At 38.8% G+C, this 72,089-nt stretch overlaps 1 protein-coding gene and 2 long non-coding RNA genes across 3 annotated transcripts; 2 read left to right on the top strand and 1 right to left on the bottom strand.

Moving 5' to 3' along the window:
* Positions 1–31,923: 31,923 nt before the first annotated feature.
* On the bottom strand, positions 31,924–33,023 carry LOC141613964 (uncharacterized). The gene is made up of 2 exons (XM_074432708.1): positions 32,963–33,023; positions 31,924–32,822 (listed from the first exon to the last, which is right to left on the bottom strand). The coding sequence occupies exons 1-2, from the start codon at positions 33,021–33,023 to the stop codon at positions 31,924–31,926; spliced, it is 960 nt and encodes a 319-aa protein (XP_074288809.1).
* A 10,110-nt stretch (positions 33,024–43,133) lies between these two features.
* LOC141615074 (uncharacterized) lies at positions 43,134–45,841 on the top strand. Its single transcript, XR_012529600.1, has 3 exons — positions 43,134–43,536; positions 44,469–44,557; positions 45,108–45,841. It is a non-coding gene; the product is annotated as an uncharacterized LOC141615074 (long non-coding RNA).
* A 3,778-nt stretch (positions 45,842–49,619) lies between these two features.
* LOC141615073 (uncharacterized) lies at positions 49,620–51,587 on the top strand. The gene is made up of 3 exons (XR_012529599.1): positions 49,620–49,796; positions 50,727–50,815; positions 51,363–51,587. It is a non-coding gene; the product is annotated as an uncharacterized LOC141615073 (long non-coding RNA).
* The last annotated feature ends 20,502 nt before the right edge of the window (positions 51,588–72,089 follow it).

The following is a 72,089-nucleotide window of genomic DNA, read 5'->3' as shown; positions in this document are numbered from 1 at the left end:
TTGTTCTTTAGTCCTTGTGACTCGTTGTTTAAACCATTTGTCCTTGTTTATTAGTCTTTGTGACTTGTTGTGAAAACCATTTATACTTGTTATTGTGACTTTTTGTGTGAACCATTTGTCCTTGTTCATTAGTCCTTCTGACTCGTTGTGTGAACCATTTGTCCTTGTTCATTAGTCCTTGTGACTCGTTGTGTGAACCATTTGTCCTTGTTCATTAAACCTTGTTATTCGTTGTGTGAACCATTTGTCCTTGTTCATTAATCCTTGTGACTTGTTGTGCGAACCATTTGTTCTTGTTCATTAGTCCATATGACTCTTTGTGTGAACCATTTGTCCTTGTTCTTTAGTCCTTGTGACTCGTTGTTTAAACCATTTGTCCTTGTTTATTAGTCTTTGTGACTCGTTGTGTAAACCATTTGTCCTTGTTATTGTGACTTGTTGTGTGAACCATTTTTCCTTGTTCATTAGTCCTTATGACTCGTTGTGTGAACCATTTGTCCTTGTTCATTAGTCCTTGTGACAGTTGTGTAAACCATTTGTCCTTGTTCATTCGTCCTTGTGACTCGTTGTTTAAACCATTTGTAACAAGGACTCATTGTGTAAATCATTTGTCCTTGTTCTTTAGACCTTGTGACTCGTTGTGTGAACCATTTGTCCTTGTTCATTAGTCCTTGTGACTCATTGTGTGAACCGTTTGTCCTTGTTTATTAGTCCATATAACTCGTTGTGTGAACCATTTGTCCTTGTTCTTTATGTAGACACCTCGTTTCTGCACCTCCCGCAAACCACCCGGTGATGATTGGGCCGCATGTTTGATTCGCGGAATGTTTTGTGACAGTTCGTAAGATTATCGTCAAGTGTTTGCTCAAATATTAATGTCAACCTCTTAGTTGTCATCTACGTCCTGATACGGTCGTTTTGGCAGTAATTAGAGTACATTCGGAGTCCGGGTCAAAAAACCGTCTCCATTTTCTGATAGCTGTTAAATCCCGAGTCAGAATGTTCTGGAATGTTCCGGATATTTCTATTCCATATTTCATAAATTCTATCTTTTGACAAATAATATCCCGTAATATTCACAAGATAATCGAATTATTTCCGTCCTACCATAACTCAAACGCGGAAATCTTTCTTCAAAGAGAGGAAACCTCACGGGAACAGACGACGAGTCTGCGCGCCTCTTCCAAGAGACGCAGTGACTGCTGCGCCTCTTCCCAGGCCCTTCTTTGCATGATTTACGTATCTTTTTTTTATATCTTTCCGAGATTCACTTCCAAAGAGTCTCCGAAACCCTATTCCTTCACGTGATTAGTATAAATAGGAGCCTTCGCTCCTCATATTTCTCACGCGAGTGTCCGCCCTTCTCTTCTCCCTTTGCATTCTAGACTTCGTTCTTACTAATTGGCGCCTACGTGCTTGGACTTCCGACCACGTAAGCTCGGATCTTTCCGGGTACCAGCCTCTCCGTTGCATGACCGACCAATTTGACCAACTACACCAATAATCAATCTTAATTAATCAATCGTTTTCCTCTTACGAGGGCACTCTTTCCTTGCATTCGCGTCGAGCATTCACTAGTCGATTCTTAGTTCATCTCGTTTCGTCAACATGTAAGTCTGAGGGTGTATAATTCTCTTTATTTATTGTATTTTATTTATCGTATCATCATGTAAGATTTATGTCGAAAACACCATTAAAACCGATTTCTAAAACCGTCTTTCAAACTCTTTTTTTACGGATTTTCGGTAGACTGACAGTCGAGAAAAGACGCAAAGAATCGCCGCGCCTCTTGAAGGAGCGCAGCCTGCTGCGCCTCTTCGTGAGGGCCGCGCAGCCTCGCTTCTTTTCTTCTTCCTCCGTCCTCTGTAATTCGTTCCTGTTTTACTTATTTTCGTTGTTCTTCAATTCTTCACCATGATAGTTTAATAAATCACATGTAATTTATTCATCATTAATATGTTTAATTCGTTTAAATCCGACTTAAATCCCAAGTAATCCATATTTGCGGGTTTTCGTCATTAATATTCAAATCCGGGTTTTAGAGATTCAATTTGTCCATATTGAGTTTCTGGAATTCATCCTTTGATATATTTGCGTCCATATTCATTGTTAATTCGTCATTAATTCATCATGTTTAGTTTGTTCTATTCACCGATGTCACTAATTAATCATTCATTAACATCGACCCTTCACATAATTCACCCGTCTTATTTCCGTCTTATCCATGTTTATCGCTTTTATGACCATCATTCATGTGTAAATAACCTATTAATCACTTTCATCCGAGTAATTGTATCAATCAATCCATTAATTAACGATTAACATTAACGATTTGCAGTTCCGGCTTCACAGCCAGAACTCACCCTTGGAACAGACGCAGCGTCTGCTGCGCCTCTTCCAGAGGGCGCAGTCTCTGCTGCTGTTCCAGAGTTGAGCTCGTCTCAACTCCTTTTTCTCCCTTGACTTAGTTTAATTAGTCTACGTATTAATTAACTAATATCCGTAATATCGCTAATTCCTGTTCATTAATTCTTTCTTTTATTCGTTTTTTCTCAAATTATCCGTTTTAAAGGTATTTTCGACATAAATCGCCTATTCTAATGTAATTAATGTAATTTTCATTATTGTAATTTATCATTATCATATTCCTTTTATTGTTTGTATGCTTTCACATGTAAATGAGCATTAACTCCTACTTCGACCCAATTGTATGCTAATTAATTGTCTACCGACTTAGCTAATTCTCACATGTTAGGATTAAAACTTGGATGTTGCATTGCATGCATACAGCCGACGATATATCGAGTACGAATAACTTCCCTAATCATTAGTAGAGGCCGCTATCGAGGCGGGCGGGATTAGGTGTTCGATCAAAAGAGCTTCCTAATACGTACCCTCACCCCTTACTCCAGATCTCCGTGAGCACCCGTGTTCATTGGCATCCACGAGAGTCATTCTAGACATAGAATACTAAGGGTAACGATTGCTTAGTGTTCATGTCACTACTTTGTGTCTTGACATGACACGAGGTATTCGAACGGTTCCAATTTCCCATAAAAATTGGTGGCGACTCCATACAAAAATGCAAACACTTGTTCCCCGTTTCTCACCAAGCGCCCCCGTGGGCGGCCCGCTGTCCACACTTTAGTCCTTGTGACTCGTTGTTTAAACCATTTTCCCTTGTTTATTAGTCCTTGTGACTTGTTGTGAAAACCATTTGTCCTTGTTATTGTGACTTGTTGTGTGAACCATTTTTTCTTTTTCATTAGTCCTTGTGACTAGTTGTGTGAACCATTTGTCCTTGTTCATTAATCCTTCTGACTCGTTGTGTAAACTATTTGTCCTTGTTCATTAGTCCTTGTGACTCGTTGTGTGAACCATTTGTACTTGTTCTTTAGTCCTTGTGACTCGTTGTTTAAACCATTTGTCCTTGTTTATTAGTCTTTGTGACTCGTTGTGTGAACCATTTGTCCTTGTTCATTAGTCCTTCTGACTCGTTGTGTGAACCATTTGTCCTTGTTCATTAGTCCTTGTGACTCGTTGTGTGAACCATTTGTCCTTGTTCATTAATCCTTATGACTCGTTGTGTGAACCATTTGTTCTTGTTCATTAGTCCATATGACTCTTTGTGTGAACCATTTGTCCTTCTTTATTAGTCTTTGTGACTCTTTGTGTAAACCATTTGTCCTTGTTATTGTGACTTGTTGTGTGAACCATTTTTCCTTGTTCATTAGTCCTTGTGACTCGTTGTGTGAACCATTTGTTCTTGTTCATACGTCCTTGTGACTGTTGTGTAAACTATTTATCCTTGTTCATTAGTCCTTGTGACTCGTTGTGCGAACCATTTGTTCTTGTTCACTAGTCCATATGACTCTTTGTGTGAACCATTTGTCCTTGTTCATTAATCCTTGTGACTCGTTGAGCGAACCATTTGTTCTTGGTCATTAGTCCATATGACTCTTTGTGTGAACCATTTGTCCTTGTTCTTTAGTCCTTGTGACTCGTTGTTTAAACCATTTGTCCTTGTTTATTAGTCTTTGTGACTCGTTGTATAAACCATTTGTCCTTGTTATTGTGACTTGTTGTGTGAACCATTTTTCCTTGTTCATTAGTCCTTGTGACTCGTTGTGTGAACCATTTGTCCTTGTTCATTAATCCTTGTGACTGTTGTGTAAACCATTTGTCCTTGTTCATTAGTCCTGGTCACTCGTTGTTTAAACCATTTGTAAATGGGACTCATTGTGTAAATCATTTGTCCTTGTTCTTTAGACCTTGTGACTCGTTGTGTGAACCATTTGTCCTTGTTCTTTAGTCCTTGTGACTCATTGTGTGAACCGTTTGTCCTTATTTATTAGTCCATATGACTCGTTATGTGAACCATTTGTCCTTGTGCTTTAGTCCTTGTGACGCGTTGTTTAAACCATTTTTCCTTGTTTATTAGTCCTTGTGACTTGTTGTGAAAACCATTTATCCTTGTTATTGTGACTTTTTGTGTGAACCATTTGTCCTTGTTCATTAGTCCTTCTGACTCGTTGTGTGAACCATTTGTCCTTGTTCATTAGTCCTTGTGACTCGTTTTGTGAACCATTTGTCCTTGCTCTTTAAACCTTGTTATTCGTTGTGTGAACCATTTGTCCTTGTTCATTAATCCTTGTGACTCGTTGTGCGAACCATTTGTTCTTGTTCATTAGTCCATATGACTCTTTGTGTGAACCATTTGTCCTTGTTCTTTAGTCCTTGTGACTCAGTGTTTAAACCATTTGTCCTTGTTTATTAGTCTTTGTGACTCGTTGTGTAAACCATTTGTCATTGTTATTGTGACTTGTTGTGTGAACCATTTTTCCTTGTTCATTAGTCCTTGTGACTCGTTGTGTGAACCATTTGTCCTTGTTCATTAGTCCTTGTGACTGTTGTGTAAACCATTTGTCCTTGTTCATTCGTCCTTGTGACTCGTTGTTTAAACCATTTGTAACAAGGACTCATTGTGTAAATCATTTGTCCTTGTTCTTTAGACCTTGTGACTCGTTGTGTGAACCATTTGTCCTTGTTCATTAGTCCTTGTGACTCATTGTGTGAACCGTTTGTCCTTGTTTATTAGTCCATATGACTCGTTGTGTGAACCATTTGTCCTTGTTCTTTAGTCCTTGTGACTCGTTGTTTAAACCATTTTTCCTTGTTTATTAGTTCTTGTGACTTGTTGTGAAAACTATTTGTCCTTGTTATTGTGACTTGTTGTGTGAATCATTTTTCCTTGTTCATTAGTCCATGTGACTAGTGGTGTGAACCATTTGTCCTTGTTCATTAATCCTTGTGACTCGTTGTGTAAACTATTTGTCCTTGTTCATTAGTCCTTGTGACTCGTTGTGTGAACCATTTGTACTTGTTCTTTAGTCCTTGTGACTCGTTGTTTAAACCATTTGTCCTTGTTTATTAGTCCTTGTGTCTCGTTGTGTGAACCATTTGTCCTTGTTCATTAGTCTTTGTGACTCGTTGTGTGAACCATTTGTTCTTGTTCATTAGTCCATATGACTCTTTGTGTGAACCATTTGTCCTTGTTCTTTACTCCTTATTACTCGTTGTTTAGACCATTTGTCTTTGTTTATTAGTCCTTGTGACTCGTTGTGTGAACCATTTATCCTTGTTATTGTGACTTTTTGTGTGAACCATTTTTCCTTGTTAATTAGTCCTTGTGACTCGTTGTGTGAACCTTTTGTCCTTGTTCAATAATCCTTGTGACTCGTTATGTGAACCATTTGTTCTTGTTCATTAGTCCATATGACTCTTTGTGTGAACCATTTGTCTTCTTTATTAGTCTTTGTGACTCGTTGTGTAAACCATTTGTCCTTGTTATTGTGACTTGTTGTGTGAACCATTTTTCCTTGTTCATTAGTCCTTGTGACTCGTTGTGTGAACCATTTGCCCTTGTTCATACGTCCTTGTGACTATTGTGTAAACTATTTGTCCTTGTTCATTAGTCCTTGTGATTCGTTTTTTGAACCATTTGTCCTTGTTCTTTAGTCCTATGACTCGTTGTTAAAACCATTTGGCCTTGTTTATTAGTCTTTGTGACTCGTTGTGTAAACCATTTGTCCTTGTTATTGTGACTTTTTGTGTGAACCATTTTTCCTTGTTCATTAGTCCTTGTGACTCGTTGTGTGAACCATTTGTTCTTGTTCATACGTCCTTGTGACTGTTGTGTAAACTATTTATCCTTGTTCATTAGTCCTTGTGACTCGTTGTGCGAACCACTTGTTCTTGTTCACTAGTCCATATGACTCTTTGTTTGAACCATTTGTCCTTGTTCATTAATCCTTGTGACTCGTTGAGCGAACCATTTGTTCTTGGTCATTAGTCCATATGACTCTTTATGTGAACCATTTGTCCTTGTTCTTTAGTCCTTTGTGACTCGTTGTATAAACCATTTGTCCTTGTTATTGTGACTTGTTGTGTGAACCATTTTTCCTTGTTCATTAGTCCTTGTGACTCGTTGTGTGAACCATTTCTCCTTGTTCATTAATCCTTGTGACTGTTGTGTAAACCATTTGTCCTTGTTCTTTAGTCCTGGTCACTCGTTGTTTAAACCATTTGTAACAAGGACTCATTGTGTAAATCATTTGTCCTTGTTCTTTAGACCTTGTGACTCGTTGTGTGAACCATTTGTCCTTGTTCATTAGTCCTTGTGACTCATTGTGTGAACCGTTTGTCCTTGTTTATTAGTCCATATGACTCGTTGTGTGAACCATTTGTCCTTGTTCTTTAGTCCTTGTCACTCATTGTGTGAACCGTTTGTCCTTATTTATTAGTCCATATGACTCGTTATGTGAACCATTTGTCCTTGTGCTTTAGTCCTTGTGACGCGTTGTTTAAACCATTTTTCCTTGTTTATTAGTCCTTGTGACTTGTTGTGAAAACCATTTATCCTTGTTATTGTGACTTTTTGTGTGAACCATTTGTCCTTGTTCATTAGTCCTTCTGACTCGTTGTGTGAACCATTTGTCCTTGTTCATTAGTCCTTGTGACTCGTTGTGTGAACCATTTGTCCTTGTTCATTAATCCTTATGACTCGTTGTGTGAACCATTTGTTCTAGTTCATTAGTCCATATGACTCTTTGTGTGAACCATTTGTCCTTCTTTATTAGTCTTTGTGACTCTTTGTGTAAACCATTTGTCCTTGTTATTGTGACTTGTTGTGTGAACCATTTTTCCTTGTTCATTAGTCCTTGTGACTCGTTGTGTGAACCATTTGTTCTTGTTCATACGTCCTTGTGACTGTTGTGTAAACTATTTATCCTTGTTCATTAGTCCTTGTGACTCGTTGGGCGAACCATTTGTTCTTGTTCACTAGTCCATATGACTCTTTGTGTGAACCATTTGTCCTTGTTCATTAATCCTTGTGACTCGTTGAGCGAACCATTTGTTCTTGGTCATTAGTCCATATGACTCTTTGTGTGAACCATTTGTCCTTGTTCTTTAGTCCTTGTGACTCGTTGTTTAAACCATTTGTCCTTGTTTATTAGTCTTTGTGACTCGTTGTATAAACCATTTGTCCTTGTTATTGTGACTTGTTGTGTGAACCATTTTTCCTTGTTCATTAGTCCTTGTGACTCGTTGTGTGAACCATTTGTCCTTGTTCATTAATCCTTGTGACTGTTGTGTAAACCATTTGTCCTTGTTCATTAGTCCTGGTCACTCGTTGTTTAAACCATTTGTAACAAGGACTCATTGTGTAAATCATTTGTCCTTGTTCTTTAGACCTTGTGACTCGTTGTGTGAACCATTTGTCCTTGTTCTTTAGTCCTTGTGACTCATTGTGTGAACCGTTTGTCCTTATTTATTAGTCCATATGACTCGTTATGTGAACCATTTGTCCTTGTGCTTTAGTCCTTGTGACGCGTTGTTTAAACCATTTTTCCTTGTTTATTAGTCCTTGTGACTTGTTGTGAAAACCATTTATCCTTGTTATTGTGACTTTTTGTGTGAACCATTTGTCATTGTTCATTAGTCCTTCTGACTCGTTGTGTGAACCATTTGTCCTTGTTCATTAGTCCTTGTGACTCGTTTTGTGAACCATTTGTCCTTGCTCTTTAAACCTTGTTATTCGTTGTGTGAACCATTTGTCCTTGTTCATTAATCCTTGTGACTCGTTGTGCGAACCATTTGTTCTGTTTCATTAGTCCATATGACTCTTTGTATGAACCATTTGTCCTTGTTCTTTAGTCCTTGTGACTCAGTGTTTAAACCATTTGTCCTTGTTTATTAGTCTTTGTGACTCGTTGTGTAAACCATTTGTCATTATTATTGTGACTTGTTGTGTGAACCATTTTTCCTTGTTCATTAGTCCTTGTGACTCGTTGTGTGAACCATTTGTCCTTGTTCATTAGTCCTTGTGACTGTTGTGTAAACCATTTGTCCTTGTTCATTCGTCCTTGTGACTCGTTGTTTAAACCATTTGTAATAAGGACTCATTGTGTAAATCATTTGTCCTTGTTCTTTAGACCTTGTGACTCGTTGTGTGAACCATTTGTCCTTGTTCATTAGTCCTTGTGACTCATTGTGTGAACCGTTTGTCCTTATTTATTAGTCCATATGACTCGTTGTGTGAACCATTTGTCCTTGTTCTTTAGTCCTTGTGACTCGTTGTTTAAACCAGTTTTCCTTGTTTATTAGTTCTTGTGACTTGTTGTGAAAACTATTTGTCCTTGTTATTGTGACTTGTTGTGTGAATCATTTTTCCTTGTTCATTAGTCCATGTGACTAGTGGTGTGAACCATTTGTCCTTGTTCATTAATCCTTGTGACTCGTTGTGTAAACTATTTGTCCTTGTTCATTAGTCCTTGTGACTCGTTGTGTGAACCATTTGTACTTGTTCTTTAGTCCTTGTGACTCGTTGTTTAAACCATTTGTCCTTGTTTATTAGTCCTTGTGTCTCGTTGTGTGAACCATTTGTCCTTGTTCATTAGTCTTTGTGACTCGTTGTGTGAACCATTTGTTCTTGTTCATTAGTCCATATGACTCTTTGTGTGAACCATTTGTCCTTGTTCTTTACTCCTTATTACTCGTTGTTTAGACCATTTGTCTTTGTTTATTAGTCCTTGTGACTCGTTGTGTGAACCATTTATCCTTGTTATTGTGACTTTTTGTGTGAACCATTTTTCCTTGTTAATTAGTCCTTGTGACTCGTTGTGTGAACCTTTTATCCTTGTTCAATAATCCTTGTGACTCGTTGTGTGAACCATTTGTTCTTGTTCATTAGTCCATATGACTCTTTGTGTGAACCATTTGTCTTCTTTATTAGTCTTTGTGACTCGTTGTGTAAACCATTTGTCCTTGTTATTGTGACTTGTTGTGTGAACCATTTTTCCTTGTTCATTAGTTCTTGTGACTCGTTGTGTGAACCATTTGCCCTTGTTCATACGTCCTTGTGACTATTGTGTAAACTATTTGTCCTTGTTCATTAGTCCTTGTGATTCATTTTTTGAACCATTTGTCCTTGTTCTTTAGTCCTATGACTCGTTGTTAAAACCATTTGGCCTTGTTTATTAGTCTTTGTGACTCGTTGTGTAAACCATTTGTCCTTGTTATTGTGACTTTTTGTGTGAACCATTTTTCCTTGTTCATTAGTCCTTGTGACTCGTTGTGTGAACCATTTGTTCTTGTTCATAAGTCCTTGTGACTCATTGTGTAAACTATTTATCCTTGTTCATTAGTCCTTGTGACTCGTTGTGCGAACCACTTGTTCTTGTTCACTAGTCCATATGACTCTTTGTGTGAACCATTTGTCCTTGTTCATTAATCCTTGTGACTCGTTGAGCGAACCATTTGTTCTTGGTCATTAGTCCATATGACTCTTTATGTGAACCATTTGTCCTTGTTCTTTAGTCCTTTGTGACTCGTTGTATAAACCATTTGTCCTTGTTATTGTGACTTGTTGTGTGAACCATTTTTCCTTGTTCATTAGTCCTTGTGACTCGTTGTGTGAACCATTTGTCCTTGTTCATTAATCCTTGTGACTGTTGTGTAAACCATTTGTCCTTGTTCATTAGTCCTGGTCACTCGTTGTTTAAACCATTTGTAACAAGGACTCATTGTGTAAATCATTTGTCCTTGTTCTTTAGACCTTGTGACTCGTTGTGTGAACCATTTGTCCTTGTTCATTAGTCCTTGTGACTCATTGTGTGAACCGTTTGTCCTTGTTTATTAGTCCATATGACTCGTTGTGTGAACCATTTGTCCTTGTTCTTTAGTCCTTGTCACTCATTGTGTGAACCGTTTGTCCTTATTTATTAGTCCATATGACTCGTTATGTGAACCATTTGTCCTTGTGCTTTAGTCCTTGTGACGCGTTGTTTAAACCATTTTTCCTTGTTTATTAGTCCTTGTGACTTGTTGTGAAAACCATTTATCCTTGTTATTGTGACTTTTTGTGTGAACCATTTGTCCTTGTTCATTAGTCCTTCTGACTCGTTGTGTGAACCATTTGTCCTTGTTCATTAGTCCTTGTGACTCGTTGTGTGAACCATTTGTCCTTGTTCATTAATCCTTATGACTCGTTGTGTGAACCATTTGTTCTAGTTCATTAGTCCATATGACTCTTTGTGTGAACCATTTGTCCTTCTTTATTAGTCTTTGTGACTCTTTGTGTAAACCATTTGTCCTTGTTATTGTGACTTGTTGTGTGAACCATTTTTCCTTGTTCATTAGTCCTTGTGACTCGTTGTGTGAACCATTTGTTCTTGTTCATAAGTCCTTGTGACTGTTGTGTAAACTATTTATCCTTGTTCATTAGTCCTTGTGACTCGTTGTGCGAACCATTTGTTCTTGTTCACTAGTCCATATGACTCTTTGTGTGAACCATTTGTCCTTGTTCATTAATCCTTGTGACTCGTTGAGCGAACCATTTGTTCTTGGTCATTAGTCCATATGACTCTTTGTGTGAACCATTTGTCCTTGTTCTTTAGTCCTTGTGACTCGTTGTTTAAACCATTTGTCCTTGTTTATTAGTCTTTGTGACTCGTTGTATAAACCATTTGTCCTTGTTATTGTGACTTGTTGTGTGAACCATTTTTCCTTGTTCATTAGTCCTTGTGACTCGTTGTGTGAACCATTTGTCCTTGTTCATTAATCCTTGTGACTGTTGTGTAAACCATTTGTCCTTGTTCATTAGTCCTGGTCACTCGTTGTTTAAACCATTTGTAACAAGGACTCATTGTGTAAATCATTTGTCCTTGTTCTTTAGACCTTGTGACTCGTTGTGTGAACCATTTGTCCTTGTTCTTTAGTCCTTGTGACTCATTGTGTGAACCGTTTGTCCTTATTTATTAGTCCATATGACTCGTTATGTGAACCATTTGTCCTTGTGCTTTAGTCCTTGTGACGCGTTGTTTAAACCATTTTTCCTTGTTTATTAGTCCTTGTGACTTGTTGTGAAAACCATTTATCCTTGTTATTGTGACTTTTTGTGTGAACCATTTGTCCTTGTTCATTAGTCTTTCTGACTCGTTGTGTGAACCATTTGTCCTTGTTCATTAGTCCTTGTGACTCGTTTTGTGAACCATTTGTCCTTGCTCTTTAAACCTTGTTATTCGTTGTGTGAACCATTTGTCCTTGTTCATTAATCCTTGTGACTCGTTGTGCGAACCATTTGTTCTTGTTCATTAGTCCATATGACTCTTTGTGTGAACCATTTGTCCTTGTTCTTTAGTCCTTGTGACTCAGTGTTTAAACCATTTGTCCTTGTTTATTAGTCTTTGTGACTCGTTGTGTAAACCATTTGTCATTATTATTGTGACTTGTTGTGTGAACCATTTTTCCTTGTTCATTAGTCCTTGTGACTCGTTGTGTGAACCATTTGTCCTTGTTCATTAGTCCTTGTGACTGTTGTGTAAACCATTTGTCCTTGTTCATTCGTCCTTGTGACTCGTTGTTTAAACCATTTGTAATAAGGACTCATTGTGTAAATCATTTGTCCTTGTTCTTTAGACCTTGTGACTCGTTGTGTGAACCATTTGTCCTTGTTCATTAGTCCTTGTGACTCATTGTGTGAACCGTTTGTCCTTATTTATTAGTCCATATGACTCGTTGTGTGAACCATTTGTCCTTGTTCTTTAGTCCTTGTGACTCGTTGTTTAAACCATTTTTCCTTGTTTATTAGTTCTTGTGACTTGTTGTGAAAACTATTTGTCCTTGTTATTGTGACTTGTTGTGTGAATCATTTTTCCTTGTTCATTAGTCCATGTGACTAGTGGTGTGAACCATTTGTCCTTGTTCATTAATCCTTGTGACTCGTTGTGTAAACTATTTGTCCTTGTTCATTAGTCCTTGTGACTCGTTGTGTGAACCATTTGTACTTGTTCTTTAGTCCTTGTGACTCGTTGTTTAAACCATTTGTCCTTGTTTATTAGTCCTTGTGTCTCGTTGTGTGAACCATTTGTCCTTGTTCATTAGTCTTTGTGACTCGTTGTGTGAACCATTTGTTCTTGTTCATTAGTCCATATGACTCTTTGTGTGAACCATTTGTCCTTGTTCTTTACTCCTTATTACTCGTTGTTTAGACCATTTGTCTTTGTTTATTAGTCCTTGTGACTCGTTGTGTAAACCATTTATCCTTGTTATTGTGACTTTTTGTGTGAACCATTTTTCCTTGTTAATTAGTCCTTGTGACTCGTTGTGTGAACCTTTTGTCCTTGTTCAATAATCCTTGTGACTCGTTGTGTGAACCATTTGTTCTTGTTCATTAGTCCATATGACTCTTTGTGTGAACCATTTGTCTTCTTTATTAGTCTTTGTGACTCGTTGTGTAAACCATTTGTCCTTGTTATTGTGACTTGTTGTGTGAACCATTTTTCCTTGTTCATTAGTGAATTTTTTTCTAAAATGGGGCTTTCTCACAAACTAATTAACGAAATAGGTCGACTTTCAAAGTTATTACCCAAAATGGGTCCACGTCATCACCGAAGCTAGGCTCGTATTCAAGTCGCTTACCCGGACAACGACCATACCCAAAGTGTCACTTTATGCTAACAAAACCACATTATGCTACTTCGTGGAAAGTCGCTTACCGAGTCAGCGATTTGGACTCAAAACGCCTCCCCCCTCAGCGTTTTCATAGTCCACAATAAAAGCCTTAACTTGAACAAAATTTCACCCCTCAGAATAAAATCGCTCAGTGAGGGAGCGAATTGAGGTCAGGTCGCCTTCCCCCTAGGCGATTTGGCTGAGTGTGTTGAATGAGGGGGAAACAAAGGGGTAGTGTGTTGAATATATGTTGCGAACAAAGTCGCTGTCCGGCTCAGCGGTTTGACTTAAAATCGTCTACCCGGTGAGCGACTTGGCTTCTTACCCAGCTTCGTTAAATCCGATCCTACGTGGACCCATTTTGGGTAATAACTTTGAAAGTCGACCTATTTCGTTAATTAGTTTGTGAGAAAGCCCTATTTTGGAAAAAAATTCTTCATTAGTTCTTGTGACTCGTTGTGTGAACCATTTGCCCTTGTTCATACGTCCTTGTGACTATTGTGTAAACTATTTGTCCTTGTTCATTAGTCCTTGTGATTCATTTTTTGAACCATTTGTCCTTGTTCTTTAGTCCTATGACTCGTTGTTAAAACCATTTGGCCTTGTTTATTAGTCTTTGTGACTCGTTGTGTAAACCATTTGTCCTTGTTATTGTGACTTTTTGTGTGAACCATTTTTCCTTGTTCATTAGTCCTTGTGACTCGTTGTGTGAACCATTTGTTCTTGTTCATACGTCCTTGTGACTGTTGTGTAAACTATTTATCCTTGTTCATTAGTCCTTGTGACTCGTTGTGCGAACCATTTGTTCTTGTTCACTAGTCCATATGACTCTTTGTGTGAACCATTTGTCCTTGTTCATTAATCCTTGTGACTCGTTGAGCGAACCATTTGTTCTTGGTCATTAGTCCATATGACTCTTTATGTGAACCATTTGTCCTTGTTCTTTAGTCCTTTGTGACTCGTTGTATAAACCATTTGTCCTTGTTATTGTGACTTGTTGTGTGAACCATTTTTCCTTGTTCATTAGTCCTTCTGACTCGTTGTGTGAACCATTTGTCCTTGTTCATTAGTCCTTGTGACTCGTTGTGTGAACCATTTGTCCTTGTTCATTAATCCTTATGACTCGTTGTGTGAACCATTTGTTCTAGTTCATTAGTCCATATGACTCTTTGTGTGAACCATTTGTCCTTCTTTATTAGTCTTTGTGACTCTTTGTGTAAACCATTTGTCCTTGTTATTGTGACTTGTTGTGTGAACCATTTTTCCTTGTTCATTAGTCCTTGTGACTCTTTGTGTGAACCATTTGTTCTTGTTCATACGTCCTTGTGACTGTTGTGTAAACTATTTATCCTTGTTCATTAGTCCTTGTGACTCGTTGTGCGAACCATTTGTTCTTGTTCACTAGTCCATATGACTCTTTGTGTGAACCATTTGTCCTTGTTCATTAATCCTTGTGACTCGTTGAGCGAACCATTTGTTCTTGGTCATTAGTCCATATGACTCTTTGTGTGAACCATTTGTCCTTGTTCTTTAGTCCTTGTGACTCGTTGTTTAAACCATTTGTCCTTGTTTATTAGTCTTTGTGACTCGTTGTATAAACCATTTATCCTTGTTATTGTGACTTGTTGTGTGAACCATTTTTCCTTGTTCATTAGTCCTTGTGACTCGTTGTGTGAACCATTTGTCCTTGTTCATTAATCCTTGTGACTGTTGTGTAAACCATTTGTCCTTGTTCATTAGTCCTGGTCACTCGTTGTTTAAACCATTTGTAACAAGGACTCATTGTGTAAATCATTTGTCCTTGTTCTTTAGACCTTGTGACTCGTTGTGTGAAACATTTGTCCTTGTTCTTTAGTCCTTGTCACTCATTGTGTGAACCGTTTGTCCTTATTTATTAGTCCATATGACTCGTTATGTGAACCATTTGTCCTTGTGCGTTAGTCCTTGTGACGCGTTGTTTAAACCATTTTTCCTTGTTTATTAGTCCTTGTGACTTGTTGTGAAAACCATTTATCCTTGTTATTGTGACTTTTTGTGTGAACCATTTGTCCTTGTTCATTAGTCCTTCTGACTTGTTGTGTGAACCATTTGTCCTTGTTCATTAGTCCTTGTGACTCGTTTTGTGAACCATTTCTCCTTGCTCTTTAAACCTTGTTATTCGTTGTGTGAACCATTTGTCCTTGTTCATTAATCCTTGTGACTCGTTGTGCGAACCATTTGTTCTTGTTCATTAGTCCATATGACTCTTTGTGTGAACCATTTGTCCTTGTTCTTTAGTCCTTGTGACTCGTTGTTTAAACCATTTGTCCTTGTTTATTAGTCTTTGTGACTCGTTGTGTAAACCATTTGTCATTGTTATTGTGACTTGTTGTGTGAACCATTTTTCCTTGTTCATTAGTCCTTGTGACTCGTTGTGTGAACCATTTGTCCTTGTTCATTAGTCCTTGTGACTGTTGTGTAAACCATTTGTCCTTGTTCATTCGTCCTTGTGACTCGTTGTTTAAACCATTTGTAACAAGGACTCATTGTGTAAATCATTTGTCCTTGTTCTTTAGACCTTGTGACTCGTTGTGTGAACCATTTGTCCTTGTTCATTAGTCCTTGTGACTCATTGTGTGAACCGTTTGTCCTTGTTTATTAGTCCATATGACTCGTTGTGTGAACCATTTGTCCTTGTTCTTTAGTCCTTGTGACTCGTTGTTTAAACCATTTTTCCTTGTTTATTAGTTCTTGTGACTTGTTGTGAAAACTATTTGTCCTTGTTATTGTGACTTGTTGTGTGAATCATTTTTCCTTGTTCATTAGTCCTTGTGACTAGTGGTGTGTGATGCAGGAGCATTGATGGAAACTGAAAATGAAGTGCTACTTAGTCGAAATGCAACTCATTTGGTCGAAGGCTTCAAGATTGGGTCGAGTTATTTGACGATGCTCACTTGGGTGGATAAAGGCCCAGAAGACGTTGAGTACACGGTTAATCCAACCGTGTAGATGTGTTAGCTGGTCCGAGTTATTAGTATTATTTAGCTAATTAATCTATTACATATAAAGTTAGGAAAGTCTATAATTTCCTAATCCTAGCTGAATTCTTAGTTTGCTTATTTCAGTTATTTGTTTTCTAATTAGTTAAGGAAACTAGTTTACTTATTGCCCAAGTATGATTAGGTTTTTAGGATACTATAAATTAAAGCCTTGTAACCTAATTACTTTCAGATTACAGAAATACAATAAAACTACCTTTTGTATGCTTCCTTCGTTGCTTCTTGCGAGATTCACGAACCAAACCTTGCGAGGTTACCCTGAGTGCTTCGAGTGATTACCTTGCGAGGTATTGAGCGAGATTCACTTATCTATCTTGTTCCTTGTTCAATTCTCACGTTTTACACTTTGTTTGCCTATTTAGTTCGTTGTTTTTGCGTCAATTCCACAGTCAGATTATAACAACTCCGCTGCATACTTTCTAACCTATAAAATTCGCTTAAAACATACTAATTCTCTATCAGTGTGAACCATTTGTCCTTGTTCATTAATCCTTGTGACTCGTTATGTAAACTATTTGTCCTTGTTCATTAGTCCTTGTGACTCGTTGTGTGAACCATTTGTACTTGTTCTTTAGTCCTTGTGACTTGTTGTTTAAACCATTTGTCCTTGTTTATTAGTCCTTGTGTCTCGTTGTGTGAACCATTTGTCCTTGTTCATTAGTCTTTGTGACTCGTTGTGTGAACCATTTGTTCTTGTTCATTAGTCCATATGACTCTTTGTGTGAACCATTTGTCCTTGTTCTTTACTCCTTATTACTCGTTGTTTAGACCATTTGTCTTTGTTTATTAGTCCTTGTGACTCGTTGTGTGAACCATTTATCCTTGTTATTGTGACTTTTTGTGTGAACCATTTTTCCTTGTTAATTAGTCCTTGTGACTCGTTGTGTGAACCTTTTGTCCTTGTTCAATAATCCTTGTGACTCGTTGTGTGAACCATTTGTTCTTGTTCATTAGTCCATATGACTCTTTGTGTGAACCATTTGTCTTCTTTATTAGTCTTTGTGACTCGTTGTGTAAACCATTTGTCCTTGTTTTTGTGACTTGTTGTGTGAACCATTTTTCCTTGTTCATTAGTCCTTGTGACTCGTTGTGTGAACCATTTGCCCTTGTTCATACGTGCAGCAGGAGCCACTGACCAGGACACCCCACAAATGCAGACAGGCCAAAGCAACACCACACCCATCTCAGAAACCAGTCAAGCTGAGCTAAGTTTAGTGGCCAATAAGTATAAGTACAAGCTCAACCACCAGCTGCCACCATGGCCAGCTGGTTGGTCACTGAGTTAGGCTCAGAAAAGTCCTAGGGGTCCAAGGAAGAATCACAATGCAAGTCCTAGAAATCCAAGCTGGACAGAGCTGCAGCAAATGACAAACAACAAAAGCAACCTTTCCATTTCTGGCTAAACCATGAGGAAAAAGCACGCAAAGAACTTTTGGCTTGTCTTCCCATATACCAGATACAACCTAGAGCCAATTTCAATGCCAAGGACTCAATCACTTCGTCCTCAAGTGCCTACATTCAACGAAAAGCCAAAGAATGCAAAGAAAGGACCACAACTTTACACACACCTGCATTTCTCTTTTGTTTTCATTCCAGTTTACAATTAAGAGCTTTTAAACCGTTGTAATATTGTGCTTGGACTCTTACCAGCATGTGAGAAGAGATCCTGACCCTTGGATGTAGTTTCCTTTCAAGTTTGTAACCTAAAAAGGCCTATATAAGGACCTCAACTCAGATCGTTGTAACACAAATTGATTTATGAATGAAAACCTGAGATTTCTCTCAAATTTAAACCTCTTAATCTTGTGCTTAGTCTGTAGATTAGAGTCAGGCTTGATAATAACCTGTGCTTAGACTGTGGTTATTGATTAAGTACCTGTTAGTAGAGTATAAACTTTCCTGTGCTGAGACTGTGGTTAGTTTAGCTTTGCTGTTTGTTTCAGTTGAGTCCTTCCTGTGTCATTCTGTGGAATCTCTTAACTCTAACCCCCCAAATTATTAGCTTAATTCCCTGTGAGTATTCTGTGGGTTTTTCAGTTGATAATTATATCCAAAGTTCCCTCCTTTCAATCACTATCCCAGAACTGTCTCAATTACAGTCCTTTGTGTCTGTCAGTCAGTTCAGTTGAGTCTAAAATTTACTTTGAGTCCTCTAAAAATCCTGGAGTTTTGCTCAGAATTAGTTCTTATATAAAAGTAATTTACTGCCAAGTTTCATGATTTTAGGAGGTCAATTCATAATTTTATTAATTAGCACAAGTTTATTGCATTCCTGAGAAACTGTCTTTGGTTTGCTGTTTTGATTGTTGTATTGGTCTAAACCCTTGGACATTACACTGCAAATTGGTATATCAGAGCAAGGTTTTAACACGATTCCATCTTGTGTTAGTCTTGGGAAGGAAAGTGAGTTCATTTTTACCCTAACTACAACAAAACTACAAAAAATAACCCATGAGTGAAGAGAGATTTACGGTATTGAGACCGGGGTGGATCGGATAGCGGAAGAATCAATGAACTGGTAAATATTGTCAACACTCTTGCAGAAGGAGTTCCTAACAGGCCACCCTACAGAGGCAGAGGCAGGGGTAGAGGCTTTGTTGGAGCAGGAAGAGGACAACAATACCACCAGGAACATGGAGAAGACATGTCAGATATTGATGAATCTATGGCAGAGGGCATCTACATGGAAAGAGACAAAGATATAAAGGTAGAAATTCCTGATTTCCATGGTAGTTTAAACCCTGAAGATTTGTTAGACTGGATTAGAACTGTTGAGAGAGTCTTTGAATTTAAGGGATATACTGACAGGAAAGCTTTCAAAGTTTCTATCCTTAAATTCAAAGGTTATGCCTCACTTTGGTATGAAACCCTGAAAAGCCAAAGAATGAGAGAAGGCAAGGAACCCATTAAATCTTGGCTAAAACTTAAAAAGAAATTGAAGGATAAGTTTATAGCTAAAGATTACACACAGGATATGTTTATCAAGTTAACCCAACTGAAACAAGACCAACAATCTGTTGAGTCTTATCTTAGGAGCTTTGAACAACTTATCCTACAATGTGAAATCACTGAAAAGCCTGAGCAGAAAATTGCTAGGTTTGTTGAGGGCTTAGATCCTAAGATTGCTATAAGAGTTAGAATGCAACAAGTCTGGTCCTTTGATGAGGCAGTCAACCTGGCATTGAGGATTGAAAAGATGGGAAAAGCCAAGGTCACTGCTTCCAAACCCCTTACCAGATCCACTTTCAAACCTTTTTCTGGGGTTAGGATTGGAGAAACTCCAAAACTTGCAACCCAACCAACACCAGACAAGGGGAAGAGTCATGTGAATCCTAGAACCAACACACCTGTGACTGATGGGAGAGTTAAATGCTTCCAGTGCCAAGGGTATGGCCATTTTAGGAAGGACTGTCCTTCTAAGAGAACCTTGACAGCAATAGAAGTAGAACAGTGGGAGAGGGAAGGTTTGGTTCAGTATGAGGAAGATGAGACCCTGATAATGGAGGAAGTGGAGACTGAAGGAGAGCCAGAACAAGATGCGCTTGTGGCCCCCCGATACAGTCACAACTTAGTCTTGTGGAGGGTCATGCATTCCCAACACTCACCTCTGGAAGCTGATCAAAGATCCCTGATATTCAGAACCAGATGCACAGTCCAGGGGAGGGTTTGTAACCTAATCATAGATGGGGGAAGTTGTACAAATGTGGCATCAAATGCCATGGTTAGTAAACTCAACCTGACAACTCAAGAGCACCCAAACCCTTACAAGTTGAGATGGTTGAACAAGGGAGCAGAAGTAAGGGTGGACAAACAATGCTTGATTCCATTTTCTATTAGGAAGGCGTATAAAGATGAAGTCCTGTGTGATATTGTCCCAATGGATGCCTGCCACCTACTCCTGGGGAGGCCATGGGAGTATGACAGGAATACCACTCACCATGGGAAGGATAACATCTATAGTTTCAAGCATGAAGGCAAGAAGGTCACCCTGACCCCATTACCACCCAACCAGAGAAACTATGGAGGTCCAAGTATGCCAGAGGAGGGCAATGGTGTGCTATTTCTTTCTGAAGCAGCCATGATCAAAGAAATGAAGCAAGAACAACCTGTCTGGGTGTTACTATCCAAAGAAGTAAGCAAGGAAGGGAGCCCTTGAAGGAAATGTAGATCTATATACATACTAACATACTCATATATGTTAAAATTAATTTGTCATAAAATTAAATGTGGATTTTATGCATGCAAACATTAATAAAATAAGATAAGAAAACATTTTCTCACCATAAAGATTTCGGTCATAATGGGCACTAACAAGATCTCCTTCTTGTTAGTTCTTGAGCTTTCCATTAATGGATGAACATTCTTGACTTCAAATTAGAAGCCCTCCAATTAGTAGCACCCAAGACAATCCCTTAATCCCACAAATAAACATGTACTAGATGTTTGTATTGTAGTTTACCACCTTAAAATCTATTACTAATACTCATATACTACTTCTAGTAATCTTAGTAATTTATATGAACAATTTAGATTAAAATCTCATCCTTTTTGATGAAGATGGAAGAGAGAGAAGAGAGGAAATTCTACATGAACCTCTTGCATGTTTTATGAATGGTAGTATTTAAGAAAAATAAAGCAACCAACACTACCCAATTAAGAGTGTGTGTGCCGCCCAACTCTAGCCCAAAGGAGCATCATTGCTTTTCTTTTTCTCTTATCAAAAATATAGGTGTGTAAGAAAGTGGAGTAGGTTGTAAGGCTAGTCAAGAGTAGTCATCATGATGTTTATTTTATCAAATAAAATAAAACAACCAAAACCCACTAACACACCCACTATTTTCGGTCCATTATGTATAAAATGGACTACCATTTTATTTTTGTCAATTTGTCATTTGTCACACAATATGTCACATGTAGTATGATACATGTTACTAATTAATTAAATGCATATTTATCACATAAATATCATTTTATAAATTAATTAAATTACATTCAACAAATTGACTAGTGATGCTTGATCACTTAAATAAAATGGGTCATAAAATTATAATTCACAACTTCTTGTAATTATAATTAACCATTCATTCTTATCTTTATTGTTTCTCAAACAATAAATAATTTTAGCAACAAAGCATTTTATTACTAAAATAAATCTTATTTAATCCCATTACAATAAGATATCAATATTCTCTTTCTCACAAATCGAATTGTTCAATTTTAAGGAATTAATTAATCAGACGGTATACAACTAATTAACCTTTTCAATTAAGGGAATCGTCCTTTAGGTGTGACCTCAAGGGATCAATCGATCACCACCGTCGCACGACGAATGTCAAACTCTAGCCAACCAATCATTACCGATATGTGTGGACCAGTTGACTATATATATGTAATGTATCATCCCTTCCGTATTCTTGAAATGAGATTTAATAATGATATTTAAATCATGTGATCGCACTATTGTTGAGGACACATTTCCCAACAATCTCCCACTTGTCCTCGACAAGTGTGCGTCACCAATTCTCTTGTCCTATTACTATCTCCCACTCAATGCAAGGTGTCTTTCGGTCGTACTTGCAAGTGATCATATCGAGAGTGGTTTCCTCGATCCGGAGAATAACTGTTTGACCGGATTTATCCACTGGATACCTTCCGAGCGTGGCCACGCATTTCCAATTCATTACTCCTCGAGTGGCCCCGAGATATTGTTTTAACCCTGACAAGGGGATGGACAATTCCTATCGCACTCATTCCCTTCGACTAGCCACACCATCATAACCCAAAATATGCCCATTTGACCCCATTTACGAAGGTCGTAGTAACACAAATCAAAGTTAATCAAACTGTGCCATCTTAGGTGAATAGTCTTTAGTCAAAAGAATCGACTCATTAGAATACTATAGTAGCTCTCGCCACGACCAGGCTATATATAAATTGCCAGAACTCTATAAGCGGTCATAAGGCCCGACAAGGTGTTCCTAACATCTGCCTATGTGATCGACTAGTCATCTCACATGACTCTATGGCACTTGAACTTGCCATCAATCGCCTCACACTCTAGTCACTTCGAGACGTCACCTCATGCAAGTAACTATGGGCAAATACAATGTTAATCCGTGTTCACTTTAACGGGGTTCAATTGTCTCCACAACCCGTTTGGATGTAACAAAGTATAATAAAAGAGTTTTAAAAATAAAACTCGGACGACAAATGCGATTATCACACATGAATAGTCAATGCCTGATTACTATTTCATGTTATATAATCTAATTTGATCTTGTACGTAGTTGTTCATTTCAATTCAATTGAAATGACATGACTCATCATGTTTAGCCTTTGAGAATGCTTTGGTTAGTAGGTTTTATCAATTTCTTGCACCTTACTCAACCTCACTACATACTCGTTTTCCTTTGTAATGTATACATTTGCATCACAAAACTTTCCGAGTACGTGTCGAGATCCAATCAAGACATAGGCCTTTTATCCTTAGAATAGCTCCCACTTTGTTTTCACAAAGGTAATGCGGGACTCATCCTTCTTGCACATCTCATGATCGCAAGTGTACTCAATTTCCGTTATAAATATCTCTCATTGTTCTTTATTGCCTAGAACGATTCTAGAAAATCTACTTTTTAATAAACATTGCCACAATGGTATCTTAACCATCTTAATGTGTTTTGATTATGGTTTTGTCGGAAACCATGCGCAATCTCAATTGTCAATTGTCACTTGTGTAACACCCTTACACAATATTGCATCATAAACACTTTGCATCATAGCCTTAATGCTTCTGCAAGCACTTAAGGGTAATCTTTATAGCTCACTTGTAAAGATTACTTAAATTCGATTTTGAAAACAATTCATCATACTTAAAGCATATGAAGTGTTATACATCATTTCTTTTTAATTGATTCGGCAGCGGAAGCAAATGAAATCAATCAAATATGTTCAATTTAATTGAACTAGTCATGAATCTTATCAACATAAGACTTCTTACTGACTCTAATATCATGTGGATTTATCTTCATAAATCCGGATATTCAAGATGTATTATAATACTCCAAAAGTCTTAAATCATTCCTAATGATCAATATGTCATCCACATATCGGACTAATTAAAATTTCCGTAACTCCCACTAAACTTCATGTATAACCACAACTTCTCGACTTATCGAGAAATATTTTATCACATGATCAAAATGTTGATTCTAACTCATTGATGTCCTACTTAAGACCCTCTCTTAAGTTTCACATTATCTTAGGATTGCAAGAATCTACTAAACTCATGATATGTATTGAATACATTCCTTCTATTGAAGAAGTGGGTTTTAGATTCATTCGCTATGTATTTCATAATATTGAAACACAATCCCTAAGAAGATCCAAATATACTTAAGCATTTCAATTAGTGCAAAACTCTTTGCAACCAATCTTGCTTTGAAATATCTCTTTATTAGTGCAAAACCCTTTGTCACTAATCAAGCCTTTTATTTCGGATTCTCATGGCTCTAAGCCTTGTATTGAGTTGTGACTTAATCACTCTTATGTAAGTCATACGTTCATTACTTTCTAGAAGTAATCAACTTGAATCAAACAATTTCTTTTGTAAGTTATAAGCTCTTTGCTTTCTTAAAAGTAGCATGAATTCATCATTTTTAACAAGTGACGAATTTAACCTCCTAGGTTTTGAAGAAACAATGTCTTACACAAAACGTCTCATGTAGCCAAGAAAAAACCAGTTTCTTGCGACATAACATTCTCTATGGCTCTTGAATAATTTCTCCCACTCTGTCTTCTAGAAATAAACTTGTATTTTAGAAAGACAGCTTCATGAGCCGCAAACCCGTCGAGCTCGTGATAATTGCAAGGGAAAAATGAGCATTTGTTTCTTGTGAAAACTTACAACCATGGTACCCTTACCATTTCATATCTCATATGATTCGATTTAGTGGAAAAATAATTTAGACAAAAATGATAAAATCCCCAAAAGGATCAAGTAACTCAAAGTAACTTGATTGAAGTCCAAACCATATCGAATAGCGTTTGATCTCTTATCCATCCACACATTATTTCATAATGCGTGCTAAGAGAGATTAACTTGTGATACTATATCACATTTCCTTTGGCTTATATCAAAGTCTTCACTTTGATAATCCCATCACGACTAAATCGTGATTCCTTGAACTCTTTGAAATTCTTCAAAGATTTCTCTATTTACCTTATTAAGTGAACATACTAGCGTCAACTTAAATCGTTGGTAAAAGAAAATGATCAACCTATTTTGGATCGATGATTTACAACCTCGATCTCCTTTTCAACCAAAAAGCACGAGACATCTTGCTTTGAATACAAGATACGCATATACCATTAACAATCTAATGGTTTCAAGAGTACTCGATAACTCTTTGCGTTCATCATTCCAAAATTTAAGGTTTAATCTTGGGTTACCAATTTGAGTCTTACATCATCTTCATGATATATCATTCTAGTTTGGTTTAGAATATAATCACCTTGATGATGGGCTAGCCATACATCAAATCATGGTGTATAGGGTCACAAAAGTGAAAACCTCTTTTGTATCTTAACAAGTTTATATTCTTATTTAGAGTTAATGCACGTAATAGTCATAATTAAGTACAACTTTAAATCCAAAAACTAGATTGAGTACACAATTACTCTATCTCTCGACTTCATTGTTGCTAGTCGTCATATTCTAATCATCCTATGTATCAAACATAATGATGAAAACCACCACCGGTTTCTAATATTGACGGAGTAATACTAGCAAAATTTATGTTTAATCAAATAAACATTTAAAGAAGAAGGTTCAATTAGATGTCCCACAACTAACTTGTTGATTCTTCAATAATTTGGGGTAGTTTCCTTTCTCGTGTCTAACATTTAAGACAATGGAAACTTTATCGGTCAGGTTTGATAGGTTTAGTATCGTCATTCTCAACAACTTTACCTTTAACATTACCTTGTATCAATTCCATTATAATCTTTACTTCTTGAACCTCGTCCTCATCTTAACGGTTTAAGAGAATGCTCCCACTTAATTCAATGAGTCTTTGCTTTGAGAAGCAAAATTGAATTCATGAAGATTCATTCTTCATTTGTTCGTTTTAGTCTTAAAACTTTCATTGAAGTGGTTGCGTTATTTTGGTCAATTACGAATTAAACAAAACTAATTACCAAAACAATTTATCGCTTCAAGGTACTTATTCATTTAAGTACATGAAAAATAATCCATTGTAAGTAGATGTGTTAGTCAAGAATCAAAAACCTGTTTGATAATGAATAACTTTAATCTATACTCTTAACAAGAGATCCTTAGCAATGGTTCGTTTGAGGTTTTAGAAGCAAATTCAAATTTTGTCTTTAGTTACGATGTTTTAATGGAGATTTAATAAAAAACGAAATGATATCGTATATGAATTGTGGTAAAGAAATAGAACAATATAACAACGGAATAGTGGAAAACTTAACATTTATCGTTTTATTAATACTTGAAAAACAAGTAAAGCATTTACATAGTGACCTCTACCCAACTATGATAAATGATTCCAAGACCCAAATTCATATCGACTTAGGCACGGGGTAGCCGATGAAACCTTCATCAATATAACTCGGTGGATTAACCTTTTAATCGATTCTACTTTTAGAACTCTTGGTCGATAAAATTACTCTAATATTTATCTATAGCCCAAAACACATCAACAAGGGCACGGGGTAGCCGATGAAACCCTCATCAATTACTTTTGTTGAGTTCAATCCAAATTTCGAATAAATGTGTCCATTATCCAAACCCACATTAACTTAGGCACGGGGTAGCCGATGAAACCCTCATCAACATGAATTCGGTGGATTAGACATTTATCACCCACTTCCCCTACGTAACAAGGTTTGTACCCCGGGGTAGCCGAGTGCACTCCCTCGCGAAATAGGTTTTCATGGTTTCTACTATTTGGTAAGGCTATGTCTCAATTGTTTGTTTTAGCGAGAGGTCATGTCAATTTATTATCTATCACGTTTTAAGTGAACTAAAGCGGTGAACTATGATAATTCTAATTGACACGGTCGATAAACTCGATAAAAAAAAAAGAGGATGCAGGTTTAGTTATGGCGATTTAGCGATGCATGCGACATAAAATAAAATGCAACCATAAAAATAAATAAATCCTAGTATGGCCTTTCCTAAAAAATAAAAACTATTAACCTATTACACATTCGGAAACCAACTCCATTGGTCCCTTGAACTTCGGTTGTGGCACGCATCTCTAGGTAACACCGTCTTTATGTATCGCCATTCTTGAAGAAATCCATCTTTTGGAACTCCGGAATGAATAAAATTACATAATAAATTACATAATTTCCTATTATACATTTGTAACTTAAAATAAAATAAATCTATTAAATTACAAAACGGTGATACGAGATCACAATAAAAATTACAACCGAATCGGTATTCCCATACATTTCGGGAAATACCAATTAAAATCTAAGGCCATACTAAGTAAAATTACATAAATTAAAATTATGACAATCATAAAGAAAAATGCAGCATTATAATATGTATGAACATGCTCAATTTTATGCTAAATCGCCTTTAATTAGCCAATATCGTATATTACTCGGTTTTTACGGATTTGCGTGATTTCAACATTTTATAATCACAAAAATACATAAACTCATATTTATGCATAAGTTAATTACCCTAACCTCTTAGGACTCAAAATATAGTCTTCACTAATAATTTGACCATAATTAACCTTTATTTACAAAATTGTTCATAAATGGACCAAAAATTACAAAAATAAGCTATTAAACTTCAAATAAATCAAAACATTTCAAATAAATTCAAAATTTGAAATTTAAACTCATGAACATTCTGGAAAAATTCCATGACACTCATAATGTTCAAAATCTTAGGTTAAAAATTTCGAAAATTTTTCGGGAAAAACAATGTTGCGGTTTATCGATTTATAATAAAATAATCATAAAAACATGGAAAAATTATTTTCACTAAATTTTCAATTTTAGATCTGAAAAAGATAATAAAATGCAACATTAGACGTTTTTCCTAAGTCATAGATTATGTTTTATTAATTTTCACTAATAATGTCACTATTTATGCTATTTTTCTTCAAAAATTCATAAATCATGCTAAAAGACTTCTTTATAGCCAATTATTTTACACACATCTTGTAAAATTGCATGTGACAACATATTAATTTTCTATGACCAGATTCGAAATTTAACTCATATTAACCTATTTTTCTCTTAAATCCGTATTTAATAATGAAAAATTCATTTTTCGAGCATAACAAGTCCAAAAATTATGAAAATTTACAGGTTATCTCAAAATAATATATGTAACAACATATCCAAAAACCAACTTAAAATTCGAAGTATAGCTAATTTTCGACCAAAAATGACATTTTTACTCATAAAATCACATTTAAATGTCATTATAGAGAAATATGAACAATAAAAATCCGTAAAATTAACCAAAATATCCTAAAACATTTTAGGACCAGAAATATTAACATGCATGGATTAATTTAGTGATATCTCATAATAACACAAATTTTACAAGTTTTATTTGTTATTCTTATAACTTGGAAAAACTTTTAACCAATTTGCATGCAAACAACCGTGGCTCATGATACCGATTGAAGGAAATGTAGATCTATATACATACTAACATACTCATATATGTTAAAATTAATTTGTCATAAAATTAAATGTGGATTTTATGCATGCAAACATTAATAAAATAAGATAAGAAAACATTTTCTCACCATAAAGATTTCGGTCATAATGGGCACTAACAAGATCTCCTTCTTGTTAGTTCTTGAGCTTTCCATTAATGGATGAACATTCTTGACTTCAAATTAGAAGCCCTCCAATTAGTAGCACCCAAGACAATCCCTTAATCCCACAAATAAACATGTACTAGATGTTTGTATTGTAGTTTACCACCTTAAAATCTATTACTAATACTCATATACTACTTCTAGTAATCTTAGTAATTTATATGAACAATTTAGATTAAAATCTCATCCTTTTTGATGAAGATGGAAGAGAGAGAAGAGAGGAAATTCTACATGAACCTCTTGCATGTTTTATGAATGGTAGTATTTAAGAAAAATAAAGCAACCAACACTACTCAATTAAGAGTGTGTGTGCCGCCCAACTCTAGCCCAAAGGAGCATCATTGCTTTTCTTTTTCTCTTATCAAAAATATAGGCGTGTAAGAAAGTGGAGTAGGTTGTAAGGCTAGTCAAGAGTAGTCATCATGATGTTTATTTTATCAAATAAAATAAAACAACCAAAACCCACTAACACACCCACTATTTTCGGTCCATTATGTATAAAATGGACTACCATTTTATTTTTGTCAATTTGTCATTTGTCACACAATATGTCACATGTAGTATGATACATGTTACTAATTAATTAAATGCATATTTATCACATAAATATCATTTTATAAATTAATTAAATTACATTCAACAAATTGACTAGTGATGCTTGATCACTTAAATAAAATGGGTCATACAGTTATAATTCACAACTTCTTGTAATTATAATTAACCATTCATTCTTATCTTTATTGTTTCTCAAACAATAAATAATTTTAGCAACAAAGCATTTTATTACTAAAATAAATCTTATTTAATCCCATTACAATAAGATATCAATATTCTCTTTCTCACAAATCGAATTGTTCAATTTTAAGGAATTAATTAATCAGACGGTATACAACTAATTAACCTTTTCAATTAAGGGAATCGTCCTTTAGGTGTGACCTCAAGGGATCAACTGATCACCACCGTCGCACGACAATAATGTCAAACTCTAGCCAGCCAATCATTACCGATATGTGTGGACCAGTTGACTATATATATGTAATGTATCATCCCTTCCGTATTCTTGAAATGAGATTTAATAATGATATTTAAATCATGTGATCGCACTATTGTTGAGGACACATTTCCCAACAGCCCTGAGATGCCTGCTGATATAGAATTAGTCTGTTTTAAACGAATTCTGTAGGTTAGAAAATATGCAGCGGAATTGTTGTAATCTGACCGTAAAATTGATGTAAAAACAGCGAATTAAATAGGTAAACAGAAGGTAAAACGTTAGAATTGATTAAGGAACAAGATAGATAGGTGAATCTTGATCAATACCTCGCAAGGCAATCACTCGAATCACTCAAAGGCAACCTCGCAAGGTAGGGTTCGTGTATCTCGCAAGAATGATTTAAATAAGCATAAAACGGAAGTTTTATTGGTAATCTAGAATCAAATGTTATTAGGTTACAAGGCTTTAATTTATAGTAACATAAAACCTAATCATACTTGGACAACAAGCAAACTAATTTCCTTAACTAATTAGGAAACAAATAATCAGCAAACTAGTTTCCTTAACTAATTAGGAAACAAATAATCTGAAAAAAGAAACTAAGACTTCAGCTAGGATTAGGAAATTATAGGCTTTCCTAATTTTATTTGTAATAGATTAATTAGCTAAATAATACTAATAATTTCGGACCAGCTAGTAATCCACACGGTTTGGATTAACCGTGTACTTCTGGGCCTTTATCCACCCAAGTGAGCATCGTCAAATAACTTGACCCAATCTTGAAGCCTTCGACTAAATGAGTTGCATTTCGGCTAAGTAGCACTTCATTTTCATTGTCCATCAATGCTCCTGCATCATTCTCTCCTTCTTTTTGAGAATTTGACCTCAAATTGTCGTCGTCGAGATATGGGGACAGGTCACCAACATTAAACGTTGCACTCACACCACCGTACTCACTTGGTAATTACAACTTGTAAGCATTCGAACCGTAGCAATCTATGACCTTGAATGGGCCATCTGCTCGCGGCATCAACTTGTTCTTTCGCTTAGCTGGAAAACGCTCCTTCCTTAAATGAAGCCACACGAGATCCCCTACTTTGAACACGGGCTGTTTTCGATGCTTATTGGCTTTCTCTTTGTATTTAGCATTTGATTTCTCAATTTGGGCTCTCACTTGTTCACAAGTCCTCAGAAAGGAAGCCTGCCTCTCCTTTGCTTCAAAGCTCATAAGGTCTTTCTTCGGAATTGGAACTAGATCAATAGGCAAAAATGGATTAATGCCATACACAATTTCGAATGGAGCACGCCTTGTAGTCACTGATGGAGTCCGGTTATACGCAAATTCAGCATGTGCAAGTTTAGTATCCCAATCCTTCGTAGTCTTGCTCACTAGGCCACGCAATAAACTTCCCAAGGTACGATTAGTGACCTCCGTTTGCCCATCTGTTTGAGGATGGTGCGAAAATCTTGAACAAAACTTTGTACCCATCAAACGCCATAAAGTCTTCCAAAAATAACTAAGGAACTTCACATCACGGTCTGAGACAATAGTAAGGGGAATACCATGTAAACGGACTACCTCCTTATAGTACAAATCAAGAACATTCGTAGCATCATCCGTCTTGTGACAAGGAATAAAATGAGCCATCTTTGAAAACCGATCAACAACAACCATGATCGAGTCTTTACCCCTTTGTGTTCTCGGCAAACCAAGTATGAAATCCATGCTCACCTCGCTCCAAGGTCTGTTTTGGCACGTAAAGGCGTGTCTGACCCTTTGACAAACGAACTCTTTGCTTTCTGACACACAACGCACTTGCCCACAATTTCTTGGACATCCTTACTCATCTTGGGCCAATAGAAATGTTCACTTACAATGTCATAAGTCTTGTTTGAACCGAAGTGACCAGCCAAAGCTCCTCCGTGAGCTTCTCTAATAATCAACTCCTGAATTGACCCTTGTGGAATGCAAAGGCGATTTCCCTTAAACAAAAATCCGTCTTGCATTGTATAAAGCCCAGTAGGTTCAATCACCTCTTTAGCAAATGCCGGGTCAGCCTTGTATAACTCTTTAATATGCTCAAAACCCAACAATCTTGCATCTAACTCAACCAACAAACAGTGTCTTCTAGATAACGCATCAGCTACAATATTAGAATTACTTGTTTTGTACTTGGATGAAAACGTGAATGATCAGAAAAACTCGACCCACTTCGCGTGCCTTATGTTCAATTTTTGCTGTCCATGAATATGTTTAAGAGCTTCGTGATCAGAATGTAGCACGAATGGTTTCGGACGCAAATAATGACTCCAATGCTCCAATGCTCGTACAATGGCATAAAACTCTTTGTCATAGGTTGAATAGTTCAGCCTTGCACCTCCAAGTTTCTCACTGAAATAAGCAATGGGTCGTTTCTCTTGGATCAACACGGCACCAATCCCAACGCCACTTGCATCACACTCGACTTCAAATAATTTCTCAAAGTTGGGCGCGCAAAAAACAGTCCGAACACAACTTTTTCTTCACTTCTTCAAATGCCTTTTGAGCACTCGGAGTCCAAACAAACTCCCCTTTCTTGGTTAGCTCGGTAATTGGAGCCATGATTGAGCTAAACCCCTGGATAAAACGCCTATAAAACGATGCCAAACCATGAAAACTACGGACTTGATCGTGGATTTAGGCAACGCGCCAGGCTTGAATAGCTTCGACCTTGGATGGGTCCATGCTTACTCCTTCTTTTCCTACAATGTAACCAAGAAAAACAACACTTGGCACCATAAAAGTGCACTTTTCGAGCTTACCATACAGCTTCAAGTTCTCATGACTTCAAATACAGCTCTAAGATGGAGCTTGTGCTCTTCTTCACTCTTGCTATAGATGAGAATGTCATCAAGATAGACAACAACAAACTTGTTAAGGAACGGCCTTAACACTTCATTCATGAGTCTCATAAACGAACTAGGTGCATTACACAATCCAAACGGCATGACAAGCCACTCATACAACCCCTGTTTCGTTTTTGAACGCCGTCTTCCACTCATCCCCTTCACGAATCCGCATTTGGTGGTATCCACTCCTCAAATCTAGTTTAGAAAACACACATGAACCAGAAAGTTCATCTAGCATATCATCAAGTCTTGGCATAGGAAAACGGTATTTAATAGTGATGTTATTCACGGCTCTGCTATCTATACACATTCGCCAAGTTCTTTCCTTTTTCGGTACCAAAAGAGCTGGTACAGCACATGGGCTCAAGCTTTCTTTCACATAACCTCTATCTATCAGTTCTTGCACTTGTCTCTGTAATTCCTTAGCCTCTTCGGGATTACATCGATAGGCTGGTTTATTAGGTAATGCAGCCCCTGGAAGTAAGTCAATTTGGTGCTCAATCCCTCTCTTCGGTGGTAACCCATCGGGTAACTCGTCGGGAAACACATCACCGAACTCAACTAATAACTCCCGAATCCTCGCATCATTACTCTCCATTTTTTTTACCTCTCGAACAACCAGTAGGTATGCTGGTTCCCCTCTCGCTACAACCTCCTCGGCCTCATTAGCATCCAAAAACAAACTGTCTTTTGCAATAGGTTTGTTATATTTGGTTGGCGACAATGGTTTCAAATGATACTTAGCTTTCCCTTTAGAAACAACATAGACATTACTTCGTCCGTCATGTTCCACCTTCCTATCATATTGCCACGGTCTACCCAGTAAAATATGGCAGGCATTCATCGGGATTACGTCACATAATATCTCATCTTTATACGGTCCCAATTGCAAAGAAATTAACGCCGGTTTCTTTACCATGACCCCATTATTCCCATCAAGCCAATGCAGTTTATACGGTTTAGGATGGTTCTTAGTAGGCAATTTCAGTTTAGCAACAACATCCTTAGCTATAACATTGGTACAAGAGCCACTATCAATAATAAGAGTGCAAATGGGTCATTTTACCTTACAACAGGAATGAAACAATTGCTCCCTTTGCTCGTGCTCGATTTGAGCAGCCTCGGTGTGGAGGCTTCTAAGCACCAACACTCCTTTCTCCTCGTCACTGTAAGGCTCCACCTCATGTACTTCTTCCCCACCACTCTCATCTTCGACATCAATAGGTTCCGATTCGATTCGGAACAACGAAATTTGGAATTAAGTTAACCAGTTCTTGAATTGTCAGAGCTTTCTTTTGCGGGCATTCATTGGCAATGTGCCCATATCCCTGGCACTTGAAGCAACGCCTCAACCGTGTCTCCTTAGCTTCCACTACCGTGCCTTTTCCCTTATCTTTAGGATTCTCCAGTCGTGGTTCCTTGCTACTAGATGTGGTAGCTGTTGATTTCGAGTATGTGCTCGAATTCTTTGCATAATCACGAGTATAGGACTTCTTGCTCTTATCCTGCTTCTCAAATTTAAGAGCCAATCTGCAAGCATCATCAAAGTTATCATAATGTTGAATTTCCACCCTTTGCGCCAAATTAGAATTAAGGCCACGAATGAATCGTCTTTGTCCTCAACTCTTGCTTTTCCTCTAGATCACATACGATACTCATCTTCTCAAACTCATTTATGTAATCAGAGACACTCGAACTCTCTTGTGACAGAGATGTTAATTTCAGATAATTGTCCTGTTCATAGTCTCTAGGAAGGAATCTCTTTGTGAGGTGTTTCTTGAGTTTCTCCCATGTTTCAATTTTTGGCTTCCTATCCTTCTTACGCTGCCTCTTCATGTTTTCGTACCACAAAGATGCGTACTTGGTCAATTTTAAGGTAGCCACCTTGAATTGCTTGTTTTCATCATAATTTTTGTACTCAAAGATCCTCTCTGCGACGAATCCAATCCAAGAATTTTTCAAAGATCTCCATCTCCGTTAAACTCGGGAATGTCGAGTTTCAAGCCTCTATCATCATCATTCCTTTTTTTGTTTGATTTTGGCTGTCCGTCATCTTCAGATTCGGATTGGGTGTCTGACTCTGACCCGTTCAATTTCTTCTTTTTTTTTTTTCTCGCTAAATCCGTAGCTATGCTCTTCACTACGTAAGAAATCGGCCAATCTCTCCCTAATTGCATCCATGTCTTCCTTCCATGGTTTATCTCCTTCTCCATTCACCATCTTCTCCCAAGACTGATTTATTAAGCAATAAATCGAAAACCTAAGCTCGATACCACTTTGATATAGAATTAGTCCTTTTAAACGAATTACGTAGGTTAGAAAATATGCAAATGGAATTGTTGTAATCGACCGTAGAATTGATGTAAAAACAAATAATTAAATAGGTAAACAGAAGGTAAAACGTTAGAATTGATTAAGGAACAAGATAGATAGGTGAATCTTGATCAATACCTCGCAAGGCAATCACTCGAATCACTCAAAGGCAACCTCGCAAGGCGGGGTTCGTGTATCTCGCAAGAATGATTTAAATAAGCATAAAACTGGAAGTTTTATTGGTAATCTGTAATCTGAATGTTATTAGGTTACAAGGCTTTAATTTATAGTAACATAAAACCTAATCATACTTGGACAACAAGCAAACTAATTTCCTTAACTAATTAGGAAACAAATAATCAAAGAAACTAGTTTCCTTAACTAATTAGGAAACAAATAATCAAAAAAAGAAACTAAGACTTGAAATAGGATTAGGAAATTATAGGCTTTCCTAATTTTATTTGTAATAGATTAATTAGCTAAATAATACTAATAATTTCGGACCAGCTAGTAATCCACACGGTTTGGATTAACCGTGTACTTCTGGGCCTTTATCCACCCAAGTGAGCATCGTCAAATAACTTGACCCAATCTTGAAGCCTTCGACTAAATGAGTTGCATTTCGGCTAAGTAGCACTTCATTTTCATTGTCCATCAATTCTCCTGCATCACCTGCTGAAGTTAGGCCATTAATTCAGAGGTATAAGGAAGTATTTCCAAGAGAGCTGCCTAGTGGGTTGCCACCATTGAGAGGCATTGAGCACCACATAGATCTTGTTCCAGGCTCGGTGCTTCCCAACAGCCACTTATAGAAGTGATCCAGCTGCTACCAAGGAATTACAAAGCCGATTGAGGAACTTATGAGCAAAGGATTTGTCGGAATCTCTCGGTCCTTGTGCGAGTCCCTGCTCTACTTGTTCCAAAGAAAGATGGAACATGGAGGATGTGTACTTGACAGCAGGGCCATTTAACAACATCACTGTCAAGTACAGGTTCCCAATACCAAGGTTGGATGACATGTTAGATGAGCTCAGTGGTGCCATGATATTTTCTAAGATTGATCTCAGGCAAGGGTACCATCAAGTCAGGATAAGGGAAGGAGATGAGTGGAAGACTGCCTTCAAAACTAAGCATGGACTGTATGAGTGGCTTGTGATGCCATTTGGTCTTTCTAATGCACCAAGCACCTTTATGAGACTGATGACTGAGGTGCTAAGGCCATGTTTAGGCAAGTTTGCAGTGGTCTACTTTGATGATATCTTGGTTTACAGCAGCAGTGAAAGAGAACACCTGAAACATCTTGAAGCTGTGTTCAGGATCCTCAAGGAACAAAAACTATTTGGCAAACTGGAAAAATGCACTTTTATGGTTGAAGAAGTGGCATTCCTAGGGTACATTGTCTCTGGGAGGGGGATTACAGTTGATCAGGATAAAGTTGCAGCCATTCAATCATGGCCAACTCCTAAAACAATCACTGAGGTGAGGGGGTTTCATGGATTGGCCTCCTTTTATAGGAGATTTATCAAGAACTTCAGTTCAGTTGTTGCTCCAATTACTGAGTGTATGAAGAAAGGGGAGTTCCACTGGACTGACAGTGCTCAGCAGTCCTTTGAGAGGATTAAGAAATTGATGTGTGAAACTCCTATTCTGAAATTGCCAGACTCTGATCAACTCTTTGAAGTAGAGTGTGATGCCAGTGGGGTAGGCATTGGTGCAGTCCTGATCCAAGCTCAGAAACCTGTAGCTTACTTCAGTGAGAAATTGAATGGAGCTAAATTAAAATATTCTACCTATGACAAGGAATTTTATGCAATTATCAGGGCAGTTATGCATTGGAGTCACTATTTGAAGCCAAAGCCATTTGTGTTACACTCTGATCATGAAGCTTTGAAATATATAAATGGTCAACACAAATTGAGTCACAGGCATGCTAAATGGGTGGAGTACTTGCAATCATTCACCTTTTCCAGCAAGTATAAAGAAGGAAAACAAAATGTAGTGGCAGATGCACTATCAAGGAGGCACTCCTTCTCACAACTATGGGAACCAGGGTCCTTGGTTTTGAGTTCATGAAAGAGATGTACAAGGAAGACCCTGACTTCTCTGAGGAGTGGATCACACAGTTTGAAGGGCATAGGGTTCCAGGGAACAAATACTTGCTGCAAGATGGATTTCTATTCCAAGGGAACAAGCTCTGTGTTCCAAGGGGTTCCTATAGGGACCTCCTAATCAGGGAAGTCCATTCAGGAGGCTTAGGAGGGCATTTTGGTGTTCAAAAGACACTGGACATACTACAAGAACAGTTCTATTGGCCAAAAATGATGGGGGATGTCCAAAATGTTCTCAGGAGATGTTCAGTATGTCAAATGGCTAAGAGTTCCTTCCAAACTGGTCCATATATCCCATTACCAGTACCAAGTAAACCATGGGAGGATGTGAGCATGGATTTCATTGTTGCATTGCCAAGGACACAGAGAGGAAAGGATTCAATCATGGTTGTTGTTGACAGGTTCAGTAAGATGGCCCATTTTATAGCTTGCAAGAAAACAGAAGATGCTGCCAGTGTTGCTGAGCTATACCTGAAGGAAATTGTGAGGCTTCATGGAGTTCCAAAGACAATTGTGTCAGATAGAGATACAAAGTTCATGAGTTACTTTTGGAAAACTCTATGGAAGCTGCTCAAGACCAAATTGTTGTTCAGTACATCTCACCACCCCCAAACAGATGGCCAAACTGAGGTCACCAACAAAACCCTGGGTAGGATTCTGAGATGTCTTGTAAGCAAGAGTCTAAAAGATTGGGACATCAAATTAGCTGCAGCAGAATTTGCCTTCAACAGATCACCATCAACTGCTACTGGTCATAGTCCTTTTGAGGTTGTCTATGGGATTAATCCCCTAATGCCTGTAGACTTATCATCTGTACCAAGAAATGAGATGAATCATGATGCTAGGGCCAGGGCAGAACAACTGCTGAAACTCCATGAAACTGTGAAAAGGGAGATTGAGAAGACCAATGAGATGCCAAGAGCTGATGGCCCCTTTGAAATTATTGAGAGGATTGGTCCAAATGCCTACAAAGTGGATCTACCAGGAGAGTATGAGGTGCATGGCACTTTTAATGTAGGTGACCTAAGTCCATATTATGAGGATGCTGAGGGGGAGGAGTCACCAGGCTTGAGGATAAGCCCTGTTCAACCAGGGGAGGTTGCAGGAGGAGCCACTAACCAGGACACCCCACATATGCAGACAGGCCAAAGCAACACCACACCCATCTCAGAAACCAGTCAAGCTGAGCTAAGTTTAGTGGCCAATAAGTATAAGTACAAGCTCAACTACCAGCTGCCACCATGGCCAGCTGGTTGGTCACTGAGTTAGGCTCAGAAAAGTCCTAGGGGTCCAAGGAAGAATCACAATGCAAGTCCTAGAAATCCAAGCTGGACAGAGCTGCAGCAAATGACAAACAACAAAAGCAACCTTTCCATTTCTGGCTAAACCATGAGGAAAAAGCACGCAAAGAACTTTTGGCTTGTCTTCCCATATACCAGATACAACCTAGAGCCAATTTCAATGCCAAGGACTCAATCACTTCGTCCTCAAGTGCCTACATTCAACAGAAAAGCCAGCAATGCAGCAAAGGACCACAACCTGTCACTGTCACCTGCATTTCTCTTTTGTTTTCATTCCAGTTTACAATTAAGAGCTTTTAAACCGTTGTAATATTGTGCTTGGACTCTTACCAGCATGTGAGAAGAGATCCTGACCCTTGGATGTAGTTTCCTTTCAAGTTTGTAACCTAAAAAGGCCTATATAAGGACCTCAACTCAGACTGTTGTAACACAGCTGATTTATGAATGAAAACCTGAGATTTCTCTCAAATTTAAACCTCTTAATCTTGTACTTAGTCTGTAGATTAGAGTCAGGCTTGATAATAACCTGTGCTTAGACTGTGGTTATTGATTAAGTACCTGTTAGTAGAGTATAAACTTTCCTGTGCTGAGACTGTGGTTAGTTTAGCTTTGCTGTTTGTTTCAGTTGAGTCCTTCCTGTGTCATTCTGTGGAATCTCTTAACTCCAACCCCCCAAATTATTAGCTTAATTCCCTGTGAGTATTCTGTGGGTTTTACAGTTGATAATTATATCCAAAGTTCCCTCCTTTCAATCACTATCCCAGAACTGTCTCAATTACAGTCCTTTGTGTCTGTCAGTCAGTTCAATTGAGTCTAAAATTTACTTTGAGTCCTCTAAAAATCCTGGAGTTTTGCTCAGAATTAGTTCTTATATCAAAGTAATTTACTGCCAAGTTTCATGATTTTAGGAGGTCAATTCATAATTTTATTAATTAGCACAAGTTTATTGCATTCCTGAGAAACTGTCTTTGGTTTGCTGGTTTGATTGTTGTATTGGTCTAAACCCTTGGACATTACACTGCAATACGTCCTTGTGACTGTTGTGTAAATTATTTGTCCTTGTTCATTAGTCCTTGTGATTCGTTTTTTGAACCATTTGTCCTTGTTCTTTAGTCCTATGACTCGTTGTTAAAACCATTTGCCCTTGTTTATTAGTCTTTGTGACTCGTTGTGTAAACCATTTGTCCTTGTTATTGTGACTTTTTGTGTGAACCATTTTTCCTTGTTCATTAGTACTTGTGACTCGTTGTGTGAACCATTTGTCCTTGTTCATTAGTCCTTGTGACTCGTTGTGTGAACCATTTGTTCTTGTTCATTAGTCCATATGACTCTTTGTGTGAACCATTTGTCCTTGTTCTTTAGTCCTTATTACTCGTTGATGCAGGAGAATTGATGGAAACTGAAAATGAAGTGCTACTTAGTCGAAATGCAACTCATTTGGTCGAAGGCTTCAAGATTGGGTCGAGTTATTTGACGATGCTCACTTGAGTGGATAAAGGCCCAGAAGACGTTGAGTACACGGTTAATCCAACCGTGTAGATGTGTTAGCTGGTCCGAGTTATTAGTATTATTTAGCTAATTAATCTATTACAAATAAAGTTAGGAAAGTCTATAATTTCCTAATCCTAGCTGAATTCTTAGTTTGCTTATTTCAGTTATTTGTTTCCTAATTAGTTAAGGAAACTAGTTTACTTATTGCCCAAGTATGATTAGGTTTTTAGGATACTATAAATTAAAGCCTTGTAACCTAATTACTTTCAGATTACAGAAATACAATAAAGCTACCTTTTGTGTGCTTCCTTCGTTGCTTCTTGCGAGATTCACGAACCAAACCTTGCGAGGTTACCCTGAGTGCTTCGAGTGATTACCTTGCGAGGTATTGAGCGAGATTCACTTATCTATCTTGTTCCTTGTTCAATTCTCACGTTTTACACTTTGTTTGCCTATTTAGTTCGTTGTTTTTGCGTCAATTCCACAGTCAGATTATAACAATTCCGCTGCATAATTTCTAACCTATAGAATTCGCTTAAAACATACTAATTCTATATCAAAGTGGTTACCAGAGCTTAGGTTTTCGATTTATTGCTTAATAAATCAGTCTTGGGAGAAGATGGTGAATGGAGAAAGAGATAAACCATGGAAGGAGGATATGGATGCAATTAGGGCAGAGATTGGCCAGATTTCTTACGTAGTAAAGAGCATAGCTACGGATTTAGCCAGAAAAAAGAAGAAGAAATTGAACGGGTCAGAGTCAGACACCCAATCTGAATCTGAAGAGGACGGACAGCCAAAATCAACCAAAAAAACGAATGATGATGATAGAGGCCTGAAACTCGACATTCCCGAGTTTAACGGAGATGGAGATGCTGAAAAATTCTTGGATTGGATTCGTCAGGCAGAGAGGATCTTTGAGTACAAAAATTATGATGAAAACAAGCAATTCAAGGTGGCTACCTTAAAATTGACCAAGTACGCATCTTTGTGGTACGAAAACATGAAGAGGCAGCGTAAGAAGGATAGGAAGCCAAAAATTGAAACATGGGATAAACTCAAGAAGCACCTCACAAAGAGATTCTTTCCTAGAGACTATGAGCAGGACAATTATCTGAAACTAACATCTCTGTCACAAGAGAGTTCGAGTGTCTCTGATTACATAAATGAGTTTGAAAAGATGAGTATCGTATGTGATCTAGAGGAAAAGCAAGAGTTGAGGACTGCACGATTCATTCGTGGTCTTAACACTAATTTGGCGCAAAGGGTGGAAATTCAACATTATGATAACTTTGATGATGCTTGCAGATTGGCTCTTAAATTTGAGAAGCAGGATAAGAGCAAGAAGTCCTATACTCGTGACTACGCAAAGAATTCGAGCACATACTCGAAATCAGCCGCTACCACATCTAGTAGCAAGGAACCACGACATGAGGATCCTAAAGATAAAGGAAAAGGCACGGTGGTGGAAGCTAAGGAGACACGGTTGAGGCGTTGCTTCAAGTGCCAGGGATATGGTCACATTGCCAATGAGTGTCCGCAAAAGAAAGCTCTGACAATTCAAGAACTGGTTAACTTAATTCCAAATTTCGTTGTCCCAGAATCCGAATCGGAACCTATTGATGTCGAGGATGAGAGTGGTGGGGAAGAAGTACATGAGGTGGAGCCTTACAGTGACGAGGAGAAAGGAGTGTTGGTGCTTAGAAGCCTCCACACCGAGGCTGCTCAAATTGAGCACGAGCAAAGGGAGCAATTGTTTCATTCCCGTTGTAAGGTAAACAGTCGGATTTGCACTCTTATTATTGATAGTGGTTCTTGTACCAATGTTATAGCTAAGGATGTCGTTGCTAGACTGAAATTGCCTACTAATAATCATCCTAAACCATATAAATTACATTGGCTTGATGGGAATAATGGGGTTATTGAACTAAAACTATCAGATTTGGAGTGATATTAGACACGAAATTCCCAAATGACAAACAAAGAAAACTCAGCTTGTTTAGGACTCAAGGTATGACTTAATTCGAACACAAAGCAATGAATTAAGCCTAGGACTCGTCCAAGCACTTAGCAAAGGACTTATCCAACCTCCTAGCACTAAGCAAGGGAGTTTTATCAAGCACAAAGCAAAGATAAAGAAGAAAGCAAGTAGGTTGCTTCTTAGGGTTTTTTCATTCAAAATAATCTGATTTTGTCTAAGGGTTGTGTTTGGTTTTATAGGACAAGCAAGACAATCCCCTCCCTTCATCTAAGATAGCATCCTAAGGCCACAAAAAGAGCTGCTAATAGCCACAAAACACGGCAGCCCATGCCTTACAAGAATTCAGAAAAGAAAAGGACATAAAGCATAAAAGATAGAAAGTAAACTAATAGTACAACAATCCCTTGTTTATTAGCTCAAGTCTTGTTTATGCACACTTGGACTCACTTGGAAGACTTTGGCAATGCTGCAAATACTCTCCTAAGGGCCCTTGAGCTATTTTTGATCAAAAGAGGAATGTTGATAGCGACATAATGCACAAAAAACTAAGCATGCTCCAGCCATGGTCTTTGTTGCGCACGGTTTTTAAAGCTTGGCAAACTCTTGATAGGAAAAGCTTTGGGATACAAGTTCCTACACAAAAATGTCTTAAACTCACCAAGGAATAGTCCCATGCTGGAAAAAGGCACGACTTCTTAGACGGAATTCATGTTAGACCTCAATCTTGTGCAAGGTCCAAAACCGGGTTCAAAAGAGGAATGCTCGGCTGAATTCTCTTCAGTTATGGTAAAGAAACAGGCTTTAATTTCTTTGCAATTGGGACCATATAAAGATGAGATATTATGTGACGTAATCCCGATGAATGCTTGCCATATTTTGCTGGGTAGACCGTGGCAATATGATAGGAAGGTGGAACATGACGGACGAAGTAATGTTTATGTTGTTTCTAAAGGGAAAGCTAAGTATCATTTGAAACCATTGTCACCAACCAAATATAACAAACCTATTGCAAAAGACAGTTTGTTTTTAGATGCTAATGAGGCCGAGGAGGTTGTAGCTCGAGGGGAACCAGCATACTTACTGGTTGTTCGAGAGGTGAAAAAAATGGAGAGTAATGATGCGAGAGTTCGGGAGTTATTGGGTGAGTTCAGTGATGTGTTTCCCGACGAGTTACCTGATGGGTTACCACCAAAGAGGGGGATTGAGCACCAAATTGACTTACTTCCAGGGGCTGCATTACCTAATAAACCAGCCTATCGATGTAATCCCAAAGAGGCTAAGGAATTACAGAGACAAGTGCAAGAATTGATAGATAGAGGATATGTGAAAGAAAGCTTGAGCCCGTGTGCTGTACCAGCTCTTTTGGTACCGAAAAAAGAGGGAACTTGGCGAATGTGTATAGATAGCAGAGCCGTGAATAACATCACTATTAAGTACCGTTTTCCTATGCCAAGACTTGATGATATGCTAGATGAGTTATCCGGTTCATGTGTGTTTTCTAAACTGGATTTGAGGAGTGGCTACCACCAAATGCGGATTCGTGAAGGGGATGAGTGGAAGACCGCTTTCAAAACGAAACAGGGGTTGTATGAGTGGCTTGTCATGCCGTTTGGATTGTGTAATGCACCTAGTTCGTTTATGAGGCTCATGAATGAAGTGTTAAGGCCGTTCCTTAACAAGTTTGTTGTTGTCTATCTTGATGACATTCTCATCTATAGCAAGAGTGAAGAAGAACACAAGCTCCATCTTAGAGCTGTATTTGAAGTCATTAGAACGCAGAAGCTGTATGGTAAGCTCGAAAAGTGCACTTTTATGGTGTCAAGTGTTGTTTTTCTTGGTTACATTGTAGGAAAGGAAGGAGTAAGCATGGACCCATCCAAGGTCAAGCTATTCAAGCTTGGCCAGTGCCTAAATCCACGACTGAAGTCCGTAGTTTTCATGGTTTGGCGTCGTTTTATAGGCGTTTTATCCAGGGGTTTAGCTCAATTATGGCTCCAATTACCGAGCTAACCAAGAAAGGGGAGTTTGTTTGGACTCCGAGTGCTCAGAATGTAATACCCCGTATTTTATATTATATAATTAATTAAACGGATATTGTTATGTATAATTATTATATGTTATTTTACTAATTATGTCGGGATAATAGTTGAGTCGAGTTAATTGTTTAGTCGTGTTGATATCGTAGGATCGAGTATTTGTAAGCTTGTCGAGACGGGCTTAATTATATGAAGTCACGTTAATTAATTCGTTTACCAACCACGCGGACTCATGGCACTTACCCATTTACCCAAGAACATTTACCCATGACCCATTTACCTTTTTAACCTAATTTTAACCTAAGTTACCCTAACTCTAGAAAACCCTACTCCCTCACCCGCCACCCTCATTTCAGCGGCACCTTTCCCAACCAACACGCAAATCGAGAGAGAGAAGGTGAGTGTGGGTGATTGACGGAGCAGCAAGGAAGGCCTTAGAGTGGTTGTCGACGTCCGTGAGCGGCCCTGGTGGCAGTTGTGGCGGTAAGAAAGGTATGAGTACACCCTTCCCCTTTGTTTTTGTTTTTCTGTCGAGTGGTTGGTGGCGGTTGTGTGTCTCAGGGAGGGGATAAGGGTGGTTGGTGACGGGGTAGTGGTAATGGGTGATTGGAGTCGTCCCTATTGGTGGTGGTTAGGTGGGTTTTAGGCGGTGGAATAGGCGGCAGGAGGTGTTGTCGACAGGGGTGGTCAAACGGGTTTGGGTATAGGTTTCAGGCGAGTTTAGAGGGGTAGCTTTGGGGTGGTGCCACCGTCGACTAGGGGGAGGTCGACAAGGTGGTGCTAGGTTGTCTGTGTTCGTGGGCTGACGGCGAGCAAGGGCGTGGTGGTTGTCAGGGGTATGGTTGTTGGTTGCGGTGGTGGTAAAAAGGAAAACAGTGGGTGTTGGTGATGATGCGCGGTGAACCAGGCCAAATGCCAGCCCTGGTTCGACTCGCCGGCGGCAGTCGACCAGGCTGGTGGTGGTTGCTGGTGGTGGGGACGAAGTGGGGGTCAGGTCTGGTGGTTGTCGTGGTGGCTAGGTGGTGCGTGAGGGGTGTGTGAGTGTGCGAAGGGACGGGGTGCGTGAGGGGTTATTCGAGTTGTTTTTGAAACGGGTTTTCATAGTTAATCGTTATAATTCGTTAATGGGTCGTATGTTTAACTAATTAATTTAATTCCGAGTTATTTAATTAATAAAAGACGGGTTTAAGTCGGGTTGTTGAATTGTTTTATGTTTGAGTCGGGTTTTCTTAAAATGTTTAATTCGTTCAATATTTTATCTATCATAGTAGTTATTTAAATTAATTCCCGAGTCGGTTAAATAATTCAAGTCGGGTTTTGAGTCGGGACTGATTAAAGTGGAAAGTTACTATTTCGGGAAAGTTTCCATTTTGGGAAATTCTATATTTAGTAGTTAGTTATAATAAATATTACAATTGTTTTAGGTGACGGATTCGTGAAGGATCGATAATCAAATTCATTGCTTTATTTCTGGACTGCTTAACTGCTTAATTGGATTTGCTGGCACTTTGAGGTAGGGGAATACACTTACTCTATTAACGTTGTTGAACTGTGTTGACTTGATTCCTGGTTGTTGATTTACGTTACCATTTATATTCGGAAATGTGATCGACTGATTTGACCGTATTGAGTATGATATCACAACATCGGGTAACTGGCATGACTTTATGATTTATCAGTTCAGTGGTTTATATACATATTGCATTGCATTAATTACTGTTGAGCATTTCATATGCATTGGAGTTGGAGGAGGATGTGGTGGTGACGATGTGGAGATACGATGTGATGTTGTGATAAGGCCCGGGCGGGTTCTCGCAGACTTGCCCTGGTGTCCTCAAATGTGAGGTGGCGGATCGACTTCGGTCGATATTTATAGTCTACCGGGGATCGGTATGGCTGGGCGTTCCGGGGTATGAGATGTGTGTGATGAGTTGAGATGGAGATGGAGGTGACGGAGTATCATGCATATCATATTTTATTGTTTTATTGTTTTCCCTACTCAACCTCGTGGTTGACCCTGTGTATTCGTGAACACCTGTGATGAACCGTTTTATGGGGAGCAGACTTGACAGGTTTAAGAGATAGGACGGGAGCTGGATGGGCGTGAGACATTGGATCAGACGACTTAGTATTAGATCATCATCTAGAAGACTTCACTTTTGTTTATGTCAGTTCTTGTAATTTAATTTGAAAAGAGAATTTGTAATAATTAAAGTTAAAATATTATATAAATTGCCTTGGAGTTTAATTTGTTATTCACTACCTCGGGAAACCGAGATGGTAACAGTCCGTTTTATTAGGGAATGTCTTGCTAAAGGCTCCTTCATAAATCGGGGTGTTACAAAGTGGTATCAGAGCGAACGATCCTCAGGCCTAAACCAATGAACCTAATGAACGTAGGATGTGTCTAAATAAAATGAACCCCTGGGAATAAACTGCTAGGAGCTCACAGTGCGGTTAAGAAGGCGCCCTTAATGCGTGCTCTTTTGCCCTCTCAGTTTTGAACCAGGCAACCCAAGAGAAAACGAGTGAATGGGGTAGTTAGAAGGAAAACCTTGGATATAAGCGAGTTGATGTATACCTTGAGACCTAGTGCTGAAATTATGACATTTATCTGGATGGATAATCAATGAAGCGTTGGATTGTGGTAATCGTGAGCGTGAGAATAATTGCGAATTTATGATATTTATCTGGATGGATGTGAATGACGTGTTGATAGTGCTATTATGTCTGGTAATATGTGGTTATGTGATCCCCAAAGCCATGCTAGTATAGTATCGTGATAGTAATGAGAGACACCATTGGATTGCTTGTTTCTAGTCGTAGCAATCGTGATTAGATGTAAGGGGTAGGTCGGGAGGCAAAGGGACTTCTATGGGATAGATGTTTACGTAAATACAAAAGTGTGAGATTTAAGTTAGGATGAGTTAGCATCGATAGTATGGTTGTAAGAGCTTGGAACATGGAAAATGAATGATTTAGTGTTGAGATCCGTTTTGTTTGATTTTACTCTGTAATTGATCTTGCTGTCATTTCCTTCCTGTTAATTTTCTACGGATGAAAATTTTATGAGAAATAGCCTCGTGAGTTAGTGTTCTTTTGGCGCTGGTTTCATGCTTATAGGGTATACGGATTAAGAGTAATAATTGTTTTAGTGGGCTGTGGTCGGGAAGTTCCTGTGCAGTGATGTTTTGACCAACGTTTTTGTAAAAATCCTCATTTAAATTGTGTAAATGATTTTTGCGTAATTCCAACTCCATTGACTAGAGGTTTCGCACACGTTTTCAAATTGATAAGCCACGCAAATTCTTGATGTCTCTATATTAAATGGTAAGCTTTGCAAACTGACCCAAGTTTCGGACCAATTGCTGTCACATACTTGTTTGGACCAACTGAGTTGTAAAATTCTTTAAAAATTGAATTCTTGAACTTTCGACCTCATTCTTTTTATCACAAATTATTAACTCTCTGTATGTTATGAAAAGTAATCTAACTCAAGTATTCGTTGGACGGTTATTTAATTGTGATTTTTGAAAGTTACAACGTGAATCATGACTGTAAAAATGTGCGTTCTATGCTAAGTTTCACACGATTGTTTGATTAATTCATGAGCCTTAGTAAGGTGAAATTATAATGTTTTATATGATGATAGTAGCACGCATGTTCAGTAGTCATATATCTTAACAAGTGATAAAATTTAAAACTTAGTTGATAACATTGTTGGCATGATAGCATGAGTAAAATTGGATGGCTTAATTTGATTCTTAATCGAGGGTGAAATGTTTATACGAGTCCAATTGTTTGCATACTTTGTATACATTTGGCATGATGTAATGTCTCTGGGTGTGCATCTTATTCGTATAGTGGTCGGGTATACATAAACATAAAACCATATTATCATATCTTGGTAAATTGGTGGCGTTAAATGTCCTAATGTACTCGCATGAATATTTACAATAATGATGTTAAATATTTTACACAGGAACGGTAGTAATGGTTATGTCTAAATGTTCCCACATGTAGGATGTCATCTGGGTCCTAAGGTCCTTTATGTGAGTCTGTGTGCCGATAGTTATCCTTATTGCCTTCATTGTATTAAATTATTTCAGTCGAACCTAAAACCTATAACATGATAATAAACAGTGTTGTTATTTTTGTTATTGAATATGTTCGTTATTACAATGTCGTAAAGCACTAAAGTGATTCTTGCAAATGCGTGGGTATGATATAAAGGAAAACTGTTTGATATAACACGACAATTGGCATATTTATATTCTTGTGTCGTTACTATCAATTATATTAACATGAAGATTGTTATGATAATTATGTTGACAATTATAATAGGATAACCCTTTGATGATTCATATGATATGCATTGGTTTAAATGATAGTAGTTATAGTTACATTTAATTGAGTCTACGGGTTGCCTAAGTATTTAAGTCGTGCAAATCAGTGAAGTTTCCAAGTTGCTAATCTTTTACTATAGCTAGAATTCTACAAAGTATACGATGGTGAATGTATGTGAAACTATTTATGCGAAATCGGTTGTTTTTTGAAAATGAGTGGTACTAAGTTGCTGGACACAATTGAACGATATGGTTGCTATGATGTCAAACACATGTGTGATATGGAAGTAGTGTTGCGTTGGCATGGATCATATGTTGTTACTTTTATTAGCGAATATGTTTCAGAATTTATATCAAACAAGTTGGCCAATTCGTGTTGTATGTCTGATGAGTAAAAAGGTTTTGATTGCGTGTTGTGTTTTCTATGGTTTCGAGGTGTTTAAGTAATGCTCATGTACCGCATATTTTAATACTCCTGGTGATTTATTAGTAGCAGATTGTTCAATTATTCGGAATTGGTAACGGTTTTGACTTGGGAGTGGAGTTTGGTGGGGTCAATGTAGATTGTATGCTGGTTTACGTGTATTCTTGCGATTGATATTTCTAAAATGATTGTTCTACGGTAGATAATGCGAATTGTGGTGATCTTGAGTTGACCAAAACCCTGGTATTACAACAGTTACCCTGAAAACTTGTTATATATCTTTCGCACACTTAAACCTCGAGGATGAATCCCTTGTCTTAACACCCTTGTGTCTAAATTTGTTAACCTTCCATTTTGTAGGATGGATCCCTACAATGTACACCCGCAAGACTGTTACATGTCACTTGATGCTGACTTTAATGAGCATTGTGAGAGACTTTGCACTGCCATGGACATGTATGGCCATAATGGGCACCCTGAATATTTAACTAATACTCGATTAAGAGCGTATACCCTTATCGATTCTATTCCCGACTCGGTATACTAAAGGACAAAGAAACGATTTTATATGAGAGAGTTGACCACCCATTGCATGAGGCTATTCCGTGACCCCAATTACTGCGGCGGGGCCAAATACCCGCCCGAGCATACCTTTGACTTCATAGCGGCGACTGAGACACGAATTTTACGCTAATGTACCGATGCCGAAAGTACGACCGAACCACCCATGCCGGACTTCGGGAAGAGGTGAACCAGAAAAGGGAATGACATAGAAGTCACCAGAAACAGAGGAAGCGCGACCAAAGGACCGTTAGGTTAGGGCTAGTAACACCATGATCGGTCATTTGTGAAACCGTGTAAACCTTTGGTTCCTTCTTGTTGTTCTTTTAGTTCGATGTTGTGTTTTAAATCAAGCATGAACTAAGTAATAAGTGATACTTGTTGACAATCAGTTAATTTCATAATAAAACCTTGTTTCCAACTTTAATGTTCTTTGCTGCGCAATCTTTTGGTCATGTGTTCTTTTCGATTACATGTTGTTGACGGTGTTTTTGTTACATTGGAATATGAAAGTTGAGAAGAGGTTACGAGGACGTAACCATGTTTTTAGTTGGGTAGGATTGTAAAATCTTAAGGTTTATGTCCCACTTGTGTATAGATTGTGGTGTTGATCAAATTGTAGATCGTAGTTTGTTCAAGCGGGTGTTTCGCTGATGTTTCGTTGCGTGGTACCCATACAAATGAGTTCTCTATGTTGTGTAATTAAACTGCTGCTGTTATGGCGCTCCGATAGTTGCACGAGTTCATGAGTGGTGATAGATTTGCATGAAGTAAGTTCCGGGACGTAACTTTCTTTTTAGGAGGGTAGAATGTAACATACCGTTTCACCCGCTTAAGTTCATGGGTTCTGGTACTAGGGAATCTGTGTTGGTAACCACGGTGGTTCTTGGAGGTTCGGTGGATGAGCGAACTTCGGGACGAAGTTCATTTTAAGGGGGGAAGACTGTAATACCCCGTATTTTATATTATATAATTAATTAAACGGATATTGTTATGTATAATTATTATATGTTATTTTACTAATTATGTCGGGATAATAGTTGAGTCGAGTTAATTGTTTAGTCGTGTTGATATCGTAGGATCGAGTATTTGTAAGCTTGTCGAGACGGGCTTAATTATATGAAGTCACGTTAATTAATTCGTTTACCAACCACGCGGACTCATGGCACTTACCCATTTACCCAAGAACATTTACCCATGACCCATTTACCTTTTTAACCTAATTTTAACCTAAGTTACCTAACTCTAGAAAACCCTACTCCCTCACCCGCCACCCTCATTTCAGCGGCACCTTTCCCAACCAACACGCAAATCGAGAGAGAGAAGGTGAGTGTGGGTGATTGACGGAGCAGCAAGGAAGGCCTTAGAGTGGTTGTCGACGTCCGTGAGCGGCCCTGGTGGCAGTTGTGGCGGTAAGAAAGGTATGAGTACACCCTTCCCCTTTGTTTTTGTTTTTCTGTCGAGTGGTTGGTGGCGGTTGTGTGTCTCAGGGAGGGGATAAGGGTGGTTGGTGACGGGGTAGTGGTAATGGGTGATTGGAGTCGTCCCTATTGGTGGTGGTTAGGTGGGTTTTAGGCGGTGGAATAGGCGGCAGGAGGTGTTGTCGACAGGGGTGGTCAAACGGGTTTGGGTATAGGTTTCAAAGAGTTTAGAGGGGTAGCTTTGGGGTGGTGCCACCGTCGACTAGGGGGAGGTCGACAAGGTGGTGCTAGGTTGTCTGTGTTCGTGGGCTGACGGCGAGCAAGGGCGTGGTGGTTGTCAGGGGTATGGTTGTTGGTTGCGGTGGTGGTAAAAAGGAAAACAGTGGGTGTTGGTGATGATGCGCGGTGAACCAGGCCAAATGCCAGCCCTGGTTCGACTCGCCGGCGGCAGTCGACCAGGCTGGTGGTGGTTGCTTGGTGGTGGGGACGAAGTGGGGGTCAGTCCGTGGTTGTCGTGGTGGCTAGGTGGTGCGTGAGGGGTGTGTGAGTGTGCGAAGGGACGGGGTGCGTGAGGGGTTATTCGAGTTGTTTTTGAAACGGGTTTTCATAGTTAATCGTTATAATTCGTTAATGGGTCGTATGTTTAACTAATTAATTTAATTCCGAGTTATTTAATTAATAAAAGACGGGTTTAAGTCGGGTTGTTGAATTGTTTTATGTTTGAGTCGGGTTTTCTTAAAATGTTTAATTCGTTCAATATTTTATCTATCATAGTAGTTATTTAAATTAATTCCCGAGTCGGTTAAATAATTCAAGTCGGGTTTTGAGTCGGGACTGATTAAAGTGGAAAGTTACTATTTCGGGAAAGTTTCCATTTTGGGAAATTCTATATTTAGTAGTTAGTTATAATAAATATTACAATTGTTTTAGGTGACGGATTCGTGAAGGATCGATAATCAAATTCATTGCTTTATTTCTGGACTGCTTAACTGCTTAATTGGATTTGCTGGCACTTTGAGGTAGGGGAATACACTTACTCTATTAACGTTGTTGAACTGTGTTGACTTGATTCCTGGTTGTTGATTTACGTTACCATTTATATTCGGAAATGTGATCGACTGATTTGACCGTATTGAGTATGATATCACAACATCGGGTAACGGCATGACTTTATGATTTATCGATTCAGATGGTTTATATACATATTGCATTGCATTAATTACTGTTGAGCATTTCATATGCATTGGAGTTGGAGGAGGATGTGGTGGTGACGATGTGGAGATACGATGTGATGTTGTGATAAGGCCCAGGCGGGTTCTGCAGGACTTGCCCTGGTGTCCTCACCGTTGAGTGGCGGATCGACTTCGGTCGATATTTATAGTCTACCGGGATCGGTATGGTCAGGCGTTCGGGGTATGAGATGTGTGTGATGAGTTGAGATGGAGATGGAGGTGACGGAGTATCATGCATATCATATTTTATTGTTTTATTGTTTTCCCTACTCAACCTCGTGGTTGACCCTGTGTATTCGTGAACACCTGTGATGAACCGTTTTATGGGGAGCAGACTTGACAGGTTTAAGAGATAGGACGGGAGCTGGATGGGCGTGAGACATTGGATCAGACGACTTAGTATTAGATCATCATCTAGAAGACTTCACTTTTGTTTATGTCAGTTCTTGTAATTTAATTTGAAAAGAGAATTTGTAATAATTAAAGTTAAAATATTATATAAATTGCCTTGGAGTTTAATTTGTTATTCACTACCTCGGGAAACCGAGATGGTAACAGTCCGTTTTATTAGGGAATGTCTTGCTAAAGGCTCCTTCATAAATCGGGGTGTTACACAGAAGGCATTTGAAGAAGTGAAGACAAAGTTGTGTTCTGGACCTGTTTTAGCGCTGCCCAACTTTGAGAATTTATTTGAAGTCGAGTGTGATGCGAGTGGCGTTGGGATTGGTGCCGTGTTGATCCAAGAGAAACGACCCATTGCTTATTTCAGTGAGAAACTTGGAGGTGCAAGGCTGAACTATTCAACCTATGACAAAGAGTTTTATGCTATTGTACGAGCATTGGAGCATTGGAGTCATTATTTGCGTCCGAAACCATTCGTGCTACATTCTGATCACGAAGCTCTTAAACATATTCATGGACAGCAAAAATTGAACATAAGGCACGCGAAGTGGGCCGAGTTTTTACAATCATTCACGTTTTCATCCAAGTACAAAACAGGTGTCGCTGATGCGTTATCCAGAAGACACTGTTTGTTGGTTGAATTAGATGCAAGATTGTTGGGTTTTGAGCATATTAAAGAGTTATACAAGGCTGACCCGGCATTTGCTAAAGAGGTGATTGAACCTACTGGACTTTATACAATGCAAGACGGATTTTTGTTTAAGGGAAATCGCCTTTGCATCCCACAAGGGTCAATTCAGGAGTTGATTATTAGAAAAGCTCACGGAGGAGCTTTGGCTGGTCATTTTGGTTCGAATAAGACTTATGACATTGTAAGTGAACATTTCTATTGGCCCAAGATGAGTAAAGATGTCCAAGAAATTGTGGGCAAGTGCGTTGTGTGTCAGAAAGCAAAGAGCTCGTTTGTCAAAGGGCTGTACACGCCTTTACCTATGCCAAAACAGCCTTGGAGCGAAGTGAGCATGGATTTCATACTTGGTTTGCCACGAACACAAAGGGGTAAAGACTCGATCATGGTTGTTGTTGATCGGTTTTCAAAGATGGCTCATTTTATTCCTTGTCACAAGACGGATGATGCTACGAATGTTGCTGATTTGTACTATAAGGAGGTAGTTCGTTTACACGGTATTCCCCTTACTATTGTCTCGCATCGTGATGTGAAGTTCCTTAGTTATTTTTGGAAGACTTTGTGGCGTTTGATGGGTACAAAGTTGTTGTTCAGTACTTCGCACCATCCTCAAACAGATGGGCAAACGGAGGTAACTAATCGTACTTTGGGGAGCTTACTGCGTGGCCTAGTGAGCAAGACTACAAAGGATTGGGATACTAAACTTGCACATGCTGAATTTGCGTATAACCGGACTCCATCAGTAACTACAGGGCGTGCTCCATTCGAAATTGTGTATGGCATTAATCCATTTTTGCCTATTGATCTAGTTCCAATTCCGAAGAAAGACCTTCTGAGCTTTGAAGCAAAGGAGAGGCAGGCTACATTTCTAAGGACTTGTGAACAAGTGAGAGCCCAAATTGAGAAATCGAATGCTAAATACAAAGAGAAAGCCAATAAGCATCGAAAACAGCCCGTGTTCAAAGTAGGGGATCTCGTGTGGCTTCATTTAAGGAAGGAAGGCGTTTTCCACCAAGCGAAAGAACAAGTTGATGCCGCGAGCAGATGGCCCATTCAAGGTCATAGATTGCTACGGTTCGAATGCTTACAAGTTGGAATTACCAAGTGAGTACGGTGGTGTGAGTGCAACGTTTAATGTTGGTGACTTGTCCCCATATCTCGACGACGACAATTTGAGGTCAAATTCTCAAAAAGAGGGAGAGAATGATGCAGGAGCATTGATGGAAACTGAAAATGAAGTGCTACTTAGTCGAAATGCAACTCATTTGGTCGAAGGCTTCAAGATTGGGTCGAGTTATTTGACGATGCTCACTTGGGTGGATAAAGGCCCAGAAGACGTTGAGTACACGGTTAATCCAACCGTGTAGATGTGTTAGCTGGTCCGAGTTATTAGTATTATTTAGCTAATTAATCTATTACAAATAAAGTTAGGAAAGTCTATAATTAACTAATCCTAGCTGAATTCTTAGTTTGCTTATTTCAGTTATTTGTTTCCTAATTAGTTAAGGAAACTAGTTTACTTATTGCCCAAGTATGATTAGGTTTTTAGGATACTATAAATTAAAGCCTTGTAACCTAATTACTTTCAGATGACAGAAATACAATAAAGCTACCTTTTGTGTGCTTCCTTCGTTGCTTCTTGCGAGATTCACGAACCAAACCTTGCGAGGTTACCCTGAGTGCTTCGAGTGATTACCTTGCGAGGTATTGAGCGAGATTCACTTATCTATCTTGTTCCTTGTTCAATTCTCACGTTTTACACTTTGTTTGCCTATTTAGTTCGTTGTTTTTGCGTCAATTCCACAGTCAGATTATAACAATTCTGCTGCATAATTTCTAACCTATAGAATTCGCTTAAAACATACTAATTCTATATCACTCGTTGTTTAAACTATTTGTCTTTGTTTATATCCTTGTGACTCGTTGTGTGAACCATTTATCCTTGTTATTCTGACTCGTTGTGTGAACCATTTGTCCTTGTTCATTAGTCCTTGTGACTCGTTATGTGAACCATTTGTCCTTGTTCATTAGTCCATATGACCCTTTGTGTGAACCATTTGTCCTTGTTCTTTAGTCCTTATGACTCGTTGTTTAAGCTATTTGTCTTTGTTTATTAGTCCTTGTGACTCGTTGTGTGAACCATTTATCCTTGTTATTGTGACTTGTTGTGTGACCATTTTTCCTTGGTAATTAGTCCTTGTGTGTCGTTGTGTGAACCATTAGTCCTTGTTCATTAATCCTTGTGACTCGTTGTGTGAACCATTTGTTCTTGTTCATTAGTCCATATGACTCTTTGTGTGAACCATTTGTCCTTGTTCTTTAGTCCTTTTGACTCGTTGTTTAAACCATTTGTCCTTGTTTATTAGTCTTTGTGACTCGTTGTGTAAACCATTTGTCCTTGTTATTGTGACTTGTTGTGTGAACCATTTTTCCTTGTTCATTAGTCCTTGTGACTCGTTGTGTGAACCATTTGTCCTTGTTCATTAGTCCTTGTGACTGTTGTGTAAACCATTTGTCCTTGTTCATTAGTCCTTGTCACTCATTGTTTAAACCATTTGTAACAAGGACTCATTGTGTAAATCATTTGTCCTTGTTCTTTAGACCTTGTGACTCGTTGTGTGAACCATTTGTCCTTGTTCTTTAGTCCTTGTGACTCATTGTGTGAACCGTTTGTCCTTATTTATTAGTCCATATGACTCGTTGTGTGAACCATTTGTCCTTGTTCTTTAGTCCTTGTGACTCGTTGTTTAAACCATTTTTCCTTGTTTATTAGTCCTTGTGACTTGTTGTGAAAACCATTTATACTTGTTATTGTGACTTTTTGTGTGAACCATTTGTCCTTGTTCATTAGTCCTTCTGACTCGTTGTGTGAACCATTTGCCCTTGTTCATTAGTCCATATGACTCTTTGTGTGAACCATTTGTCCTTGCTCTTTAGTCCTTGTGACTCGTTGTTTAAACCATTTGTCCTTGTTTATTAGTCTTTGTGACTCGTTGTGTAAACCATTTGTCCTTGTTATTGTGACTTGTTGTGTGAACCATTATTCCTTGTTCATTAGTCCTTGTGACTCGTTGTGTGAACCATTTTTCTTTGTTCATTAGTCCTTGTGACTATTGTGTAAACCATTTGTCCTTGTTCATTAGTCCTTGTCACTCGTTGTTTAAACCATTTGTAACAAGGACTCATTGTGTAAATCATTTGTCCTTGTTCTTTAGACCTTGTGACTCGTTGTGTGAACCATTTGTCCTTGTTCTTTAGTCCTTGTGACTCATTGTGTGAACCGTTTGTCCTTATTTATTAGTCCATATGACTCGTTATGTGAACCATTTGTCCTTGTGCTTTAGTCCTTGTGACGCGTTGTTTAAACCATTTTCCCTTGTTTATTAGTCCTTGTGACTTGTTGTGAAAACCATTTATCCTTATTATTGTGACTTTTTGTGTGAACCATTTGTCCTTGTTCATTAGTCCTTCTGTCTCGTTGTGTGAACCATTTGTCCTTGTTCATTAGTCCTTGTGACTCGTTGTGTGAACCATTTGTCCTTGCTCTTTAAACCTTGTTATTCGTTGTGTGAACCATTTGTCCTTGTTCATTAATCCTTGTGACTCGTTGTGCGAACCATTTGTTCTTGGTCATTAGTCCATATGACTCTTTGTGTGAACCATTTGTCCTTGTTCTTTAGTCCTTGTGACTCGTTGTTTAAACCATTTGTCCTTGTTTATTAGTCTTTGTGACTCGTTGTGTAAACCATTTGTCCTTGTTATTGTGACTTGTTGTGTGAACCATTTTTCCTTGTTCATTAGTCCTTGTGACTCGTTGTGTGAACCATTTGTCCTTGTTCATTAGTCCTTGTGACTGTTGTGTAAACCATTTGTCCTTGTTCATTCGTCTTTGTGACTCGTTGTTTAAACCATTTGTAACAAGGACTCATTGTGTAAATCATTTGTCCTTGTTCTTTAGACCTTGTGACTCGTTGTGTGAACCATTTGTCCTTGTTCATTAGTCCTTGTGACTCATTGTGTGAACCGTTTGTCCTTGTTTATTAGTCCATATGACTCGTTGTGTGAACCATTTGTCCTTGTTCTTTAGTCCTTGTGACTCGTTGTTTAAACCATTTTCCCTTGTTTATTAGTCCTTGTGACTTGTTGTGAAAACCATTTGTCCTTGTTATTGTGACTTGTTGTGTGAACCATTTTTTCTTTTTCATTAGTCCTTGTGACTAGTTGTGTGAACCATTTGTCCTTGTTCATTAATCCTTGTGACTCGTTGTGTAAACTATTTGTCCTTGTTCATTAGTCCTTGTGACTCATTGTGTGAACCATTTGTACTTGTTCTTTAGTCCTTGTGACTCGTTGTTTAAACCATTTGTCCTTGTTTATTAGTCCTTCTGACTCGTTGTGTGAATCATTTGTCCTTGTTCATTAGTCTTTGTGACTCGTTGTGTGAACCATTTGTTCTTGTTCATTAGTCCATATGACTCTTTGTGTGAACCATTTGTCCTTGTTCTTTAGTCCTTATTACTCGTTGTTTAGACCATTTGTCTTTGTTTATTAGTCCTTGTGACTCATTTTGTGAACCATTTATCCTTGTTATTGTGACTTTTTGTGTGAACCATTTTTCCTTGTAAATTAGTCCTTGTGACTCGTTGTGTGAACCATTTGTCCTTGTTCATTAGTCCTTCTGACTCGTTGTGTGAACCATTTGTTCTTGTTCATTAGTCCTTGTGACTCGTTGTGTGAACCATTTGTCCTTGTTCATTAATCCTTGTGACTCGTTGTGTGAACCATTTGTTCTTGTTCATTAGTCCATATGACTCTTTGTGTGAACCATTTGTCCTTCTTTATTAGTCTTTGTGACTCGTTGTGTAAACCATTTGTCCTTGTTATTGTGACTTGTTGTGTGAACCATTTTTCCTTGTTCATGAGTCCTTGTGACTCGTTGTGTGAACCATTTGTCCTTGTTCATACGTCCTTGTGACTGTTGTGTAAACTATTTGTTCTTGTTCATTAGTCCTTGTGACTCGTCGTGCGAACCATTTGTTCTTCTTCATTAGTCCATATGACTCTTTGTGTGAACCATTTGTCCTTTTTTTTAGTCCTTGTGACTCGTTCTTTCAACCATTTGTCCTTGTTTATTAATCTTTGTGATTCGTTGTGTAAACCATTTGTCCTTGTTATTGTGACTTGTTGTGTGAACCATTTTTCCTTGTTCATTAGTCCTTGTGACTCGTTGTGTGAACCATTTGTCCTTGTTCATTAGTCCTTGTGACTGTTGTGTAAACCATTTGTCCTTATTCATTCGTCCTTGTGACTCGTTGTTTAAACCATTTGTAACAAGGACTCGTTGTGTAAATCATTTGTCCTTGTTCTTTAGACCTTGTGACTCGTTGTGTGAACCATTTGTCCTTGTTTATTAGTCCTTGTGACTCATTGTGTGAACCGTTTGTCCTTGTTTATTAGTCCATATGACTCGTTGTGTGAACCATTTGTCCTTGTTCTTTAGTCCTTGTGACTCGTTGTTTAAACCATTTTTCCTTGTTTATTAGTCCTTGTGACTTGTTGTGAAAACCATTTGTCCTTGTTATTGTGACTTGTTGTGTGAATCATTTTTCCTTGTTCATTAGTCCTTGTGACTAGTGGTGTGAACCATTTGTCCTTGTTCATTAATCCTTGTGACTCGTTGTGTAAACTATTTGTCCTTGTTCATTAGTCCTTGTGACTCGTTGTGTGAACCATTTGTACTTGTTCTTTTGCAACAAAATTTGTTGCATTGTGATTCATTTTTAAGCCAAAAGAAACAGTCCAAGGAACGGTTCACAATTGAATGCATTTCATCGCTTTTTGAAGTGTCATTACATCAAGCCTAACTTCCAAGCTCCATATCTTAAGTTTTACTCATGCAAATACAATAATTATTATGTCATTAGAAAGCTTGGTATCTTAGAAAAACGATGGATTTTGAATCACCTCCATATCAGGTTTATAGCTTGAGATATGGCTGATGCAAACAGACTGCGCATTTCTGGACAGCCCATGACCTACGTGCACTAAAGGTTCAATAACTCGAGATGTACTCAACGTCTAAGGTTGATTCTTTTTGGAGGTGAAAGTTAGATCCCTTAGCTTTCAAATGAGCTATCATGGGCCCTGATATTCATCCTGAGCTAAGAGATATGCCTCTTCCAAAATGCGTCTGATTTCCTAAGATGCTCTCCAAACCCGGTTTTGAACCGTCACCAACAATCGAGGTCCAACTTCAATTCCGTCTAAGAAGTGCTGTTTCGTGCCTTGCTTTGGTTGAATCGTTTATTAGCTTCTAAATGTGTCCTTATATAGGTTGTTGGTCCTTAAAACAATCCATCTAAGTGTCCAAATCGAGTCCTTTGTTGAGTCTAATTCTGTCCAAGTTAGTTCTTGTTTTCGAGTCTTATATGTCCAAAAATCAAGTCCTAAGAGTTTTACTCCAAATTGGTTATCAGAGCTTTGGTTGAGTGTTCATCTTTCCTAACTACATCTAAAACTACAAAAACAACCCAATGAGTGAAGAGAGGTTTTCAAAGCTTTGGTTTGTTTCTAGAAAAAACAGTTTTACATAAGTTGTTGTGATTCTGATTTTTCATGGGTAAATCAGTAGCTATTGGTGTTGTACCCTATGTTCCATGCTCAAAGATGAAACCTTGTGATCTTGGTTCCATTTCCAAGTCATTAGAAGCAGCTATGATGAAGTTGCAAGCTCTAACAAAAGGGTATGAAGGTGATGTGCATACAAGGAGTGCAACAAGCACCCATGGGGTTCCAAGGGAACCAAAACCTCCTGATTTGTATCAAGGAGAACACCTCCTGTCCTATGAGTGTTCTAATTCCTCTCCTAGCCTTAGAAGCAAAGGTAACACACCATTACTTCCTTCCTTTAATGGTGAAAGCAGTAGAGCATTTGTGTCTTGGTTGTTTGATGTTGAATGCTATTTCGAGAACAAGTGTTTTTATGATAAAGAGAAGTGTAAACTGGTTGTGTCTTCTTTAAAGGGTGTTGCTTTGTTGTGGTATAATACTCTTACATTTTCAAGGAGGATGGAAGGGAAGGGTAGAATATGTTATTGGTTTAAACTTGAAAGGAACATGAGATTAAAGTTTCTACCTTCTTCTACCATGGATAATTTATTGGCTGAACTTAAGACCCTTAAACAAAATTCCTTGAGTGTTCATGAGTATTCTAGATTATTTGAGGAATTACACTTTGTGTGTGACAATGAAGTAAGTTCTTTTCTAAAGGGAATCAGATTTTACAATGGCTTGAAATCTGAAATTGCTAGGAGGATTAAATTAGAAATGATGCATTCATATGGTGAATTACTTGAGTTGGCTTTGTGTGTGGAGAAGAGCTTAGCAAGGCCTGAAAACAATGAGGTTTTAGCTAAAAGGGAATGTTTAGGGTTAACCAAAACAGTTGGGATAGAGGAGAGTTTAGACCAAGGAATTGTCATGCCATGCTTAAATATTGCTTGTCCTAAATCTAAGCCCCTTGAGCCAAAGGTCATGAGCACTTATGCTAAAATGAATAGCTCATGTAGTGCTATCTTTGAGAACCCATGTCTTGAAACAAAAACCCCCTTCAACTCATTAAATGAGCCTACTAGTGAGGAGGAGAGTAGCCATACCCTTACCCATGGAGCCATCAATAATGACCAAGCTACTGATTTGGGGCCTAGAGAAGTGATTGTTAACCAAGGACTACTTAGCCTTCAAACCATGGAGTTTGGACAGTCCATGGTCATGTTCAATGGTGGAACTTGTTCGGATTCAAGCAAGGGTAAAGCAAGAGGAGAGTCTTGGGTTGTTCCATACTCGAGTGTACCAAATCCGACCTCCTACATCAGCCATGGTTCTTGCTTCAAAAGCTACATCTTGGGAGCATGTCAACCGAGTAAGGAGCAACCTCAAACGTCCTTAGAGCCTGATTTGTCCAAGAACTTTGGTGACAAGAGAGTAACAACACCTCTCTTGCCATACACAATTCTAGTCTATGATCCGGGAGGAAGTCATGATAATCCATCTCTTGAGGTGTGTGTGGTCTTATTGTGAAGAGGTTGAAGATGACAATGTCGAGAATTTGAGGGCAAATTCTTTTGAAGAAAGAGAGTTTGCAACAAAATTTGTTGCATTGTGATTCATTTTTAAGCCAAAAGAAACAGTCCAAGGAACGGTTCACAATTGAATGCATTTCATCGCTTTTTGAAGTGTCATTACATCAAGCCTAACTTCCAAGCTCTATATCTCAAGTTTTACTCATGCAAATACAATAATTCTTATGTCATTAGAAAGCTTGGTATCTTAGAAAAACGATGGATTTTGAATCACCTCCATATCAGGTTTATAGCTTGAGATATGGCTGATGCAAACAGACTGCGCATTTCTGGACAGCCCATGACCTACGTGCTCTAAAGGTTCAATAACTCGAGATGTACTCAACGTATAAGGTTGATTCTTTTTGGAGGTGAAAGTTAGATCCCTTAGCTTTCAAATGAGCTATCATGGGCCCTGATATTCGTCTTGAGCTAAGAGATATGCCTCTTCCAAAATGCGTCTGATTTCCTAAGATGCTCTCCAAACCCGGTTTTGAACCGTCACCAACAATCGAGGTCCAACTTCAATTCCGTCTAAGAAGTCATGCCTCCAACCACCCTATTTCACATCTTTGGTGAGTTTAGGATGTTTTTGTGTAGGATCTTTTATCTCCAAGGGTTACCATTCAGAAATTATTTGAAGAACTAAAGCAAAGGTACAAGGGGACCCGGTTTTGAACAATGAGCTAAATGTCGCTATCAATCTTTCCTCTTTTGATCCAACAAAGCTCAAGAGACTTTTTGGGAGCTGAATAGGAGTCATACACGGTTCCACAAGCCTCCAATCAGTCCATATAATCATAAATAAGAAGTTGAGCTACAAACAAGGAAGATTGGACTATTAGTTTACTTTATCATTTCTTTGCTTTATGTCATTTTCAATTTCAGCATTGTAAGAGGCCTAGGCTGCTGTTTTTATGTCCTTTTAGCTGCTCATTTTGTGGCCCTTAGATGTAACTTGTAATCAAGGGTCAAGATTGTAAGCCTTGGTCTATATAAACCAAGTTAGACATATGAGAAAATCAGATTGGAGTTAATGAAAATTATGAGTTTTATGAGGTTTCTCAAAACCCTTGATTAGTTCTTTGCTTAGTGCTAGAACAACTCCATTACTTAGTGTTTGGGGTCGTGTATCTTGGTTTGCTTTGTGATCTGACCAAGTGCATAAGGGGATTAGTTCTTGCTTTGTGATCTTGAACAACATCCCGAGTCTTGAGATTGCTTTGTGATCTTCTCAAGTCATATCCCGAGTCTTGTTATTGTTTTGTGTCAAAACAGTCCCAAAGTTTCTGTTTTGTTGCCTTAAGTTATTGTGGGAATTGTTATTTGAATGTTTAGTTCATAAGCATTTAAGTTACAATCTTATTTCCATTGCTTTCTTTCAAAGTTATCAAGCTATTTAGGATCTTATATTCGTCCAAAACAGGCTGTTTCGTGCCTTGCTTTGGTTGAATCGTTTATTAGCTTCTAAATGTGTCCTTATATAGGTTGTTGGTCCTTAAAACAATCCATCTAAGTGTCCAAATCGAGTCCTTTGTTGATGATGCGTGTCTTTTATATAAGGTTTTCACCTCATTTTTACACGCATTTCCGTGCTTTTTATGTAGCATCTGGCTACAAATACCCCCGAATATTCTACTTTGGTCTATTTATTGTTATTTGCAGGAATTGACCGAGGAGGAGCTAAATCGAGCCTTAATTGTCCCATTTGTATGCATTTATGGGAGATAAGGAGCCGGAGCGGAGGAATCTTACACGAGGAGGACGTATGAGCTGAGTTAAGGAAGGAATTCAAGTCCTGATGCGCATATATAGCTCGATCGAGTGCTTTGGTGCTCGATCGAATGCTTTATACACTCAACACTGGTCGATCGACCGGTTCATAGAGTCGATCGAGGAGTTTTCAGCAAGCAGTGTTCGATCGAGAGGATGTTCCAGCTCGATCGAATGACTTGGAGCTCGATCGAGTAATATCTCTACTCGATCGAGAGGATTTCGTCTGCTTTTAGTTTATTTTTCCGCCTAATCTCTCGTGGGCTTTGCTAATCGAGTCTATGGATTAGGTTTAAGACATTTTTTACAAGATAAGACTAAGGAGAACACTACGTTACTCCCATCTCTTTTTACCTCTCCTTCTTCAGTATACATTTTCATCACTTACTTTATCAACTTGTTCTTTTGGGAATTCTACTCTCGATCTTGTCACTTGATCTGGTATTATCAATTTAATTATTTCCTTATCGTTTTTATTGCTTTTAACCCCTTTTCCCTCTTACTTGATAATCGTTTAATCACTTAGTTTATTCATCATGTTTAATCTCAATTATTTGGTTATTGTTATTATTGCTTCGATAAATATGAGTAGCTAATTCTCTATGCTAAGACTATAGGGGACCCATGATTTGAAGGGAGAGTAATCGAATCACTAGGTTAATACCGGTACCGTCTTCGTTGTTAAAATGCTACAAATAACTGTAATTGCCTAATTGAGTCGACGCAATTAGACCCTTATTCTTAGTGGACCTTGACCTGGACCGAAAGGTTGGAAGAGGGAGACTAGTAGCGAACAATAGAGTATCGCAGCGAGGGCGAAAGTTAAACTGTTTACGCTCTAGGGTGAACTAGGGACCGAAAGGCGACGTTCGCTACCCCTTAGACCGTACTACATTGACCTGGGAACTAGATTACTCGACCTGATAATTATGGTGAACCGCTTGTCTTAGCTATTCTCTCTTATCTGTTAAACTCTTCCCTTTATTTCTCTTCTTTTTACCCTGTTAGTTTAGAAATTACAATTATTAAACCCCCATTTTGGTTACCTTGACGAACTTAGTTTAACAAAAAGTTCCTACCTCTCTGTGGATTCGACCCGACTTCCCTAGCTATATTAGTTAGTTGGAACCAGTTGGTTTATTTTTGACAGGTACGCGACAGACGTGTCAAATTTAGGCGCCGTTGCCGGGGAGGTGGCGCAATTTTGTTGTTTAAATTAAGTTTGTCTTTCGTCTCGAGGAATTTATTCCTTGAGACTGATCTCACTTTCTGCAAAGTTTTTGACAGTTGCAGATTAGCTGTTTCTTCAAAGGTTGGTTGACAATATGCCTACGATTACAGAGCATACAGAGCCATGTGGTAGATGTGGCGAGGAAGGACATGACCTCTACGAATGTGTAGCGAGTATAGAGCGCGCTCTTGCGTATAAGAGGTACAAGCAGGGAGTTCCTTTCTCCCAGCTATATGACGAGATAAAGAGCGTTGCTGCCCCTTCTACGCCAGTATCACGACCGGCCTCTCCCTCTTCGAGAGAAGAGATTGCCGAGTTGAAGTCCATTATGCTGAGTATGTCACAGAAATCTGATACGGTCATATCGGAATTGAAAGAGCAAGTCGCACAGTTGACGGATCAAGCCAAGTTTATTCCAAGTTGCGATCCAGTCAGTGCGATGATCTTCCAAAATGACCCTCCTCATGAAGGAAACCAAACATTGGCAGCTAATGATGATTCAGAAGATGATTTAGACGAGTTTTTGCAGGAGATACTTGCTGCGTGTGCAGTAACCACTCGATCGAGCAACACAACTACTCGATCGAGCAGTTCTAATCATCCAGTCACTCGATCCAGTGACAGTGGCAGTCGATCGAGAGGTACAGATCTCGAAGATACTCGATCGAGAGACTATGCTGAAGAAGATACTCGATCGAGTACTAAGACAGGTCGATCGAGTGAAATTGAAGAGGAAACTGGTCGATCGACCAGTAAAAGTGTTCGATCCAGTGCTGTAAATGGCGGAAATTCCAATTTACTACCCAGTACCGCCACCGTGTCATCTTCCCCTGCTGTGGAGACGTCACGCGTTGATAAGGGTAAAGGAAAGGTTGCAGGACCACTCATCGCTACCAGGGTACCTTTTCCAAGTCGTCTGAAGGATGCAAGGGTCGAGCAACAGTACGGTAAGTTCGTGGACATCGTAAAGAACCTCCAGGTAACTGTTCCGTTTTCTGAACTTGTTACTCAGGTTCCTACTTACGCCAAGTTTATGAAAGATATTGTGACGCGTAAGAGGAATTTGAGCGAATTTGAGACGATTTCATTTATGGAAGAGTCTAGCAACTTACTGTTAAATAAGGCCCCTCCAAAAATGAAAGATCCGGGCAGCTTTTCTATCACTTGTGTCATCGGCAATATGCTTATTGACAATGCCCTTTGCGATTTAGGTGCCAGTGTCAGTGTCATGCCCCTTCTTGTCTGCAAGAAATTGAATATGAGTCACTTCAAAGTGACTAACATCACCCTACGAGATGGTGATAGATCTTTAGGAGACCTCTAGGTGTCTTGGAGGATGTGCCTGTGAAAATAGGCAAGCTTTACATCCCCGTAGATTTCATTGTTTTGGACATAGCTGAGGACACCCGGACCCAAATTATTTTAGGAAGGCCGTTCCTTTGTACAAAAGGGCCGTTATTGATGTCGACAAGGGCGTCGACTCTTGCGATGGGGATGACGCTATCACATTCAGTTTGCCCAGTACTTTAGCCCACCCAATGATAGAGGACACTTGTTATTCGGTCGATATCATTGATGAGTCTATTTATGACTTCTGGTCGGGTTCTTTCATGAAGGACCCACTGGAAGCTCTCATGCTTTTTGATGAGTGTGCAGATAGCCCAGAGAACGATGATGCTGCGTTGGATTTGCTTGTTGATGATTTAGATGAGCATGACGAAGAGCAGGTGGAACAAATGATCAGCACTCTTTGCTCCATTGAGGTAAAGGTACCGGAACGTAAGCCTCTCCCATCTCACCTTAAATATGCTTTTCTAGACGATACAGAGCAGTATCCAGTCATTGTTAGTGCCAAGCTTAGTGATGATCAGCTAACCTCTTTGTTAGCTGTACTTAAGAAAAACAGGAAGGCAATGGGCTATTCACTGGATGATATCACGGGGATTAGTCCCGATATTTGTATGCACAGGATAGAGCTGGAGGAGGATCACAAACCTTGCAGGCAGGGTCAGCGTCGGCTGAACCGGAAGATGCGAGGATGTTGTGATGGCCGAGGTAATGAAGTCTGCTGGATGCGGTATTATTTATTCTGTAGGTAATTCTAAATGGGTAAGCCCAGTACAGGTAGTCCCGAAGAAAGGAGGGACAACTGTAGTAAAGAATGAAAAGAACGAATTAATACCCACCCGAGTAGTGACTGGCTGGCGGATGTGCATTGATTACAGACAGCTGAATGCCGCCACTAAGAAAGACCACTTTCCCCTTCCTTTTATTGATCAAATGGTGGAAAGGTTAGCTTCCCATAAATTTTTCTGCTATTTAGATGGGTATTCAGGGTTCTTTCAGATCCCCATCCACCCAGATGATCAGGCCAAGACTACATTTACCTGTCCTAAGGGCGTTTTTGCGTATCGCAGAATGCCTTTTGGTTTGTGCAATGCCCCTGCCACCTTCCAAAGGTGTATGATGGGGATATTTTCAGAGTATATTGAGTCTATCATGGAAGTCTTTATGGACGATTTCAGTGTCTATGGAAGTGATTTTTCTGACTGTCTGACTAACCTTGAGAAAGTGTTGCAGTTGTTTGTATTGAGGTTAACCTTGTCTTTGAATCGGGAAAAGTGCCACTTTATGGTCAACGAGGGAGTTGTCTTGGGGCACTTGGTTTCGATAGGGGAATAGAAGTTGACAAAGCAAAGGTGGAAGTGATTCAAAGAATTACCACCTCCTGTGAATGTTAAGGGGGTGAGGAGCTTCCTTGGTCACGCCGGCTTTTATCGCCGGTTTATCAAGGATTTCTCCAAAATTGCTAAACCACTTACACAAATTGTTGCTTAAAGATGCCCCTTTTGTGTTTATCGATGCTTGTCTTTCTCGCTAACAGGTTAAAGCAGGCCTTAGTCTCTGCGCCGATCATACAGCCTCCCAATTGGGACTTGCCGTTCGAGATCATGTGTGACGCGAGTGACTATGCACTAGGAGCGGTGCTAGGCCAGAGGAAAGACAAAGCCTTGAACGCTATTTACTATGCGAGCCGAACTCTGGATGAGGCTCAAGTGAAGTACACTACCACTGAGAAGGAGCCGTTAGGCGTAGTTTATGCCTTAGAAAAGTTTCGTACTTATTTAGTTGGGTCAGAAGTTACTGTTTTTACTGACCATGCAGCTTTGAGGCATCTCCTTGCTAAGAAGGAGGCTAAACCGCGGCTATTGAGATGGATACTCCTTCTTCAGGAGTTTGACCTGCAGATTAAGGATAAGAAGGGGGCCGAGAATGTTGTAGCTGATCACTTGTCGCGACTGATGCGACAAGAAGGGGAAGATTCTCTTCCTATTGATGATTCTTTCCCTGACGATACTTTAATTGCTGTTATATCGTCTATTGTTGACCAGGAACCCTGGTATGCAGATATAACCAACTTCGTTGTCAGTGGCAAGATGCCGCCCGATCTCTCTTCTCAGCAGAAGAAGCGTTTTCTCTATAACGCTAAACAGTACTTCTGGGATGATCCTTACTTGTTTAAGGAATGTGCAGACGGTCTCTACAGACGGTGTATTCCGCAGTGGGAGACCAAAATAGTCCTGGAAGGCTGTCACTCCTCTTCATATGGTGGTCACCACGGTCCATCGCGCACCGTGGCTAAGGTACTTCATCTGGTTTTTTGGCCTTCTTTGTTTGCTTGACGCCAAGTCTTTTGTTTCACTTGTGATGCATGCCACGGTCGGGGAATATTTCGAAGAGACATGAGATGCCACAAAACGGCATTCTAGAGGTTGAGGTTTTCGATGTCCGGGGCATTGATTTCCAAGGACCGTTCCCGTCCGATAAAAAGGTAACAGTACATTTTAGTAGTCAGTAGACTATGTGTCAAAATGGGTTGAGGCAATTGCTTCACCCCATTGCGATGGTAAGACCGTGATTAAAATGTTCAAAAAGATCATATTCCCCCGTTTTGGTGTCCCTAGGGTCGTCATTAGTGATGGGGGGATGCATTTTAAGGAAAAGAAACTCACTTCCATACTGTCTAGAGTTGGTGTCCAACACCGGCGTGGTTTGGGGTATCATCCCCAAACTAGTGGTCAGGTAGAGGTCTCTAATCGCGAGCTGAAAGAGATCTTGTCCAAAGTAGTTTCTAAATCACGGAAAGACTGGAGTCTTAAGCTAGATGACACGTTATGGGCCTATAGAACTGCCTTTAAGACACCAATTGGTGCATCACCTTATAGGTTAGTTTATGGGAAATCGTGTCACTTACCTGTTGAGCTGGAATGTAAGGCCTGGTGGGCAATTCGTGAGCTTAATTATGATCCTAAATTGTGTGGTCAGAATCGTCTTTTGCAGCTTGATGAGTTAGAGGAGTTTAGGCTTAATGCCTATGACAGCTCACGCATTTACAAGGAAAAGACGAAGAGATGGCATGACAAGAGAATCCTACCTCGGGAGTTTCATGTGGGGCAGAAGGTGTTGCTATTTAATGCCCGGTTGAGACTGTTTCCTGGCAAGCTGAAGTCCAGGTGGAGTGGTCCGTATACGGTGACAGCCGTCACTAAGTTTGGATCCGTAGAACTTGAAGACTCCGAGGGCCACAGATTCAAGGTGAATGGCCAATACGTGAAGCATTACTATGAGGCGAGTGAAGCAGACAACCCTGTTGAAGTCTTGCACTTCGACGAGCTCGACGCGCCAGTAACTTGATACCAGAAAGGTCGTGCGGGACCTCTTAAACCAGCGCTCCCCGGGAGACAGCCCGGACAGTTTTATTTGTACCTTTTGTTGAACTATTTATTTTTCTTTAGCTTTACGTTAAACTTTAGGCGTTGCTTTTGGAACAATCTCTGTATTTTCCTTGCTTTCATGCGTCCTTTGCAGGCTAAAAGTAGTCGATCGAAGGCTTTTTGAGCTCGATCGAGCGCTTTCTGACGAGGCTGCTACTCGATCGAGGGATGCTGTCCTCGATCGACCAGATCCATAACCAGCCCCATTCGATCGAGCGGGGTATCAGTCGATCGACCCCTTCTTTACACCTGTTCGCTCGATCGAGCTGTTCCAGGAGGTCGATCGAGCAGTTATGACTTCCGGCCGCTGTTGACTTTCTTTGACCTCCCATGTTCATGGTCGGTTTGGGGAGGTCCCGCTATTTGACGTCTTGTAAGTTTTCCGACTCCTCTCCTCCTTTCCTCTTAGTTTGCATTTCTTCTCTTATTTTCGGTACAATGAGGGCATTGTACGGTTTGGTTTGGGGAGGTATGCATCCATATCTGTGTCTGCATGTTTCTTGCATTTTTGCTTGTTTAGTTTATTTATTTCCGCATGCATTGTGTCTTAATTAATTCATAAAAATCATAAAATTCAAAAATTTTCAAAAAAAAAAAAAAAAAAAAAAAAAAAAAAAAATTTCATTTCACTTTTCATGTTTAATTTGAGTCGGAACGTTTGAACATCGACGCTACTTTGCATCCTTGCTTGAGCCCTGTATATTCTTGACATTTAGCTGGCATGATTATGTGCATAATCTACGAGTTCTTGTTTCTCTTTTATCTGAATGAATAGACTTGATTCTCTATGTCGGCAAGCTACAATACATTCTGAGGTTAGAGCTTATTAAACTGGTGACATTCATGACCGGTTTCGTTTAGAATGTGAGTAGTACTCTCCTTAAGACATGTAACATTAATTTGCATAAGCATGAGTCTAGTCTTCTTAATACCTGTATGCATTCGGTCTGTGGATGGTGACACGTGTTAGGAGAGGCAGTCCCCCTTATTTCATTCTACCCACGAGCTTCACATAGCCAAATTGCCTTTTTGCCCATCAACTACTTTCTATAATTTTTCCTACCCTAGCTGAGCTAGTAACGAGTAGTTCTTGGAATATGTTATTGCAATATGGTTATTTCATCTGATTTCAGAATATGGTGGAAGAATTGAAGGGAAAGAAAGAAAAAAATGTGTTGAATTGAAAAAAAAAAAGAAAAAAAAAACGAGAAAAAGCAGTGCGGAAAAAGAGACAGAAAAATTCAAATGAAAAAAAAAGGAATGAAAAAGAATGAGAATTGCACATCGTTTCCGCACTCCCATGCCTTATTTATATTTTATGGGGAGTTGACGATTTTTGGTGTTTGGTGAGTTTAGTGCACAATTTTGCACCGTTTCATCTTGCTGTTATGAGTACGAAGATTGGGATGCAGTCTATATTTGGATCCGTTGTTGCTAGCCTAGCTATTAACCCCACATATCCAAATTCATTTTAGCCCCTTCTACCCATTACCTCATTAACCCAAATGTAAGTCCTTGGCACGTGTCTTGGTCACTAGTATGGTTGGAATGCATATGTACGGTTGTAGAGACTTTATTCATGTTAACTGCATGCATGTTCTTATAGGTCGAGTTAGGTGAGTGTCTTACTTCTTCCTATCTTTCACATTTATACTCACCCTTTACCTGATTTTGAGTGACGAGCGACCCGTGAGAGTCCGACATCTTTGAATCTTGCAAGGTCGACGGTTCAGTAAGCTGAAACATTAATTTAACTCGTTCGCACTTTTCAGTTGCCACTTTGTCATTTTATTGCATTAAATTGGTTCTGTTGGATGATTTGTAGCTGATGCGTTGGTCCCGTTCTTTTGTTCACCCTTAGTTGCATTCATATTTGCTTGGGGACAAGCAAAGGTTTGGTTTGGGGAGATTTGATGCGTGTCTTTTATATAAGGTTTTCACCTCATTTTTACACGCATTTCCGTGCTTTTTATGTAGCATCTGGCTACAAATACCCCCGAATATTCTACTTTGGTCTATTTATTGTTATTTGCAGGAATTGACCGAGGAGGAGCTAAATCGAGCCTTAATTGTCCCATTTGTATGCATTTATGGGAGATAAGGAGCCGGAGCGGAGGAATCTTACGAGGAGGAGGACGTATGAGCTGAGTTAAGGAAGGAATTCAAGTCCTGATGCGCATATATAGCTCGATCGAGTGCTTTGGTGCTCGATCGAATGCTTTATACACTCAACACTGGTCGATCGACCGGTTCATAGAGTCGATCGAGGAGTTTTCAGCAAGCAGTGTTCGATCGAGAGGATGTTCCAGCTCGATCGAATGACTTGGAGCTCGATCGAGTAATATCTCTACTCGATCGAGAGGATTTCGTCTGCTTTTAGTTTATTTTTCCGCCTAATCTCTCGTGGGCTTTGCTAATCAGTCTATGGATTAGGTTTAAGACATTTTTTACAGTATAAGACTAAGGAGAACACTACGTTACTCCCATCTCTTTTTACCTCTCCTTCTTTGTATACATTTTCATCACTTACTTTATCACTGTTCTTTTGGGAATTCTACTCTCGATCTTGTCACTTGATCTGGTATTATCAATTTAATTATTTCCTTATCGTTTTTATTGCTTTTAACCCCTTTTCCCTCTTACTTGATAATCGTTTAATCACTTAGTTTATTCATCATGTTTAATCTCAATTATTTGGTTATTGTTATTATTGCTTCGATAAATATGAGTAGCTAATTCTCTATGCTAAGACTATAGGGGACCCATGATTTGAAGGGAGAGTAATCGAATCACTAGGTTAATACCGGTACCGTCTTCGTTGTTAAAATGCTACAAATAACTGTAATTGCCTAATTGAGTCGACGCAATTAGACCCTTATTCTTAGTGGACCTTGACCTGGACCGAAAGGTTGGAAGAGGGAGACTAGTAGCGAACAATAGAGTATCGCAGCGAGGGCGAAAGTTAAACTGTTTACGCTCTAGGGTGAACTAGGGACCGAAAGGCGACGTTCGCTACCCCTTAGACCGTACTACATTGACCTGGGAACTAGATTACTCGACCTGATAATTATGGTGAACCGCTTGTCTTAGCTATTCTCTCTTATCTGTTAAACTCTTCCCTTTATTTCTCTTCTTTTTACCCTGTTAGTTTAGAAATTACAATTATTAAACCCCCATTTTGGTTACCTTGACGAACTTAGTTTAACAAAAAGTTCCTACCTCTCTGTGGATTCGACCCGACTTCCCTAGCTATATTAGTTAGTTGGAACCAGTTGGTTTATTTTTGACAGGTACGCGACAGACGTGTCAGTTGAGTCTAATTCTGTCCAAGTTAGTTCTTGTTTTCGAGTCTTATATGTCCAAAAATCAAGTCCTAAGAGTTTTACTCCATCTTTAGTCCTTGTGACTCGTTGTTTAAACCATTTGTCCTTGTTTATTAGTCCTTGTGTCTCGTTGTGTGAACCATTTGTCCTTGTTCATTAGTCTTTGTGACTCGTTGTGTGAACCATTTGTTCTTGTTCATTAGTCCATATGACTCTTTGTGTGAACCATTTGTCCTTGTTCTTTAGTCCTTATTACTCGTTGTTTAGACCATTTGTCTTTGTTTATTAGTCCTTGTGACTCGTTGTGTGAACCATTTTTCCTTGTTCAATAATCCTTGTGACTCGTTGTGTGAACCATTTGTTCTTGTTCATTAGTCCATATGACTCTGTGTGAACCATTTGTCCTTGTTATTGTGACTTGTTGTGTGAACCATTTTTCCTTGTTCATTAGTCCTTGTGACTCGTTGTGTGAACCATTTGCCCTTGTTCATACGTCCTTGTGACTGTTGTGTAAACTATTTGTCCCTGTTCATTAGTCCTTGAGACTCGTTTTGTGAACCATTTGTCCTTGTTCTTTAGTCCTTGTGACTCGTTGTTTAAACCATTTGTCCTTGTTTATTAGTCTTTGTGACTCGTTGTGTAAACCATTTGTCCTTGTTATTTTGACTTTTTGTGTGAACCATTTTTCCTTGTTCATTAGTCCTTATGACTCGTTGTGTGAACCATTTGTCCTTGTTCATTAGTCCTTG

Source organism: Silene latifolia, chromosome 11 (assembly GCF_048544455.1).
Source record: "Silene latifolia isolate original U9 population chromosome 11, ASM4854445v1, whole genome shotgun sequence".
Classification (NCBI taxonomy): Eukaryota; Viridiplantae; Streptophyta; class Magnoliopsida; order Caryophyllales; family Caryophyllaceae; genus Silene; species Silene latifolia.
The sequence above is the reverse complement of the archived record's forward strand: the minus strand, read 5'-3'. Positions and strand labels throughout refer to the sequence as shown.

Excerpts from the sequence above, each read along its gene's own strand:
- LOC141613964 (XM_074432708.1), bottom strand. The coding sequence starts at position 33,023 with ATGAGAGTGGTGGGGAAGAAGTACATGAGGTGGAGCCTTACAGTGACG. Across the intron at positions 32,823-32,962 it reads AGTGACGAGGAGAAAGGAGT|CTAAGGATGTTGTTGCTAAA; the intron begins GTTGGTGCTTAG and ends CCAATGTTATAG.